Below are 72,089 nucleotides of genomic sequence, written 5' to 3'. Positions count from 1 at the left end.
TAGATCACAGATCTTCTGAAAAGTACTATAGAAGAAGAAGGTCTCAGAGATTTTGAAAATTACACCTGACACATATCTGCTTGACTCATGTCAACAGGAAGGGAAAACCAGTAAATCTTCCACCAAACAAAATTCCTCTCATCCAAATATCTGGTGTACTGAAAGGTTTCATCTGGGTGCTTCACTGACTGGCTGCAATACAGCACCATGGCTTGGGGTGGGGGGTGTGCAACGTGGGAAAGAAGTGAATGATGGCACATTAACAAAAGATTTTGGCCTTTCCATATCAGCTGGAAAAGAAGGGAAGAGCTTTCTGTCTACCCTACCCCATGATATATAAAATGATGTGGAATAAAACTGGTATATCTTACCTGACCTTCTGTTTACCATCCCCTCAATAAAAGGCGTAGGAACATATTCTCCTGGCACAGTTGCTACCCTTGTAAGGATGCAGCTTATGCTGAGGTACCTGTGTCTCTCTAGGAAGGAAATAAGACAAAGAAAAGGTGCTTGCATTAATGCTGCCTCAGGGCACCAGCAAGTTACGGGTTGGTGGGTTTTACAAGACTACTTACTATGCTATTCAATTAAAAAAAAGAGCAGTTACCATAGCAACACCCACATCTAATGGCTCTTATGCTACCTCTGAGATACAAAGCACCTTCTTACAGAGATACATTGACCAATACAGCATGTCGTGGGAAGTTTTATGCTTCAAGCAATGGTTTAAGGGGGAGAATGTGCGTTCCAATAACCAGACATATTTATATCCCCAAGTTGTAATATTAATTTATAACAAATTGTTTTCATTCCTTGATATCTCTTTTCTTCTCATTACCATTTCTTTTCTAATAGCACTTCCATTTTTTTCTTCTCCTCGCCTCCCTGGATGGATGATATTTGATTAAGTACAGGATGAGATTTGCATATGGGAGCTCTGGGATATGTCCCACAGTTAGGTGGGTCATATCTGTGTGTAGATCTCATATCTAGGAAATGCTACCACCTTATCATAGCTGAGCACTCATGATGGCCAGAGGAAAGCCAGGGGGAGTAGGTGTTTGTGGAATATGGTCTGGCACTATTGGTGGTAAAAGATGGATTTGCTGTCCTGAAAAGGGAAGGAGGACAGCAATTTTCATTTCCTTTGCCCAGCAGGATAAAGTGGGAAGGTGAGGTGGTAGTGCATCTTCCCCAGAGGCGTAGAAGGGGGTGTAGAAGCCTCTTTCTGGTCCTTTGTTACAGGCGTATTTGAATGGGAGAGAAGTTACACGAGCCCTTGACCATGGTGAGAGCAAAGTCAACACCCTCCCAGACACGCTGGAGCTGGAGAGCCACAGCCAGAAATGTGAGGAAGGGAGAAGGCACAGCTGGGTCGCAGGATGTCCTCCTCGTTCCTTGGCCCAGATATTTGATTTCTCTGCAGCAAGTCACAGAGGCAGAGCAAGATGCTTGCAGGATTCTGCCTCCCCTGTCCCCAGCTGCTGCTTTAAATATACCCCCCTCAAATGGGACATTGCCAAGCCACGGTCATGGGGCAGGCAGGACTGGATTCCCTGGGGACCTTGGGGGGATGAGGGACAAATGCAAGAGTCCCAGAGCTGCTTACCTTTCCCTGGGCAAAGCCCACTCAGAGTCTCACAGCTTGTGTGCCACTTGAGCTCCCACTGTGCCTCTGAAATGTGGGGTCAAAGCTGACAATTTGTTTCCAGAAACAAAAAAGAGAAAGTGAATCTTCAATAACCTCTGATTTTGAGACTTCTAATTATCTAGCCAGCTCAGTAGGAGAGGAACAACATGTTTGTCCTTCCTGCACCAAATATTCCTTGCAAATCTAAACAAAAAAATTCCAGAAAAATCCCACTAATGATTTAAAAAAAAAAGAGATACCAATTAATCACAGTAATTATTATTTGGATATAGATTATCTTCAGAAACACAGGATGCTGCTATTTTGTTACTGCAGCATCACTGAAAAATGTCTTTCATTCAAATTGCAAGATTAAGCATCATTCCCATGTTATTTTTCTGTGAACACAGGGCTCCATGTATTATTTGTGATGTTCCTAATTTTTAATTACCCCAAATTAAAACAATGGAATGATAAATGATGAATGAAACCAAGCATATGTTAAAAATGTCTAAACAGTTTTACCTGGCAAAATGAGCAGAAATATAAATCGCTTGTAGTGCATATTTAAAAATTCAATAGCAAGCTAAAATTATCATTTGCATTAATGTATTCTGAAATATGAATTATTAAGTGATTCACATTGGTGCAACAAAAGCCAGTTTGGAGAACCTAGCTTTAGCCTGCAGCATTCCTCAGCAGCCTTATCTTCCCAGTCCCCTCTAAATAGTGCTAAATATATAAAGGAGATTCTTCTAATTGGAAAAATGTATAGAGAACACCTGTATGAAGAAAAAAAGCCCTTTACATTTCCAAGCAGCCTTTAAAAAAAAACCCTCTCAAACAAAAGAAATTCAAATATTCAATGCTATTCAAGTCTCCCATCTCTTTTTCTCTTTCTTTTTTTTTAACTCCCTTTGTGCTTTACACTCCTGTAATTTTTTTCTTTGCTTCAATCTCAGCCATCACCTAGTTCTTTCTTTTCTTTCTCTTCTTCTATTTTTTTTTTTCTTTTTTTGTCCCTCCATTCTTGCATAAAGTTTCATTGTTTAGAGGTCAAGGCAATGACCTGCCAGAGGGAAACATGGCAGGCGCCTCTGCCTGTGATGCTGTGGAGGAGCCAGGGACACCTGTGGCAGCATCCAGGAGGAGCACAGGGCTGTGGGACAAGGAGGGTGCAGGACGGCTGCCTTTCTCCTCTAGACAGCATCAGGAGGGCACAAGGGATTGTGCAGGATGAGAAGTAGGACTGAAACATTACCCAGTGCTTCATCCAGTGAAATCTCAGTTTGCTGAGTAATGCTTCCCCCTCTGCATTGTATACACAGGGAGAAACCTGAGGTCATCTGGTCTGAGGCTTGGGCTTCATAATTCAGGATCCCTTTATAGGACATTTTTTCCCCCTGCCTTTTTATTTTGGGCTGAGGAAATAAGATTCTGATCCATAACAAGAAAAAAAATGCGAGTTAAAGAAGGACAGCCCAATGATGGAAAAGCAGCCCCAGGTCACTCTTGGACTCCTCTCCTTCTTCTGTTCTGCTGAAGGTCAAGCAACAAGTTTGTGAAAGCGCCAAAAGTTTTCAGGCTGTATTCCCAGCACTCTGCTTTCACTGTACAAACTCGATTTCCCAGAACACTTCCTGAGCTCCAACTAATTTCAGTGAGAGGATGGTTGCAAAATGTCTTTGTCTCTACGTGGCTGAGATGCTGCTGCTTCTCAAAACAGTTTATCAGTCATGAAAGCCAGATCTGTGATGTGCATTGTACAGCCCAAGTTTACAGACTTCCTTCTACACCAAGACACAAAGCTAAGCACTTTGGAAATTGAATTTCTGTTCATGCCATGTGATTACAGACATATTCTGACTCACTATTTCCATTTCTCTTATGTATTAGTAGAGAGGGGAAAAAAGGTTGGAAAAAATTATCTCTGTAGCATTATTTCTATAAAAATTATTTTCATATGCAAAGTGTTACTTTGCTCTGGGAAAAGTGACACTGAAGGACTTATGTGTAATTATGTCTATGTGTTGTGTCTATACAAACACACAACACCACACTGCCTGATGAGCTGTGCTAATAAAGAAACAAAAAGTGGATGTGACATTTACCCAATACAATGAACAGGTCAAAAAACAAATTGCCACAGGATTATTACGAGCACAGTTATGCATGAATAGCTTTACATAGCCAGCAGTCTTGCTGCTCCAGCATCTTGTTACCACACAAGCATCTTTAGGAACTCCTGTTCCCTGTAATATTTTAGTCTTGGTGTCCACTCATTAGAAATGGGTATAAACCTTGAAGTGTTTTTTCCTGCTTTTGTAAAATTTATTAACCTGGCTGGATATTTTTGTTATATCATTAGATTTCAGGTCCTTTAAAAAAAAAATCTATCTTCTTGGCCCCTGAGATTTCCTGGAGCAGAGAAGAGATTAATTATATGCATGCAGGCAGAAGAAATAATCTGTCTTTCATTAGATTAAAATTTTTCAGTTTTCTACATCTTTGAATTTCCCCATGTTCTGGTACCAGAGTCCATCATGCTCACTGTGATGGGACCTGAAGAACAGGCTCCTGCTCATACAAAGCTCCCATATTTCTGCCTGAGAGATCCCAGTCCAAAGTGCATGTCTCGAGCTTGCCCAGTGAGTCCATGCTCTGCGTTGGTTGACCCAGGAAGACTGAGCATCATTCAGATTTTGTGGAGATGAATGTCTGTGGAGATGTGCTCCACATGAACTTCCAGGTGGGCAGGACATGCTGGCAGATGAACTACTCTGGCCCATTTTGCCCTTACTTACTTCAGACATCCTGAAGTGTCAGACATTGCTGCTTTTCATGGGATGTGGTCCCTTGCCTGAAGCAGACATGGGTAAAGTGACTGGACTCTATCTATCCCTGAAGATGCATTCCCAGGTAAACCCCTGGCTTCTGCAGGGATGCTTCCAGCCCCTGGTGGTCTAGAGCAGCTAGATCCCACTCAGTTCTCCACGTGGGACAGAACAGAGCCAACAGTCCCCCCAAGTCACCCTGTGCCTCATTGTTACCCAGATGAAACCATGTCTGGGGAATGGGGTACCTCTCCAGCCTGCTTCACATTCCTTCTTGGCAAGATACCAGATCTCTTACTGGCCCAGTGAGCGTGGGGTGGGAAGAGTTCCTTTTGGGAGCCTCATAGCTGGCTTCCAGGAACTCTCCCCTTGTGTGTATCTGCTGAACCTCATGAACTGGGGCAGCAATTACTGCCCGGGCCCCTTCTTGGAGGCAGCTCGCTCCCACCTGCAGAGCTTAGCCGGGCAGTGGTGAGTCAGGGGCCATGCTTGCCCATTTCTCCACATTGTTTCACGTTCAGTTAAAAACAAAGCTGTCAGTAATTAACAAAACATGAGATATTTGAGAAACCAGATTTTCCAAGCTGCTATTTTAGCAAATCACAACGGTGTCGCTGCCAAAATCATCACTTCTCCCCTCTGCCCGCCCCCCTCCAGAATCAGTTGTGCTCTGTGAAATTGAAAAACTCTGTGTGAAGGAAGAAAGTGAGGTTCAAAGAGAGCTATGGTTTTTCAGTTTGTTACACTACCAGTGCAAAACATGCCATAAACAAAATTAATGGCGGTATCTAAAAAATTCTCACTTCTTTGAATTTTTCTTGCTGTCTGAGTAATAATAAGCGAGTTGGTCCTAAACAAACAAAACAATCACCTACCATAGAGCTTTTGGGAAAAAAAAAAATAAAATTAGCATTCTCTTCTTTTAAGCAGAGGGAAGTTCAGGCTGGCAGAGTTGCAGTAATTCATACAATGTAGTTTGTAGGCCAGGAATGAAGTATGCAGCTCCAAGGGCCCAGTCCAGCACTTTGACTGCTGAACTGCAGTGGTGCCCCCTCCTGTTGCAGCCTGGGCTCCCAGCACCAGAATTTATTACAAGCCCCATTCTGCACCATGCTTACTAAGTGTTTTAAGATGTGCATGATTCTTATCTTTCACAAGCTTTAACTGGAACAGAAAGCTCTCACTCTCTCACCAGAGTTAGCCAAAACCTAATGTATGCATAATTTATGGAACTTTATTGTTTAAAAGTGTATTTTTAAAAATAATCTCAGTATTCACCATCCTTTAGGCTTTGTTCTGAGTTCAACCATGCTAGCAAACTACCTTGACATTTCTAAGAAATCAGGCACAAATCTGGTACCAGACAATATGAGATTCCCCAGGATTTTTGTTACAGGAACAAAGCTGTATGAGGTCAGGCATTAAATAGAGTGGAAAAAGTCATACTAAAAGCCAGAGACAAGACCTACATGAGTCATCAGAAATTTTCTGTCTGACTTCTGTGGGCCCTGGACGAGGCTTTGAAAGACCATTATGATTTCACATGTCAGTATTCAACTTCAGGGTGTCAAAGTTAGGATATTTACACTGCCCTAGGCATCTGGATTTGTTAGCACTATTTTTCATAAAATCCAGTCTTGTAGGAGACAACTTCTTTTAGAAACCATATAATAAATGTTGAAGAATAATCTAATACTGGGATGCTAATGTTAAACTCACTGATGTAATTGATTAGCACATCTTTGTTGACTCATGGTGACATTTTCTGAAGTGCTTAAACAGCTGAAGAATACAAACTAATTAAAATGAATTTACGTCCCTTTGTAAAAAAGGAGGCATTTTCAAAGCTGTCCAATTAGGATACCCTTTTCCCATTAGAAATGAGAGAGACTTGAGTGCCAGCTTTCTAAAACTAGTTTTGAAAATCTCATCTTTAATTCTTTTTCTGAACCATATTTTAATGTTTTTCCACCCCAATACATTTATGCAAGCACTATCACTCCATCCTGCTCTTCTAACAGGTATTTTCACCAAAGACAGCAATACTGAAATCCTCATGTAGCCAAGATAACTCCTCCAGTACTGCAGCATCACACTTCTCAACATGTGAGACAACGTCTATCCAGGGATTTGATGGAATTTCCTGGAGTGCTTTAGCTCCTGTCTAGTTTCCCACTCTCCACTTGCTGGTTACCTCCTATCACAGACAGTCCCTTAAAGCTAAAATAGTCTGCCACCGGCTGTGAGTGCATATGTAGACATGAAGTTGCCTTATTATCCCTAACAGTGACCCATCTTGGCTGAGAGCTTTGCTGAGGGTTTCTGTTCTGCTGTGCTCCTTCGTGGGAGCTGCACTCACTCCATGTACCTGATGCTCTGTTAATATGGGCATTAGCTTTTATGAGTACCCTGACCTCCTCCTAGAGGCATTTGCATAATTATTTCATGCTAAGTAGAACAGCTTCATGTCCCGAGGAAGCTCTGTTTCACCATTTCCAACAGGGCATGTGGGAGCACTAGGTTCTGGCATTCCTTCAAAACTGGGTCTCTCATATCTGAAGATATTGGGTACACAGTCTCTTCTCCCCTTCCCTCTTCCCAGCACTAGTCCTCAAGTGGAATTTAGGTGTGCTCTGGGAGCCCCTGTTTGGCTGGGTTTTTAATACCAGCTATTAAACATAGGGGAAACACAGAGCCTCTGATGTGAGGTGGGTTTCTGATGAACAGCTCAACAGTTTACAGATCTACAGGGTTTTATAGGTCAGCACAGGCAGAAGAGAGGCCAGTGCAGGGCTGTACCTCCACAGTCAGCAGCAATCAGACATTGTAAGGAGAAAGTCCATGATGTTCCAACACTGAAGAAAGACTGCTCAGGGAGGCTGTTTATGCTGCTGCTGACCCACACCAAGACACTGTCTCTTCTATTCCAGCCCCAGGCATCAATGTTGGCTACCATGTCCACAGCACATCTCCAGGATTATAGTTTGCCAGTTAAGGCAAACTGTACTTGTTTATCCTTAACACTTTTGATGGTATTTTTTTTGTTTTTCATTTGATCATTCTGGCCAGGTGGGGAGTGATGATCATACTGGCAGTAGATCTGAACTCAAGGGGAGAGGGAGGTAAATGCCTATAAAGAAGATAACTGATGAAAATGGGCTGTGTTTGATAATCTCTTAGTTCATATCAGCTGCAGCCAAAAGAGCTAGTTTACATCTGATTATAACCTTTGTCTCCTAGAGAGCTCTTAGTCCCTTGGTGGATCTTAGCATTTTCAAGAAATTATCTGCTATCTGCATATCCTACATTGCTTAGGTATACAAGCAAGATATTCCTTACAGCCCCTCCCTCAGACACTCTGGAGACACGAGACAGATGATTCCAGTCTGGATCCATTCCACTTCAATTATCCACTGTTTTTTTGTAACATATTTTTTATTTAAATAAATCAAGAGGTTCCATTTAGCACATTGCGTTTGTCTTGGCATACACTTCACACATGCAGAAACTCCATATTAAGGCTTTCATACAGCCCTTAGCAAAAGAATCAGCCAAATGCATCCCTGGTGTGTATAACTCTACTGACTTCAGTGAAGTTTCACCAGGATATCCCTGTTCTGTTGATTTGTTCCCCTCATTCTCATTCCAAAAGACAACACAGAGGAAAATGTATGTTTGTATGTAGTTAATGCAACATATTCCCCATATGAGATGTATGTAATCCCCTGCACTTCACTGTCTTCTACACTGCTTGCTGCTTTATAGGACTGATTTTCACATTTATCTATAATTCTGTTTTTTTGACTGATGTCATACCAACATAGAGGTTGCAAGAACAATCAGTGGGAAGTCAGGAAAGGTTAGTTACCATTTGCCCATGAACATAAGCTAGCAATCTTAAAGTGAGCCTGTTGGCACCAGCAAACACAAGAGCAGCAGAAGTCACTTAGTTTAAAGTGCCAGTCACCAAGGATTAGTTCTTGGCCCTATTTCAGTCTAGGGGTTCAAGGAGCAACATCAAAAAGGTAAGAAGAACCAGAGGCAGATGGGTTGGGCTGGTCTGAGAGGTGGGCAGGACATCACCTGGCTTGCAGTGCAGTGGTTGCACTGCCTACCTGCCATGGCTCCACGTTTGTTTCAGCTAGTGTCAAGGTAAGCAGAGTTCTGCCTACAATGAGAGTCAGTTCAGAAAAGTTAAAACAGTGACATCTGTCAAGGAGGTGAGACTTGGGTTGAACTACCCTAAAGATTAATTCTTGTCGCTTTGCTATCATACAGTTTTATCAACAATACAGATGGAAACATAACTGCATTACAGACTGTCATAGAATCACAGAGTCATTACATTTGGAAAAGAACTCTATGATGCTCAAATGCTACAGGCGTGGGGAGAGGGGGCTGGAAAGCTGCCCAGTGGAAAAGGACCTGGAGGTGCTGTTAGCAGCGGCTGAACATGAGCCGGCCTGTACTGTGGTGGCCAAAATCCAATGGCATCCTGGCCTGGATCAGCACTGGTGTGGCCAGCAGGATCAGGGCAGTGATTGTCCCCCTGTACTCAGCCCGGGTGAGGCCACACCTCAAGTGCTGTGCTCAGATTTGGGCCCCTCACCACAATGAAGACATTGAGAAGGGCAGAGAAAGGCAACAGAGCTGGGGAAGGGTCTGGAGCACAAGTCTGATGAGGAGCAGCTGAGAGAGCTGAGGGATGTTTAGCCTGGAGAAAAGGAGGCTCAGGGGGGACCTTTTCAATCTCTACAATTGTCTGAAAGGAGAGTGTAGGTGGGGGTATCACAGGTTAAAAGTGACAGGATGAAATGGCCTTAAGTTGTGCCAGGTGAGGTTCAGTCTAGATATTAGGAATTATTTTTGTGGAAAAAGTTGTCAAGCATTGGAACAGGCTGCCCAGGGAAGTGGTTATAGTCACCATCTCTGAAAGTGTAATAAAAGCAAGTGTATAGGGCATTTGAGGGCATGGTTTAATGGTGAACATGGTGTTGATGCTGGATTAACAATTGTACTTGATAACCTTACAGGTCTTTTCCAACCTGAATGATTCTATGGCTCTATGGACAGGAAACAGCTTCTCCTGCCACTCATGCATCTTCCCTGTGTTCTGTAGAGGCATGATCTCTGCAGTACAGTGTTTCTGGGTGTTGAAGCACTGGTGAGCATTCAGGATAATGATGGACTTGGGGCACATGGCTAGGGTACAGACTGAAGGGCACAATGTGGTTAGAATGTCAAGGAGAAGGCAAAAGACTTATTTAATCACCATTCAAACAGGGTGCAGAAACCTGATAATATGTGGTCTTTTCAATTTAGTAGATATGTAACAACATTCTGTGGCTGGAAGTTGAAACCAGTCAAAATCAGAATTAAACTGACATGCATATTTTTAACATTCGGAATAATGAAAATGGAATTATTTCCCAGGGGCTGCAATAGAGTATACATCACCGGAAAACTTTTCAATCAAAAGAGAATGAGGCTGGATTTTTGTTTTCCAAACAGATATGCTCTAATTCAAGGAGGAATTAATTGAGGCCAGTACTGCAGTCTGCACAATAAAGCAGATCACATTAAATGTAACCCTTGATGGTTTTGAGCATCTTTTACAGGCACAGATGCCCAAAAGCAGGACTGTCCATATATAAAAATAGTCTTATTTATTGCAAACACACAGAGCAATGAGCCAGGACTAACATTACTAGGCTAAGCATTCATATGCTCAGTATCCATGGGGCAGCCACCTTTTGAGTCTCTGCTGGCCAAGGTGCTGTCAGTCAAACAGAGAAGTGTCAACCTTTGTTTCTCCTTAGAACACGCAGATGCTCAGTCCTGTTGATGCACTGCCTGCCTCTTCTCTGCCTCCTCTCATAAGGTTTGTATATCTTGACAAGTCAGTGATGGTTTTCTGCTTTTTCCCCCTGCTGAATCTCTGATGATTTTATTTCTCTGCTTCCAACCAGTACTGTTAGTGACCTTACAAGCTCACCTCTGTGGTCCCTCTTTGTTTCTGCCTTCTTGCTTATCAAAATCTCTCACCTCCGTCTTAAAATGGGAGTCACAGCAACAACTCATCTCTGTTCAAACTGAACCTTGAGTCAGTTCCAGTGGTACTGTTTGTTTTCTCAGTCAACAAACACACACAGGCCTATATCTGCTTTGAGGCTTCCCCTCGTGGTTTGCATCCCATGTGGACATATCTCTTAATGAAAAGTGTCTGCTCACCCTTACTATGCATGAGGGCTGCAAGCACATCCAAAGAGATAGAAGGAATGATTCCCCACCTTCCTTACCCCCCATGTAATGGGAGCCTTGGCTATGGAAAGCTGGAAAAATCAGTAATTAAAAAGAAATTTTGCTTTTTGCAGATACTGAGGATTATGTATGAGGATACATGATTAGGATCTCATAGCTGAAACTATTGGATAAATAGTACTAGGTGCTGCTGTGCTCTTATATTTCACATTTCATATCTCTCTTGCTAACTTTAACTACACAGAAAACTCAAAGTCATGACTGTGATTGGGGATAATGTGTGTACCAAAGTTCAAAGAGCTACACCAATTCTCTAAGGTGTTAAAACTGCCTAAGAAATATAACAGAAAGCATGCATTCCCCCCCCTTCCCCCCCCAACTCAATTTTCTAAATTCAGACTTTAATTACAAAACAAAGTTCAGCAAATTCACCCCGGGTCCTTCAAGGAATATGTAATAATTTGGACAAAATGTCGACAGAATTATGAACATTCTGCAAGTGCTCTGTAGAATTAAAGTATTTTAATTGTGGGAATCTCCAGAATGGAAAGCAAAGGACTCTCTAGCAGAGATAACAAATGGTACCATGGTCAGTCCTTACTATCCTGCTTCACAAGGCTGTGTAGAGTGCCACTGTCCTGTGAGTTGCACAAAACCTGTGCATGCATCCCTTTCAGCATTGCTGTGGCAAGCAGGGGGAAAAAACTTCCTTCAGCTGTAGTGCAAAGACTTCCTTGGATAGGCAAGTAGTGTTTGTTCTGGCTGTAGTATCTCTTTTAAAGGTTACATATTGCTCTGCTTGGAAACTCTGCTTAATGGCTCTGTGTGTGTGTGTGTGTGTGTGTGTGTGTAACTGTGACAGATAAATTATAGAGATTTATTACACTGGACATTTTTATGTACTTGTAACCTGATCAAAAATATTTCATTTTTATATCCATGGACACTTCTAGAAGTAAAATAACAGCAACAAATCCCCTCCTCCTTAAACAACCCCCAAAACCCACAGCACCCTGGCCCCAACCAACAAAAGCAAAACACTAGCAGAGATACAAAAGAATATGAAAGGGCAATGACATTATTTATATAAGCACCTCCCTCACCTCAAAATGACACTCAAGTGGGTTGCACCTCTAAGAGCTCTCCAAAACCTCCCCCTGTGAAACTTCTGCAGGAGAATGCAGGACGGACATGCTTCCTGCAGTCTGGCTCAGAAGGGAGAGCCCACCTGATGAATCTGGCTAAAGGTGACAAACTGAATGCCACTTCACATCTCTGTGCTTATGACATGAGTGCCTCTTTTCCTCCAGCTTGTGGGAAGAAATGCAACTCCTCTTTTCTTACCTGTTTCCTCATCCAAGGAGAATCAGCATCAGCAAGGTTCTCAGAAATTTGTACGCATTGTTTTTCTTCCCTTTTCAAAGATTGGGAAGATTACAGGGTAACTGTTCTCCAAGCATTAGGCCACTTCTGATTCTAACAGAAAAGAAAACAGAGCAGCTCCCTGCAAAAAAATCTTTGCTTTTGTTTTAAATTAAAGCACTTGCATTCTCAGAGAGACTGCTTTGATCTGGATGTTGAAGTAATGTTTTTGTTGTTTCTTATTCAGAAGTGCTCATCCATACTCAGTCACAGCAGAGACTGAGCACAGCATTACTTAGGTGTCTGCCTGGGGTCTATATGTGTGTGTGGATGTGTCCTATTTTTGAGCTATTTTAACTTATGCTTCATATTCTAGTGCTTTCTGATAAGTAGAGTTTATGTCAGAATAATTGGCCTGAGGATTTTTCTTTCCAGTCCAGTACATTTCTGAGGTACAGCTACATGGGAGATAATGGAAATGCCTCTGGAGTATCTGTCTGACAAGGGAAATAGCGAGAGTAAGGAGTGAACACAAAACAGGGACCTTGTCAAAGAGTGTGCAAGTGAATCAGTCCAATCACTCACTGTGGGTGACGTATCTGAACAAATTGAAGCTGACACAATGGTCAATTTGACTGGGGAAAGTATAATTTTGGATTAGGGTGAACACCTTTAATCTGTCAATTGTGGCAGTCTCAAACCTGTAATTGAAAGAGCACAGCACTGCTTTACTCCAGATGTCAGTCAAACCCATTCACCCTCCTCTGATCACTGATCAGTTTGCAGTCTCTTCTGCATTCACTGATTAGGCTTCTAAATATGTCCTCTTTTAGACAAGATTCTTTGCTCCACCTAAAGAAAATATCAGTCTAACAAGAGCAGCCCTTCAGAATAACACTTTGGTTCACCTGATTTTCAAGCAGATGGTATTCAGGGCACAGGAAACAACAAAACAGAGCATCACCATGTGTTTAATTTTAGCTCTTGCTCCCTGAATTACCGTTCGAGCTGTAAAACACTGTATTACTTTTAGTGTGCTTGTGTGCCTTGCCATTCCAGAATTGAAGTCATGCCTCTCTAGTGTAATTCAGAATAGGGTGATTTCTGCCCTGGGAGCACCTCTCCCAGAAGATGATTTGAGTTTTCAGGCCACATCACTTGTCCCACCTGTCCCAGCCTGAGACAGGTAAGTGAATGATTTCTGTAGGTATCTTACCCCCAAACCTATCTGTGAAATTACAGATCAAGGATACTGACTCATGAGAAGTAAGGATATATTAACAGCTTCAGGAGAAGAATTACTCCATCCCTGCCCACTTGCATGCAGATGGTTCTATGATTTATCAAGAGAAATGATCCATATGCTGCTCACAGTCTCCTGAGACTTTTACCCTAACATCACCTCTTTCAATGTTTAGATTAAAGCAACATGAAATGGAGAATAAAATTAGCCTGACCTTGAAGTAAGCAAGGAGGTATCAGAATGACTTGCTACTTGAGAGGCTTTCCACTTTTTTGCAGCATCTCAGGGAAATTCAAGATCAGAATCCTGGTATTTTTTGAGTTGGAAGAGACCCACAAGGATCATCGAGTCAGGAGTTTCATTTTTTTAGCTCATGCTGCAGGTGAGGCATACCCCACACTAATATCCTTCTGTGAATACCGAACCTGATATTCTCCACACCAGTTTGAATTCTAGCTAGCCTCTTTAATTTTATGGTCATCACTGATACCATTGTTTTAAATGTTTGTTGCTGTTGCAGCTCTAGAGGCAAAAGGAGATAGGAACCTCTTGTCATTACTAACAGCAGTGTTGCCTTTGTGAGGCAAGCCACACAAAAGTACTGAAGAGAGAAGCAGACTCCCATTCCCTGGCAGGAGAAAATGCAGCAAAATATTAAAGTAGCTAAGCAAACTCATTTCTTCAGCATGTGAGGTTGAAATAAACAGGCAAAGAAACATCCCACCCTCCAGAACTTCTCAAGAGTAAATCATCCAAACTATTAGTTATCCATGCTCTACTCTGTCATTATTCTCTGCCTGTCAGCTCCTTGTAAGGGCTGCCTGTTCCACCCCTCTTGTGTTATTATGGTTGCCATGCCCTCCTCTCATCAGCTCCTATCAGTTATAATGACACAGTGAGGGGGAAAAACCCCCACTCAGGCTTCCAAATTACCAGGAATTGGAGGAACAACAATAAAATTGCTTTTAAAAAACAACAAAAAAACGCCTACCAACCAACTTCCCCACCACCCCCCAAAAAACAGAATAAAATAACCAAAATGAGAGTGAGAGAATTTTGCAATCTGTAGATGATTTCTTCTTCTGGGATTGCATACGTCATTAAGATTTATAGGTCAGTCCAGAGCTTAAAGAGCAGATGTTTTCTCATTATTTATCTTCCTAGCTAAGGCAGAAGATTCCTTTTTAAGGAAATCTGCGTAACACATGCAATGGAAATAGATCAGGTCCTATGATCAGCCTTTTTAACCAGCTCGGAAAGGGTGAGCTGAGACACCCATCAAAGAGAAGTTTCATTTTACCCTCCACAACAGAAAGAAATGTGCTCACTAGTGTCTGATACTGAAAATGTCAAATAACAGAACTGAATTTTACCTCTTATCTGGCTGTCCTCTGACTATAGCTATGAACATTCGAAGACTATCTTGTGTGAACAGTCAACTGGCTAGCAGGCTTCAGCTTCTGCACTTCATCCCAAGACCTGGATTTTTTGAGCTTTAATCAAAAGATTGCTTTGATCAAAGTACTATTCTGAATAATATCACTGCTATACACGCTCTTTGTAAAGCACAGCTTGTTAGTGCTGTGCTGCAGTCCCCCAAACTGATCAGAGCAATGTCACTTTGACAGGCATCTGTCCTCAGCAGAGCCCTTCTGGACTTTGTGCTTAAGTAGCCACAGAAATGAAGCAGCTTTCAAGGACCCACTTTTCTAACCATTGCACCCCTTTGTTTGCCAATCACTGGGCACCTTGGAGGCAATTTGCACAGGTCATCTTCTGTTCTTCTGTTGCGAAGGTGGAAAGGAAAAATCAAAATATAAAATATTCAAACAAAATATTCCAGGAACTTGAATTCTGAATTTTCTTCTTGCATGCCTTCCATCAGAAATACCTGATTCAGAGCTACAGAATATCCTTTCCATCTTGCAACATTCTTCCAAAATATATGAGTTCTGCACATTTATAACCTCTATAAATTTTTGCATATACTCTTTGGATTTTTTGTCAGCGCAATTGGTCTGAATAGGAATCTCACATATTCCCAAGGCAGCTGGGACTGTGTCTGACCTTTGAAGTGTTTCTAACTCCAGGATCACAGAATGGCTTGCGTGTGAAGATCCTATTTCTGACTGCTCTTCCCTTGAAGAGATGCCTCTGCAATCCTCCTGCTCCTTGCCTTAAAAGCATTGCTGAGACAGCTCATGCCTCAAGAACCCACTCAAGACCACACACCTCGAGAGTGATAGGTTCACTTTAGAATCAGAAGTAATTAAAATAAAAAGCAACACAGGCTTGCACAGTGGCCTCACTATCAAACAATACCAGCAATAAAGCTCTTCAAGTAAATCATCAAAAGCCTTCATAATCCTCTGCAGAGTCAAGGCCCTCTTCTTGGGACTCTATGGGATCTCCTTTTCTCTGCAGATGTTAAGGCACGGAATGAAAGAAATCTTGTCCTTTTTCCTGAGATCCCAATTTCTTATAGCAGCCACCCTGCTTCTCAGCATCTTTGGGCAATTAAAGCTCAAAACCCATTGCTGATGAACTGGAACAACCAGATCCCTGGAGCCTGCCTGCCCCGTTTAGCACATCTTTTAGCTCTGAGAAATACCACCCACAGCAGCTGTGATGGTGCTGTGTCAGATTTTAACTCTAAGCAGGGATCTGGCCAAGATGGATCAACAGGCCAAGGACAATTTTATGAGGATCAACAAGGAGAATGCCACATTCTGCACTTGGGCCATAATAACCCATCATGTTCAAAGTAGACAGGACAAAAGTTAGGAGTGAAAAAAACCCCCAAATCATCTTTCATGGTATAAGAGAGCCATCCAGAAAACAAGCCACCTGCAACATAGGTCTGAGGTCCACTAAAGAGAAAGCTCCAGTGTTAGATACAGGCACACCTGTTTGTTTCCTATGGTATTTAGCACTGGTGTGGCCTCACCTTGAGCACTGTGTGTTGAAGTGTGCAGAACAGAAGCCTGAGTTCCTCAGAGAGAGATCAGAATGCAGGGATTGAGTTAAAACTTTTAGAGAAATTAAAGTATATTAAGCCACACAGATATGAAGTAGAAGGGTAAGCTTTAGTTTTAAGTAAGTAGAAATATTATTAAGTTATATAAGTATGAAGCAGAAGTCTAAGTAAGAATATGCTTTAAGTGCCTTAAGAGAGCAAAAGCCCCAGAAAGCAGTGTAAAGTTTAGGCCTTGTTGAGAGTTCAGAAGCTTAGCCCCAGACATAATGAAAACACAGTAAAAGCATTGCTTACATTTTTCAGATAGAACAGATAGAGCCATTTGCATGAATAGACAGAGCTATATGTGCAAGTTATGCATAAGAATGAACTTGACTTTTGTGCTATATAAATAAAATTCTAATAGGTTTAGAACAAATGCTTCAGGTTTGTGTTTTTAGCTCATTGTGTAATTTGTAAATAAAACCCCCATGTATTGGGGTGAGCTCTCTCCTCACTGCCATCATCACAGCCCAGAAGAAGACGGGACCTTCTGCAGCTTCTGCCTCTACTCAGGACTTTACACCAGAAAGCTGCCACTGCTTTTATTTGGGACTCTATGCCAAATAACTCTAGCATGGACCTTAAGCTTGCGACTCTTTGTCTCTGAGACTGATGTGCTTCTGCAATAAACAACTTTACACCAACCAACAACTGCTCTTGCCTCTTTGAAGACCTAAAAACAATAAATAGCTCAATAGCTCCTTACAGCTTCTCGAGGAGGGGAAGTGTAGATGGAGTGCTGAGCTTTCTTCCCTGGGAACTTGGGACAGGACATGTGGGAATGTTATAAAGCTGCATCAGGGCAAGTTTGGGCTTGACATCAGGAAGCAGTTATTTACCAAAGGTATGGTCAAACCATGGAACAGCCTTCCTAGAGAGATGGCCGATTCCCTGTGCCTGTCAGTGTTTAAGAGGCATTTGGACAATGCCCCTAATAGAAAGTTTTGGGTTTTGGTCAGCCCTGAAGTGGTCAGGCAGTTGGAATCAGTGATCATTGTGTGTCCCTTTCAACACTACTCTTCCATTTCACTCTACCTACAACACAGCTCAAACAGAGATGGAGGCCCAGGCCTGAGCTGAGATGGGGCTCTTGGGCAGTCAGTGGGAAGAGGCGTGAGAGGAGGCCACAAATTCGGCCAGTCATGAGCATTAAGGAGCCCTCAAGGCTCTGTCACCCATCATGGGGCATTGATCTATCTACCTTTAGGTGAACCAGTGAGGCAGCTCAACCAGTCTGACCTCTCAGTATCACCCATGGCAGATATTTGGATTCACTTTTACAATATAGTTGGAATTTGCTTGGTGTGACTGTCCTACTGCAGATCTCACAACCTGTCTCTCTCTGGGGAGCTATGATAATAGTTCTGTACTTGTGACTCTCATGCTCTGCTAGATTTTCCTCCAGGTAGACTGCATTCTCTCTTTAGTCACACAAATCCCAAAGTTTTCCTCAGTCATTCTCAGAGCAAATTACCCTCTGATTCTTGTCTTTAACCTTTTTCCTATGTATTTGCATAGCAGCTCAATGAGCCATCTGTAGTGCCAGTCTATCCACGCTCTGTTCTACTGTGTCATGAGGAGGTAGAGAAAACGCATTAAAAAGCTGTAGTCAGTGCTGTGTGCCAGCTGCTAGTGTCCCTTGGAAAATATTTGCTCTGTTTGTTACTGACATGAAAGTTCTCTTGGTGATTGGAGTGCTGCTTATAGTTCTTCAGGATTTCTTCCCTCTTTGGCTACCCCAGAGAAATGTGCTGTACAGGCCAATATGAACATTCAGCTGATCTGATCCAGTCCAGTACTTTTCTGTATTAGGCAAAAATGTTGTTTTCATTACCAATCTTTAACTCTTAAAAAAAAAAAAAAAAGAAGAAAAAAAAAAAATCCCTGCAACTGTAACTGTTTCTCATAAAGTCCACATTGCATAAACAGTTGCCCCAGGTCCTGGGAACAACAGCCCGTTCACACATGGGCTGCACCACAAAAGCAATAGCTCACAGTGGTCAGGCCAGGGCAGAGCAAGGACGTGCTCTCTGTAAGGGACAGATGGTATCTATTTAGCTAAACATTCTTCCACTATGGCTGTTTTAACGCCCAGATAATTTTTATCAGCTTCTTATCACATTTGGGAGCCCAGCATGCTTCTGATAGAGGCTGTGTAAGTGCTTCCCAGAGAGTGCTGTAGTTTCAGGGTTCAAGGCAGCATATCAGCATGAAGAGGAGGTGTGTGGATGTGGAGGGGTGGAATAAAAACAACCCCATGCCATGTTTGCTGATTTTGAAATGTTCTTGGATGAATTTCCAGGTAGAATATAGATGCAAGAACGTGGGAGGCCTCTTTCATCCATACTCAGTTTTGCTATACATTCAGGGCCAGACTGTCAGCCTTTAACTCATCTGTGTCTGAGTGCTGTTTTTTAGGCTGACATGAAGGAGGTCTGCCAGTGCTCTGAGCAACTCAGAGATGCCTCACTGGCATCTGTAGCATGATATTAAGCCCAAGCTATCCTGGCTCACATCTGACTGCAAAATTCAGTGTAGACATGCAACTTAGCCTGGCACTCACTGCTAGGAATGCTTCCCTTCCCAGATACTTCTGTTGTGAGGACAAGGTGTTACTCATCCTCACTAGGCATATCACAGGGTGCCTCGCTGTGAGACTGTGAGGCAGAGCTGTCATCTGCAAGCCCCAGTGCAGTGAGGCAGTGCAGCCCTGTCATCCCTCTCGAGCTGGGGCAGTGCCACCTGTGACACGAGGGGCGCGACATCTGCACAGTGTAGCATGCACCAGAGCACCTTGATGTAAAGAGAGGCTGGGTGTTCAGAGAGGAAAGTATGGGACACTTATGAAAGGCAAAGAAAACTCCCTCCCTCCCTCTCTCTCTCTCTCCTTTTCTTTCTTCACCAGGGAACTGGCTCACACAGTACTACAATAACAAGAACTGGCAGGCTGCCCAGCATCGCTGTACTTTGGTTGTAAGTGAACTATGAGGCTCAAGCAATCTTCTGGGAAAAGTTCACACCAAATGTATTGTATGTTATGTTTTCCCCTCATTGTATTTTTTTTCCAAAACAGTCTATTATATTCCTTCCCTGTTGCACTGTGGATTTCTTTAAGATCCCCAGGAGCTACCCTTTTTAAAACCAAACATTTGGGTAATCGAACAGATCTGTTTTTTGAAGTAACAGAGATAAACTAGTAATCCTCCTCTAAGAGCCAGCCTTCAGAATAAAGCCAGAGCACAATTCATTGATTGTTGAGGGTTTCTGTTGTTGGAAATTTGTTAGCTTGGAGTTTTTTCTCAGTTAAAGCCAAAAAGTTAAATAAGAAAAAGAAGTGTGCCATTGAAACACTATCATTATCTATGTATTGTACATCTTCCATGGAGTGGAAGCCAGAGCAGAGAGGGCTTTACAATAGTCATTGCAGTAATAGGAAAATTGTTTCAAAAAGTATGTTCTCTGTTTCACTTGAAGCTTTCAAAAAAAGTCTGATGTGGTTTTACATTATAGTCTTGGACACCTCAGAGATTACAGCTGTAACTTCCATGTAAGATGCTTTATTTTTTTCCTGTTTCTCAATGTGATTTTTGCAGAGGCATAAAAAGACAGATTTTTTAAGTTCACAAAAAGTATGAACACATTGAACACAATTTATCTGAAAAATCTGTGGTCTGTTATTCAGTTGGAAACTGATTAACGAAAGTATGCCATAGCCAGCCCAAGTACAAATTCTCCATTGCCCTGCAAATACAGATGCCGTGAATTTATAATTTACTGTTGTTTTACTAATTAATTTTACTGTATTATTGCCTCGAGGCTTTCACTAAGCTCTGCATTGCATTGTGTGAGGTGTTGCACCTATGCATTGGAAGTTTCTTCCTCAGAAGATTTAGGAGGTTAGCTTAGGGTCGTTTTGCAGATGTGTTGGCATGGTACACAAAGTAAACTCACAGCAAACATGAAACAGTTAATTCAGCCTAATTTAGCAGTGGTATCAAGTACCTGTAATTCCAGGAGGTCTTGGTAGTAGTTTTGGGTGTTCAGCACTTTTGAAAGCCAGATTGAAGTTCCTTGCCATGCTTCTGACAAAAAGTCCTTAGAAATTAAAGACAGAAAAGAATTATTAGGTTATCAGTCCAAATTCATCCCAGAAGAAAACCCATTGAAGTCAATGAAATTTCACTGGGGATGGATTTACCATAGCAAGATTGATCCCTATAGTATATTTAGAAGTGCTTTGTCCTATGCAGTTTTAATTAGCTCTACATTAGTCAAGGTACTGTACCATTGTTTTAATCAGCTACCCTAGCAGAGAATTGTGTCTAGCTATCCTTGTCCACATTTCCCCTCCCACCCCATCCCTTGCTGCCTCCTTCTCACCCTGTCATTATTTTATCTCTAATTTGGCTAATGAATTTCTCAGCCAGAGCCTTTTTTCATGTTTGAGAAGGACCTTGCCCGTATTAAGGCTAAAGGAATAAAAACTCCAAACCACTTTGAAGGAGGAAAAAAAAAAAAAAAAAAAAAAAAAAAAAAAAGACCAGAAAGAAAGAGCAAATTCTTCCACTGAGAAAAGAAAAGGTGTCTATGAAGCTGCAAACTGTACTTTTTCACTCCATCAATCTATATATAGCTAGGTCACAGCTTTTCACCCCGAATTCTGCATTAAGGTTAGCATGAGTACTTTAGTCTTGACTTTCCAGTTTCAGCACTGACTCACTGCATTGTCAGAGCAAGTTGTTCTTGCTCTTCTTTACCACTGTTACAACAGCCATAATCATTCATGTGTACATGTAAAGAATTTCTCAAGTTGCTTCACAGAAATTAGGAAAGCCTTTTAAGTTTTCTGCTGGAAAAGTACATGTAATACAAGGCAAAGTACTGTTGCCATCAGTGGTACTGTCTTTTTTTTTAAATCATTCTAATTCAAGCATTAATCTTTTCTCTGGGTTTGCCAATTATTTTTTTACCTTCTCTAATGAAAGTTCTAACAAGATTATAGGGAATTTGTAGTCTCTGTATGCTTTCAGTCATATAACTAAAACAACTGTGTGGAGAATAACTGCAGAAACTGTGGGTTCAGTGCTGCCTTCTGCCAAAGAAAAAAAAAGTTCACAACTGAGGAAAAAGCCTCCAAACCACATTGGGTAAATTACTAAATCCCATCTACGTAAACACGTGTGTGTTCATTTCTGAGTCACTGTATCATTTGACCATGCAAGAAACAAGACAGTTTGCTTGAAGAATGTCAGTAAAACCAGAATGTAATTTTTAAAAATGCCACGTTTTTGGTTTTATTAATGCTCTTCTAAAAAAGGCACACACTCACTTTAAAATTAACCACAGAGCTTAATTAAGCTTCTTCTGATTGTGCTGGGAGGGTTCCATGTTGTCTTCCTGTGGTCATTTCATCAGCCAGGGCTTTTCATGTAAGAATGTGCTGCATCCATGTCACAGTATGGGGTCTCATCACAGACACCTGCTCTCAGCCTGTGAACACAGATTTTAATCCCCTTCCCTGCAAAAATGATGACAGAAGGACATGTTACTTAATTACTCATGCATGCTCTCCAAGACAGGGTCCACAGCTCCACTTGTTTCATATGGCTCGTGCTATTTTGGGGGGGTGATCAAATAGAATGGTTGTTAAAAAAGGAGAAAGCTTCACAATAGACTTCTCTTTGCTATTTGATGAGAACAATAAATGAAAAGATTGGCAGGATAAGAACAGAGTGGGAACAGAAGAAAATCTAGGTATGTTAAATATAGCCATAAAATTATTTTACTTCTTCTGCTCTCACTATGAAGATATGTAAGCCAAGATAGTGTACTGTGCAACTTCATTCTCCTCCACTACAAGATCATGGACCCAGAAAAAATTAACTGTGATAGCCACGTCTAACTTACTGAAGAATATGAAACTAACTCAAATTTACTAAAGCCTTTATTTAAATAAGATCTGCAGTAGTGGTTATGTTTCCTTCAGGTGCTAGAAGAGGAAAAAACAGAAGGAGGATTAAAGAAGTATAAATTTTTAGTTGTGCTTAAACAATTCATTTGCTAAATCGCTCTAGTCAAAATCATTCAGCAATCCCCACAAAATCCTATCATGGACCAAAGCAAAGCACAGCTAAATGAAATGTTATATATTGTATCCGGCAAGCAATCACTGTACTTGCATTCTCACTGCCCTCAGCAGCACCTGCATTCTTTGATCACAGTCCTTTTATGTGCTGCACTGTATACAAAGGACTGAGCCAGCAATTAGCCATTCTAGCACTGGGTTCCGAAATCTCTGCAAATGCTTCAGCTCTTTAATGAATTCCTAAATAGAAGGAAGTTGCAAACAAAGTTCAGCTTGTGTACTTTATGCCAGGTTCCCACAGCACTGTAGGTTTTTAGAGCTTAATTAATGACACTTGCATCCTGTATGCCTTCCAGAGTTTTAGTGGAATTTTTACTGGTCATTTCAAACTTTGACATCTTTTGGACAATTGTCCTCAGAATATTGGGCAACCTCCCCAGTCTTCAGAAGGGAAAAACAAGACATTGCTGCCAATCATGACTCATCTGTATTAATGGGATGAACAAAAACTAGAGGGACAAAACGTGCTTTATTTCAAGTAAATTACTCATCAGAAATCCTATGCATTGTATAGGAACCTAAACGGGTGACGAAAATTAAAACCACAGCCTAATATACCAGCATTTGGGAACTCTGCCAATGCCCCTAATTAAAATTTTGAACTAATCTCTTCAGGGAATCCAAGAAATTCTTTCAGAAAATGGAACATTCTTCTATGCATATCCAACTACTTATCCTGTAAGAGGGAGTATAAAGGAGATTGTATACGATCAGACAGAGGTCAGTCGAGTGGAAAGGACAGTGTGAAAGCTACAGGAAATGAGCCATCTATGAATGAAAATACTGGAATTCCTTCTTGAACTCTGACTCACATAGTGTAAGATTTTGCTGGTCCTCATCAAAGGATCATTACATCAATTGAAATCTTCATTAATTTTAGAGGGATTTTAATCAGTTCCCGAAACAGCAGAATATAAACATAGGTGTTTATAACATCAAGGTATGCTAACATGTCCTTTCTCTTCTTGTCTATCATAGTTAGAGAGTGGTTTGGGATAAATGAGAAGTATAGAGGCTAGACTGGAGAGGATCTAAGACAGCCCCTGGCATTGGCTTATAGACAATAAACAACAGATCCAGTACTGTTAGAGATGCAATTAGACAGAAAGGACAGAAAGGGTTGGTAATGGGCTGGTAAGTGGAGAGGGAAAGGATGTTGATAAGTATTTCTTAGAAGGGAAAGCCCAAATCTTCTTTATGGGTAATGTAAAACAAAAAAAAAAAAAACAAAACAAAAAAAAAAAAAAAACAAAACAAAAAACCAAACCAAAACAAAAAAGACAGAATATGATTTTAAGAAAAATATGATTATAAGCAGGTGTGAAGAGGAAGGGAATAACTAGAGCAAGTGTACAAGGCTAGGTTAGAATCTCACAAATGGAAAGAGAGACAAGACGGGTAGGAGTTACAAGGAACAAAGTTACATGCAGGGAAACTGCATCATACTAAGTAAGTTTTGCCTTTGGAAAAACCACCAGGGTCCTATAAAGAAAAATAAGTGAAGGCAGTAGGAGAGAACTATCAAAGATTAATCTAGGCTGGCTCTGCAATCAGTAAATCTGTTTAGGTATGCATCTGAGCCTCATAAATCAAGCAATCCTATCCTGAGCTCGAATTATTCAAATCTATGGCTTGTGTTTGGCCAATGCGGAACTACAGGGTTTAATCATTGTCTTACACTTCCCATAGCCCCTGACACTCAGGCAGACTGGCTGACTTTGGGGAATCAGAGGCACAAGCCTCTCTTTGCATGGCTGTAAATGACTACGTGCAAAGCAAGGCTGAGGACTCAGTTCTCTCGGCAAGTTCTCCCAACTGAGTCCAAACACAATTTTAGCTCCGAAACGCTTGTCATTTGCAGAGCTTTGCCTCTTCTCTCACTTAGAAACAGACAAAACTTCCTCTCTGCTACCTTTTTCTAAAGGATCTTTCTGTGACTAAGCCATTTACATGTCTATATTACATGTAATTCTCTGATGCCAGATGAGATAAGAGAGATAATCCTCATAAAGGATTTGTGGCATTACAGATTACAGCTTTTGTATGTTGTATGCATTGCCTTGAAGAGGCCTTGAGTGATGCTATAGGATCTCTGTATTCAGATTACAAGATACTTGTGTCCAGCACTGCCTTATTACAGGTTTAGAAATACCAACAACCCAACTAAGTGGCCAGCTGTTCAGATCCTGCTGTTCTCTTAACCCATGCAAAGGTAAAGTACTATTGTGGTCAGTGGGATCCTTGCCAGGGTAACAAGATTGAAACCATTTTCCTTGTATTTATTCAACTGCCACTTCAATGGTAAAGTAGCAATGGTAAAGTAAATAATAATAAAGTGATTGTTTAGCAGACAGAACAAATTATTCCAGGAAGAAGTCATCTGTGTTTCAATCATAGTTTATCCAGGCCAGAAAGATACTTAGTTACTCTGCCTTTTAAAAATTTGTTAATATTATTAATATCCAACCTCCTGCTGACACAACCAGCTGGAATCTTGAAACTGGATTTTATTTATAATTTAAGGGTCTACCTAGATTCAAAGACTTTAGTGGATCTACCTGAAGGTGCCCTCACTGGGCATCTCTCAAGAAAAAAAAACTTTAATAACAGCTAAGCTGCTGCTCTGGAACTCAGTTTCTCCATAAGAATGAATATGGCATTAGTTTGTCCGGGAGGAATAATCACTAGGAAAGTCTTCAGTTGTGTTTCCTGCTGTTCAACATGCTCTTCAGATGAAGAAACTGAATAATTTTGGGAAACACAGAGGAGCTATGTTCAGCAACTTCACAATATGACTGTTCTGATACAAGTCCAACTCTGGTTTCTTAGCCTGGAAAACAATATAGCCAATCTCTGTGATGCTGGATGGTGTGAACTATTCACACAATGGTATATCCTGCTTAGCACATGTGGGATATGTCTAAGAGGAACATGGCTGATGATATATTTACGTGACATTAACACAAATGTCATTTACAGTGCTCATTTGCCTAATTAATAGTGTATTTATGTTTCTTGAACATTGCAGTGATCGTTTTTTAATTTCCTCTCCGGTGAGAGCATTTAGTAGAGTAGGGGAATTTATGTTTGCTCTCCAATGGTGGTGCATTAATCTCTATGGCAAAAAATCTACTTTTTCCAGTCTCACCTACACTGACATTTTGCCTGCTCCTGAATGGATCAGCAACATTCCACTAACAGTAACCATTTACAGTGTGGGACAGTAATCTATTTCTTAAAAGAAGTCTTCACACCTCTTGATTTCTACTACTCAGAAAGTGAAGTATGTAGCATAATTCTGCTACATACAAGCAGGCAAACATCTGATGGAAATACATCTTTAGCACCGTGTGTCTGCGTGATTTAGGATGTCACAGATCTCAGCTGTTTGCTGTCTTTCTGACTCCCCTGGCTGTGTTGAAATCACCACAGTGACAGCCAAGATGAAGTAGCTGACTATGTGAGCATTCCTTGTCCTTTCCAATACACAGCAAAGCTACTTAGCTTAAATCACCACTGACGGGAACGAACTTCTTAAACAGGTTTGAACTTGATCCTTGTTGAGCACATCTGACTGTGCCCCAGATTGCCTAGTTCAGCTCCACGCCAGCACATGTACCCTATTATCAGCAGCAGCAGCTCTACATCAGTCAGCAGCTGGCAGACAGGCCCTTGGGGACTTTTCTAGCTGAGGCTAGTGCAGCCCTATGGCTGCTTCAATGCATTCTCCATGCACAAAAGGGGACATATCTCTTTGCAAATGTTGTTATTGCACAATGGGTGTCGTTGATAGCAGGAAAGAGACAATGCTTGGGAGCTGGACATGTTGTTCAAACATCGTTCCAGTCTTTTTATATACTCTGATTAAGGCCCTTTACTTAGAACTGCCATCGTGCTGTTGCTGGCTGCTTTGGGTGCACAGAGAATATCTGAAATCCCTTTTCACCCTCTTTTAAAGAATAAACTGAGCTGCATTTCACTGCCTGTAATTCTGTAGTTTGTGGCTTTCTCTCAGTGTAGATTCTGGCTTATCTATGTAAGATACATAAGCAGGTACATTCCGAGTACCCATCTTTTCAAGCACTACGAGTATTTTCACTATTAGCCAATTCCTTTTCTCCACTGGATTTCCAGGTCATAACCCCACTGTTGTCAGCATTACTTAGCCCTTGACACCCTAGCAGTATTTCTTCAGTAGTGGCAGACAGAGCTCTTAGGCAACCAGGAAATCTAAAACAAAGGAAAACTGTTACAAGGAGAATATGGGACAGACAGAGGAGCAAGTGGAACTAACAGAATAAAGGCCTAAGGGAAAGAAATTAGGTTGAGGCTGGGAATAAAGGCAGCAATATTTCAGAGGACTTGCTTCTAGGGCAGGCAGCAACAGCAACTGTTAATTCTGCCAGGGACAGTGTCAGTCAGATCAGCCAGGAATTCACCTGTTTTCAAAGTACAGCACCAGCACAGGGTAAAGTTACTAGCATCCCGTGTTCCAAACAATACAAAATTAAGCACAGAGACAGAACATATGACTAATAGAAGGGATTAATTTTCTAAACCTAGATGTCTCTTTTTGATTCCTAAGTCTCTCCTAGGGGACGTGTGATGCATCTACTGTCCCTGTGCCAATGCCTCAGATCATTATTTTAGCCTACTGAATACTAACCACAGTGTCCTTGACAGGCTTGAGAAAATTAGTGGGGACCAACTTCAACCAACTTGAGATAGAGCAGCTCTGATGGCCCAGGTGGTACCTACAGCTCCCTGATAGTAGCTCCCAGGGTAGTGGGAATGGCTCAAAAAGTTTACACCTCTAAAACCTTACAGAAACCCCTGCTCCTTGTCACCTGTGCTGAATGTAAACTGTGTAGTGAGCACTGTCATTTACCACAGCTGTAAAACTCAGAAGAAACAGCACAATCAAGCTCCAGGTATCCCCCATCAGTGCACCCATGTGCAGTGGTGCCTTGCCACAACACAGCCTTTTCCCCCTGCCCATCCCACCTGCTTTTACCTGCTCTCTGTCAGGCACTGCCATTCCTTTCCTAAAGCTCTCACATGGCAGTGACAGGAATGTCTAAGGAGATGAAATAGAAGCACCTACAGCAAATAAATAAATGAATAAAGCACTAAAAAGACCAAGCTGGAGAACAAGGAGGACATGAGCTGTTCAGAGGCTCTAAGGCCAGCCCATAGAGTCACTCAGTCTAGACTCCAGATGTGAACGCAGAGCCTCAGTGAGTGCAGTACGGGACTGCGTAAATATCTCAGCCAGATGTCTCAGGGCCCAAGCTACAAATCCTCACAAATGGTGACAGAGTTGGCTGTTGCTGTTTGTACAGCTCTGCTTCCAAGAGAATCAGTGGTCATTCAGTCAGCAGCAGTTCATTTTTGCTGCCAGATGGGAGGGAAAAGCAGGCTCAGAGTTGCAGTTAGTCTCATAGCAAACTCAGCAGTCAGTGGATGGGTCATGGAGCCCTCTGTGGGTACTGAGGTTGGCTCAAAATAGCAATGTGGGGAAAGAGCTGAAAAGATGATAGTAAGCATAAAAGCACATGCTACTAAACTCCCAAATAGGCTAAAGTAACAGGCTGCCATGTCAGGCATTTGAATTAAAATTTAGGTCTTCCAGACCCCTCCCATTTGGTCAACTGAGCTTACAGATGCTTAACACTGCATGATGGAATTACCTTACATTTCAGTTGCTGGAGACATGTGATACACTGGCTCTAAGGAGCCTGATGCTTGTATCTGCACTTTCAAACTAAGCATTCCTCTGCCCCACATTCACATTCCCAGAAATTGTCTCCTAGATGGGTGCCTCACAGAAAGCACCTGGAGGAAATCTCACCACCTTCCTATCTATTTGCGGCTGGATCTGTCCCTGGGGAAGCTGGAGATTGTTTTCAGTTCCCTCTTCTCCCTAACTTAGGTCAGAGAAATGAGCCTGTCTCTCCCAGGAAATTCTACCACTAATCTATACTGTATTTCAAACCAAAGCTTTCCCAGTCTCTTGGATTTCTCTCACACTCCATAAAAAAATTAAATATTTATTGCAGCAGGGTATAGGACCTGGGGATCTGCAGTAAAAGTCCTTTTATAATCTATCCTGTCGCTGACCCAATTTAGGATATATCAATTTATGACCTAGATTCTCTTCAGCAAGTCACCAAAATTCAAACTGGCTGAATAATTTATGAGAAGATTTGTAAGCAAAAGTCCTGAGTTGGGACATTGATTCACGGGGATAATATTATTTATGATTTCTTGTTCAGACATGAACATGTTTTAGGATGGCAAATAATTGTTGCAAGATTTTCAAGAGGATGTTTTTCATTCTCCTTTTTTAGAGTACCAATAGAAAAGTGAATCATATTGTATAAAGGATGAGCTTTTGAATCCTTTCAGAAAAGCCTGTCAAAGAGACGTGCCAGTGAAACAAATCAAACAGCCCAGAAAAGCTTGACAAAAAGACGTGTGCTACCAATCAGTGTCCTGTTTTTCTAGGTCCAGTTACAGCCTGAAGTTGCACCTCCTGGAGAAATATTTTAAAAGGCCTTTGTCCCTGTCTTCAGACCTAGGCTTAAAGAGATAACTTGGAGTCAAAAAGGTTTAGGTTGTATTGCAGTACTTCAGACTCACTGCAGGCTGAGAACTCACGTATAGGCAGAGGCTGATGCAGGGTGAACTCTTTTATCATCCGTGGCAAATGCTTGGGACTGTGAGCCCCAACTCACAGATACTTTTTTTTCCTTCCCAAGGTCCATATGGAGATCATACCAAAAGATTTTCTGAACTATGCCAGGTACTTATAGTGGTAAATTTCCCATAAACGTTTCAAGGGCTTAGTCTGTTTTATACCTCTGTCACTTCTGACCCTCAAACCATTGGTGGGATCCACTTAGTTCTAATAAAAATGTTTCCTGAGCTGCCACATTCAGCCCTGGGTCTAAATCAGATTTATCTGCACTGACAGGTATATGCTTTTTGAGGTTTAATTAATTTCCCTCCCTATCTTGAACAACTTAACCACACAAACCATAGTATAGAGAGACCTGTGCTGGACATGGACATCCTTCTCCTTGTTATTCTGCACTTTCTAAAGAGAAAAGGCATTGAGTGCAATAACCTTAGATAACAGCTAATTCCATGATCTGAAACAAGTACACTGAACAATTTATTCAAGCACATCATGCTGTTCTTCCACCTCCTTGGTAATGAGTGCACAGCATCACCATGGCTGAAAGTTAAAGGGGATATTTCTTCTGGCAGTGCCCTCTGGGTCCGTTAGGCTGCCTTATCCAGCAATTGTGTTGGCAGTTTGGAGTTTTTCCCAGGATCTTCTACAGCCAGAGATGCTACAGGCCACTTTATTAAATGTCAGTGCCCATCGCAGATTAATTTTTTTGGGAAGAATCAATGTTAGAATGTTTTCCTTCTGCTTTACATCAAAAACTCTTCTATTTAAAAGTCTTTCCAGAGAGGGTCCTTTCTTTTGGAATGAAAGTCATACTCGGAATCCTACTGTGCAGCACTGACTCTTCCATATTGGGAGGTAGAAAATTTCCCCTGTCTTGCCCTTGAAAGTTCAGTTGCACCCCCTCTTCCAGCACAGGCTCAGAACACATCTCTGACTCATAAATACCAGTTCCAGTGTATAAACAGCAAGTAGACAAAAACATGAGATAAGTGAAACCTTTCCTCTTGCAGTGCAGAGGGAGGTGGAACTCATGGAGACTAATAAAAAAAGTAGGTGTTGAAATACAGAGTTGGAGGAGGATGCAGAAATTCCATAATCCTTATCTCTGTCCCTGAAAAAATCAGTCTCTTCAACCACAGATCACAGCAAGTTCCTATCTATGGAAAATCAGATTTATTTTGCCATTCATGCAAGTGCAGTTGCCATCTCAGAGCCTCAAAGCTGCATTCCTCAATGCCTGTGGCCACATCAAATTTTTGGGAAGCCATGAAGAACCATTGTCAGGAAAATGGTGCTTCATTTACTCTTTGACTCTCAAAGAATGTTTTGTCTTCCTCTCTGTTTTGTGAAATGCTGTCAACACTTACAGTGAAGTTTATTGTAAATACACAATAATAACAACTGTGCACATTCATCTCCGATTCAATTCCTATGTAAATTTATGTTAATGTGTATGCAGATTAGGTCTGCCCCCCTTGGTCCTGGAAAGTTGTCAGAATGACACATGGGTTCTGAAGAGGTTGTGTGCTACTGATCTGCAGTTTTTGTATAGTATTCAATAACTGGCAAGCCAGCAACAAGAGACTGTGGATATTTGTCTTCACTTTTGCTGGATAAATCAATGGAGTCTTCTAGAGTCTGACTAGCCTAACAAGGACTTTTCTAGAGTCTAGGCAGAATTAAAAAGTGGTCTCTAAAACCCACCTCTCAAGCCATGACCTTCTATTTTTATTTCTGTTTCTCAATAAAACAAATGCACATTGGATCTTTTGAAAAATTGGGTAATACAAAGGAGCCTAGTAAGTGTCAATATCTGATATGCCATTTATGAGACAGAAAAGTATTTTTTTTTTCTCCCTAATATTTAGTAACCACTAAACCAATGCCTGGAGTTTATGGGTACCCCTCACTTTTTGTTCACTAAATCAGTACACTTTTTAAGAGAGCTTCAATAGGTCATTCATTTTATTCTTTCCTTCTCCACCTCCCTTTTCTCTGTTTTAACATGAAAAAACACTGATCTTCCACCTGTTAGTGCAGCAAGAGCCATTTGAGTACTCAGGGCAGTGGGGAGGCAGCTGGAGTGCTGCAGTCAGCTCTTCTCTGCTCTCCTGGCATGGGTGTTTTGCTATGACTCTTTATAGTCCTTTACAGTAAATAGAAAGTAATCTTAAGCTCATCCCATGACTGTGTCCCTGCAAGGCTCCCAAGCACTTCTTAAATAATCACAACAGGACTTAAATTGGAACTACAAGAGATACATGTGCTCTTTGCACAGGGATGTATTTCGGTAATCCAAAAGGGGTTGGGGAAATTGCTGTCAGAAACAGCAGGTGCCACAATTTTTGGCTAGGAAGACATACCAGACAACAACAGTCCAATTGCCAGAAAGTATTTATACTCCTGCAGTTCACAGCTGAGGTCTTGGTCCTGACCTTTGATAGACAAAACAAATTTGTTCTCCGGTTGGAAACTCAGCTGTGCTTGGAGGGTGAGATTGTGCCCAGAGCTGATAAAGATGGGAGCTGAGGCATCAGTTCAGAATGGGGCAGCAGTCTCCTGATCAAACTCACCTCCAATCCTAGTAATAGGATTCATGGACTGAGGTGGGCAGTGATTTTGGGGGGAAAAAACCAATCAAACCAAGAAATAACAGAACAATAAGTTAGAACAGAACTCTACAGAATAGACTGATGAGGTCTATTTATTTCTGGACCTTCAGCTGATTTAAAGACTCATGCTGAGGAAATCTCTTTCTCCTTCAAGTTCTTCTCACTTGAATCTGGTTCGGAGTGTTATTTCACTCTACTTTTTAAATCTCATTTTATTGAACGCAATGTTAGCCCCAAGAGCAAAACAAACAAAATAAAAACAATTAGAGCCTGGAAGGAATCTGCATTTTTTCTTTGAAATAGAGCCCCATGTCAGACAGCTTTCCATGTACCTTGTTCAGTGTAGGTTACATTATGGCATCCCATCAGGCCCATTCAAACCAGGTTGCAAAGGTATTGTGGCAGGGATCCAATGCTACTTTCCCTGCCCATGATAGCTGTTGGTGCTGATTTCATCTTAATCATTCTCTCTCTTTCCACCTCTCATGCAGCTGCCTTCCTGTCTTGATAGGACCAAAGTGCAGCTCATGGAATCTATATGATAATCACAAAAATAGCTATATCTGTTGAAAAATGGATTTAATTCCCCCTCTAAACCTTTGTGTATTGCCAACTGGGGGTGTGAAACCAGCTGGCAAAAGATGCGTTCATTTCGATTTCATTACTTTCATATACTGCAGCTTCCTGACTTCAAATGGTTCCTCCCCTCCCCAGTGAGAGCACCAAGGCCATGATTAACAGCCCTCACTTTAAACAAAGTTTTGGAGTTTCTTTTCATGGTGGCTTCTCCAAGGATGCCTGACAGCCTGCTCAATCCAGGGCAGCTGAATGCCTCTTCTTTCACAGCATGAGCATTTTTCAGAGGCACTAGGAGTCAGGCTTGGTGAGGATTTGTATCCCTGAGTAATCTGCAAGTAACTTGCACAACAGCGTGGGAAGCAAGCTTAAAAGTAGTGCTGGTTAAACTGTGAAAAACTAATTTAATCAATGTTTTCAAAATGTAAAGGCTGGGAATGGACGATGTTTTACTTTTTTAAACTCTTTTATCCCTATTCTTATAAAATACATTTTTATTTACTGAAAAGCTTGTCTTCAGTACATTGTTCACTATTTTTTTTAGTCTGAACAGGATTTTAGAGAGATGACTAGGCAGTGTGAGAGAAAAGCCTGGTATGTTTTTCCACAGTTGATCACAGAGAAGGCAAAGGCTATTTCTTGGGAAAGATTCCTTCAAGACAGGTAGAACCATGCAGATCAGAGCCTTGAATCTGGACTGAGAGGGCATGACTGAGCCCTCTTGGATTTTTGTTTAGATGAAGTTTTGTTTTGGCTGTGCTTAAGAGTCAGAAAGTTATACTTACTTTCAGCCAAAGCACGAAAAGAAATACTAGGTCTTGGGGGATGGAAGGAAAATGGAGAGAGGGGGTAAATCAGCCCGAAGTAAAAAACTCCCATGAAGCTGACAGAATAACCAGACAAGCAAAGCAAGAAAAAAAGAATTAAAAATTTCAGTCACAGAAGTTAAAAGCTGCAGCTCTCTTACAGAGAAGGAATACATTGCATCTCATTTCTGCTGTGCCTACTGATACCATCTACAGAAAATCTATCACCAGTTGAAAGAAGGTTACATTCCTTGTCAAGGCATTCCACCACATTGGTGTCTTGACTTTCAAGAGTTCATTAGATGCACAGTCATGGAATTTTCTTTGAAACAGAAAGACATTATAAGCTCCTTTATTTTGGCCTCATAGAACCATTAATAACTCAATTTCTTTACATATTACTTTCTCTCCATTTTTTGCTTCAGCTATCACCAACAGAACAAATTTACCTTAAAGCAAATTGTGGCACATCTTTCATTACATATTTCCCCCACCTATATATATATATGACCCCCACACAAATATGGATATACTTACACATAAAACCTGACAGTGAATAGCAGAATTTACCAAAAGGCAAGAAAAAACCTGGCATAGTCAGAAACAGGAGAAAATTAACATGTAATTATAAATAATACAGCTTGATAATACAGCTTGATAATTATAAATAATACAACTTGTCTAATATCCACAATATTAGACATATTTTACTTTTTTTTTTTTCCTTTCATTATTCTGTTTCTATGATTATGACATTTTATTCTTGCATACCTATCTTTCAGGAAGATAGCCCCTCTGGAAGATCCCATTGAACTGGGATAATCACAGAGAAAGACCTGGCTAGGGAAAGGACAAAACTGGAGTCAAGAGACTGAAAAGAGCATGCTAAGGATACAGCACAGTCAGTGGAGAGTGGTAACAGCTATGGAGCCTTTGTGTTTGAGCAGGAGCTGAAAAGCACAAATAGATCCAAGTTAACAGTGCCAGACTGGCAGCTCAGTGAAGTCATTGTTCATGTCTCCACCAAGTACAAAGAACTTTGGTCCAACATCAAGACTTGTTCCTGTGCTATACTTTCTTCCCATGCAATACCTGCCTCCATAAATATTTGTTTCTAGTAGCAATATGGATGTGAATTTCACTCAAGGGAGACATAAGACTGGGAGAGAGAGCATGCTTGAAGTGTGATTTAACAGGAGTCTACCAGACTTGGTGTCAGCTCTTCTGTCCTTAAGACAGAAAAAACTAGGTTTCTGAGCATCTTAGAAATTCTGTCTTTATTAGAATTTAGAAATGTCTACAAGAGTTGGAACAATAGAATCTAATTTTCACCCAGGGAGTTCCAAGCACAATGAATGAAAAATGAAGGAAGTCACCTGCAAGTAATTGCTGTACCTCATTAAAGGTGATAAAAGCAGGACTCTTCCTCTGAAGAATCTGTGAAATCACTGCTTGTGAAATATCATTTAGTCCTTATCCTCAGCCAAAAATGACGGGAAGCAAAGCTGCTCTGCTCTACCTCTTCACTAAATTCAGAGTTTTCAGCCTGGAAACAAACACTACCAGAGTCAGCACTGCACCAATTGGCAGTGCTGGCAGGAATGGCATGAAGTCCATGTCTGGATCAATACAGTATTGCAGGACACTATTGGTGCACTGTTAGTGGGAAATACTGTAAGTTCAAGTTCCAGACCTAAAGCTGTACATACATAATGTATGTACATTATGATGTTCATGATATACAAGAGATGACTATTGCATAAACCAGTCAAGATGTACATATCCCAACCCAGACAACAAGGAAGACATGCAAGTCCCACGTGTAATTCAGATTTAAACACATTGGGTAAAATGTGGCAGGCATCCCAGTGTCCTAACTCACAAAATGAGCATTTTCAGATCTTTCACCAGAAAACAAAAAAGAAAGAAAGGAAAATAAATTCTACCTCAGCATCTTGAAAGGAGGCAGTTACCTCTCCAGGGTTTCTTCCTCAATTAGGCAGGGCTCCTTGCCTTGGTTGGATAACAAATGCACATTCATAAGTCCACATGTGCTCAGACATCTGTAACACAAAACCATTTATGCCACAGCCAAAAGACATTCTTACTTTCCCTGAGTAGTGAGGGGACAGCTCAAGCTGGTGTAATTAATCTTTTGTCCATCAGTAGACAATTCTAATACAACAATAGAGGCAACATATAATGGGTGGGAAAGGAGGGAAGTAAGTTTACATTCATCACTTCTGTAACACTTCAGAGAATCTGAATAAAATGGTGTTCTGTTCACGTGTTGGTGCAACTGTCTCCACAAAAAATCAGTCTCTTGCATTGAAAATAGACTTGTTTTGATTGCCCTGCCCTAAGTAGAACACCATAAAAGTGATACAACATTGGATCCTCCTCAGGAACATCATTTTGTGCCAGAGGATCTCTGAGCCTAAACATTTCCTTTCAGACACTTTATTCCCAGAAGAGCCTGGCTTACTGCAAGAGCCCTTTGTAGTCCAGCTGGATGTCATTACATAATTAAGCCTTTGAGCCAGGAGGTAGTCTTGAGCATGGCAATTTTACAATGTAAGATCAAAATGTTATTCTTTCTTTCAAAAGACCTGATGCCATTTGTTGTAGTGCCTTTATGCAAGGGATCAAATACAGTATTGATTATTCATTATTACCTTTAAAGAGGTCAGGAAGCTTCTGGAATTCAGATTATTTCTGGGGTCTGAAGTGATATAAGGCCTCAGGGCTTGATGACTCTTCTTGACCTGATGCTTTGAAATATCACCTGCTGTCTGGATTGTTCCTACTTGCTGCCTGGGATTTCAAAGTCTCTCCCTCTCTCTTTTTTCCCCTCCAGTATCTTGCAGACATTGCCAGATCAAGAGAAGCAAAGAACGCAAAAGAAAGTGAGAAGACCAGGAGTTGGAAGCCCAGCTGGCATACATGTGCTTTGCTAAGCTTGAATTGAAAATGAATATCATTATTCCTGTTCTACTGCATCCTACTGTGTTTGGGTATTGCATCACACAGAAGAGGCAATGGGCATATCCTGTGACCAGCTCCAACTGTCCAATATCCCAGCATAGGGAGTTTTTAAACTTTTCTCTGCCAATTTGATCCTCAGGCACATTCAAATGGAGGAATGTTTAGAGGAAACTGGGAATGTTGTCACGTGGAGACCTTGACAAAGTTTAAAACATTATATTCATTAGTAAAAAAACCCAAAAAACCAAACCAACATCATATTAATCTCAACACTGTATTAAAAGTTTCCATTTTCAACAACAGTGCCTTTATGTTGTAGAATAAACTTCCAAGACTGCTTTTTGGCAGATGGTTAAATATTTAAGTAGTTGGCCACAGATTTTTAAAAATTTAGATAATTAGAATACTTGAAGCAGTTAATATTTATTAGTCATGAAGAGTTTGACAGATTAGATGTTTTCCAGCCCACACATTCCCTGGCAGAAAAAAGTAAATCCCCCTTATCTTTCATCCTATGGGCAAAAAACTTTGATATGAAGCAGTACTAGAAGGCATGGACTTCCCAATATATTCAGTATGAGACAGTGAGAGTAGTTGCTGCTGTGCCTTAATTCAAGAAGAGGCTAGAAAAAAATAGTGAGAGCAACAAGATCTCTGTGGAAATGCACAGAGTTCACCGTAGAAAGTGCCCAGGATTTAAACCTGAAGACTGAATCTTCTGCACCACTTCAACTTTCACTATCAATTACAGTGTCCCTAGCTAGGTTGCAGGGCTACTCCAGTCACAGAGGATCATGAGACAACCCATTTCCTATTAACCTTTTCCTTCTGTTGGCCTTCCTTGCAGGAGAGGAGATGCATGGAACAAAGGCAGACCAGTTCTGGGGCACTCCAGAACTGCAGCAGAGAAGATACCAAGACGCAGACCTCCTGTTCTTAAAATGTGAGGCAGTAGGCCAGGAACTGGCATTACTGAAGCTGCTCCAGGGGCCAGTTTCACCAAATATGCCCTATTTTACCTGCCCAGAAATCTGGCTGAAAATAAGGATTGCTGACTGCCCCACAGACTGTCAGTACCTGTAAATGTGTAAACAGTACCTGGGCATAGACAAAGCCTGCTTTTGCATGGAATATATATGTTACTAATGTATGTTAGAACAGCCACATGAGACTCCTAGTCAGCAATTCGTGCAGAACATGAAAGTACCAGCAGTGTTAGACTCTGTAGCTGGCTGGCAGGAAAGACACACACCTCCATTATATCTTCCCTCTTCTTTTTTAATAGCACCATTGAATGGTCACTATGTGCCCCTGTATGAAGTCCCTTGGGTTCCTTTACACTCACAGTGACATTTGCATGTATCCACATGCAGTGTTAAAAGGAGTGGATGCATGGGATTAACTGTGACAGGCAGGGGGATGAGTGGAAAGGATTTTCTTTGCTGTCTACACAGCAAGGTCAAGGGCAGGCAGGAGTGGATTGTACACCTGCTCTTACCTGATACAAACCAGCAGGGCAGGACTGGCTGCCCTGGCAGGCTGAACACAGGCCTGATCTGGAGTCACCCCTACACTGCCCTCCAGGAAATCAAGACACAGATTGGAAAATAACCTTGGATACCACCCTGTGCTGGTGCCAGTTTGCTCTCTTAAGGGGATGCTGGCTGGAGCAGAGCAATCTCTCAGCTACACCCCTCCTTCCTGTGATCAGCACAGATGAACTGCTGAAATCACTGAGGAGACTTTTCTTTATCCTACAAAAATCTTTAAGGGCTGTCTCTGTCAGAGACAAAGTGATAGGGTATTTTTCTCAACTTTTTTATTTTCATTAAAACGATTTTAGAGGTATTTTTCCAGTGTCACCTTGTCTGACAATAGCAATTCATGCTTTAATTATCTCATTGGCATAGGGAGACTGTAGGAAAACTGTAGGAGTATGAGCAACAGTGAAAGAAAAATGTGGTTTAGATGAGCAAACACTCAGAAGTTTCCAGCTTTCATAGGTTTTCTTTGATTGCTAAAAAAGCATGTTGGAGAAAATCTGTTTAAGGTTCACTGTCCTTCCTCTTCAAGGGGAATTCACAATTCTTAACCCTTAAGAGCACCATCAAGACTCACTGCAAACCAGGAGACAAGAACAGAACCCAGCAATAAAAAAGAAGTCATCAACCTTTTAAAAAACAAATATCCCAGGATCCCATTATTCACCATAAAGACAAAAAAAAAAAAATGGAAATGAGCCCACATTGTTTCCTCTTGAAGTACCAGAAGAAAAATCTGCACCTTAAAAAGGTTTGACCTCAATATAGGCCATAATGTAGAAATGTGAGTATCTTGGAAACTTGTGCTTTTCCTGGATTGAGGCCCAGATTTTGTAATATATCTTGCCTGTTACTGTTTTTCTTGCTTTTTCCAAAGTAGAAAAGGTTCTTTTGAAGAAATGTGTTTTCTAGACACTTTGATACACCAGAATTGGGGTCTGTTGAAATACTTCAAATTTGACATATATGTGCATGTAGTTATAACATTTTGTGAATGTGAGCCAACATTGCCTTCTCTGGATCCAGTCCTTCCTATCAATATGTTGTAAGACACTAGACAGAGCAGTGTCTACCTTAACCTGCAGAGTATGCACTAGTCCAGACAAATAACAGTAAAACACTCAACTTTCTGTGCCTTTACCTTCTTCAGCACAGTTTTAATGAACAGCACCTGGAAGAATTTATGCCCATGTTGAAATTGGAGTTCCAGGACGCTCTGGTGGCACATCATATCTGCTTGGAAAGGAACCTTTCCTTCCCCTCAGCCTTACTTCACACAAGGAAATCTATCAGTACTTTGGTCCAGTGACTATCAATGGTATGACTGTTCCCTCAGAGACCATTTTCCTACCCTGACCATAATGTGCTTTTGCACATTTACCTGCTATTTGGTTCCCAGTGCTTTCCAGGCTAGACATTAACCCTACCCTAAGATGCTCATGGCCTGTCACATGCATCCCTCTTTTTGTTATCTAGAGAATATGTATGCAAGTGCTTTCCTATTTGTTATCTCATACAGCTGACTGAGGGCACCAGAACAACTGAGAGACAAAGTCTGATCAACATTTTTCTTCCAGATCCACCTAGAAGGGGGCCAGCCATACAATAATTCATGATTACTAGTCCCACTAAAATTAATTCCTGCCGTATCTTATCAAACAATTGGCCATGAGAGAAAGTTTTCCCTACTGGAACATGCATAAGTTACTCCAACTTTTGTGGCTGTGAACTGAAAGCAATTCTTTCTCCCCCTTCCAATGTTTGCTCAGGTGCAGTTTGGTTTCCACATGGACTGATTGAGGAGAACCTGCCTCAACCAGCGAGCTAACAGGAGCCACCAACCAACCCTCTCTGACTGCAAACAAAGTCCTCATCCCAAAAGAGTTTGCTACATAAAAGTGCACAACATAAAACCATCTTTGTGTTTGTGACTTGCTGTAAGTCCTTAGGAGGTTTGCCTTTAAGGATGACTACATTTTTAATCAATCAGCAAGGCATGCAGTATGTAAAGTTCATGCTAGCTTGAGCGGCAGTGCTCTGCGCTTTTCCCCTGGTGAGCAGCTCCCTCTCAGCCCCTGAGCTTCAGCTGGTGAGGTTATGCAGCCTTGCCTATTAGGGCTGCTCTCAGCCACATGCCTGACTGCACTCTCAAGTCTCAGGGCCAAGAGTAAACTTTGAAGGAACCCTGCCAATTAAATGTAAGCAGAAAACAAAGTCTTTTTCAGCAAAGCTAATGTGGTTAGAAATGTTCTCATGCTGCTGCTACTGATAATTATTATTTTGCATTCAGTAGCAATGGCTTTTAACTCAATTTGAATATTAAATTCTGTCATGAAAATGAAAGTATCTAAAAATGAGTTGGTCAGATAGCCATTGGTAAATAGACTAAATACATTTTACTACTGGTGAAAAGTGAGCCCTTCTGTAACAAATGTTTTACAGTCTTCTTCTGGGGATCTTACAGGGAAAAAAACCCCCCAAACTTAGATAGCATGCATTATCTATAATAGGCAAAGACAAAACATTGCAGAAAGGTTAACCCAGATGAATTCCAGTAAACCCTTTATATCATTTCATAGTCCAAATAAACTATAGCAGGTTGCAGAAAACATATTTGAGGAATGACATACAGAATCTAACAGAATATCCTTGGATTAGTTCTTGTACTTTTTCCATTTAAATATAATTGTTTCAGTCCTCAGTTCAGATACAAAAATGTTCCAATTTCAGTGTTTAACTCTTCTGCTGGATTGTGACCCTGCCTACAATGAATCTAACAGCACAGACAGACTCCAAAGAGGTCTTAACTTAAAAATGACAACATTTTCAATCCCTTTATCTCATTTCTCTTTTCAATATTAGAAGCAAGTGGTGTACATACAACTAGAAAATTCCAGTGCACAGAGGGCTTTGTAATCTTGGTATCCTATGAGACAGCTCAAAGCTATGGCAGGGGAGATGGTCATCTGATTGTCAGAGCTGGCCCAGAGCTTCTAGTGCATCCTGAGCACCAGGAAAAGCAAGAAGGATGTAAAAAATTCAGAATGTCCCAAACAAATGCTTGGTTGCCTGCTGCACTGCATCAATGGATTTATTGGAAACAGACCTTGTGGGAATATATTAGATTCATTTCTCTTGGGAAATTCTCCTAATACCCTCATGAAGGTCTCAGGTAGGAGACAAACAAAAGGAAGAACAAAGATTTTTTTTTTAAAAAGCCATTCAAAAAAGATCAGATAAACTTCAGCTTAAAAGAGAAGTAAGAATATGACCATTCCAAAGGGATGCTTGTAATTTCTACCATGATTTCCATAATTTAATACCTTACAATTATGTATTTCAAAGTCATCTGAAAGTACCAATAAAGACAGATTGATTACTTTATTTGTATACATTGCTATGAGACATTATCATTCAATGCTGCCAAAGCCAGTTCCATGCCAGCCCTTGATCTAAATTTAGAGTAAGGACAAGAAAGTGTTCTCTCCTCTACAATGATCACCTAAACCCAAATGAGCCAACAGAGGCTGAGAGACCATAAAGCAGTCAGTACCAATGGGTGTTTGCTGGTGAAAAACCAGAGGGCCTCCAAACAGGCCTCTTGGAACTTTCTTGAGAACACATACAAATTTCAGCACCCAGTCAGCAAAGTGCTCAAAATATTCACTAGGGATAGGGCTTGAAATTTACCCAGAGAAGGTACCTAGGCAGGGGAGACAGACTGTGCAGCAGCGTGAAGGACTCAGAGTGGTCTTGGTTTCCCAAAAACATCATGGTCAAAGCAGAAGTAGAAGGAATTCTGCATTGACTTCTGCCCCCTGCAGTTGCTCCTCTGAGAATAAGAGATCTCACAGAGATCTCACAGAGATCTCACTCTATCCCTGCAGCTCTTCCTTGCCTGGGCAGTGCTGAAAATCTCAGCCTTGTGCCTGGGCAGTGCCATTTCACTGGCACTGAGGAGGGTCAAGGAAATACCTTTTGGCTCTTACTTCCAAAGTCAGGCTTGGCACTTCTTCCCACCCACCTGACTGCTCTTGAATCCAAGCACTGGGTTAAAGTAGGGAATCTGTTTGTTGCTGTCTGGAAGACAATGCCTTCCATATAACCCTGACCCAGCATACATGTGAGGTACTGAGCACTCAACCTGCACCACAGCTGCTCCACCCAGAGCCACCTGCAAAGGAGGGTTTACTCAAAGGATTGTCCTTATCTCACTCCACAAGTGATCAGCCTGCTTTCACCTTAAGACACAAGATGGGTTTGTATGTGTGCACCTCAAGTTATTTCTGTGCACACTTCACGTGTGCATTGGCCCAGATCCATGAGTGTGTGTGCATGCAGATGGATAAACAGATAATCTGGAACTGCTTCAAAGCAAGGCTAACATTTCTCTTTCTCTTTCTTTCTGGTTGTTTTGCAACAACTTGGCCTTGGGATCTTCCAGGGATCTGTGTGTATATATGAGCAACACACTTGCCTGTTTTCACAGCTCCTGCCTTATGTCAATTTAAGCATCTTTCCTACACCTGGAGGAGTTCAACAAACATCAGCTCGCAGGTGTCACCCTCCACTGGCTGAAGGCTGGCTCCAGAGAGTCTAGCCAATATCTGCTTTGGCTATTAACAGCCTTGGAGAGGCCAAGCTCAGTGTGTGGGGAAGCAGGGGGAGGAAAAGGTGGAAGGAAAAGGAAGGGGGGGGTTACATGTATGTGCATGTGCATTTGCTGCTGCTTTAACTTTCCATCCATTTAAGAGTTTAAATACTACTCAAGCACTTAAAAAAACATTAGGACACATTCCAGCTTTCTCTGCCAGTCAGAGGGAAAAAATGTTTGAAACCCTGCATCTCAGCACCCCAAGGGCTTTATGATTTGTTAGGTTTAGTAGTTCAGAGGATTAAAAAGACAGAAATATTAGTAGAAAAAAAAGAGGAAAAAGTCAATGTATTCACTGAAGCAAATCTAATGGGTCGCTGGGCCAGAGAAGAAAAGGTTCTACTACCTGACTGAATCTTATTTATATTTCTTGCTCCACAATAAAAAATAATTTTCTAGACATTCCCCCCCCCTTTTTTTTTGCTATGCTAGTCACATTTCCTAAATCCTTTATCAACGACTGCTCTGCATATGAATGGGCTGTAATTGAACTGTCACATTCATGAAGGTCAGTAACCTTTCATTAGGAAGAATGTGTCTTTCTTGATAAATTGCAAAGTCCCTGAGGATTTGAAAGCATTTTTTTTATTTCATTCTTTCAAATATACCTTTAAAATCTAACACAGATCTTTCTCTCTTTTCATAGTACTCTGACAAACCCCTCGTCTTTCTCTTTGTCATAGGCAGTTCCATGCAAAATATTCAATCACAAGCTTTCACTGTGACCTTCTTAAAAACAAAATGGGAAGCATAAGCCCCCCACCCTCAACCCCTCACTTTGAATTGCAGATAGCTAATACTTCTGCTTAAAAATCCCCAAAAGTCAAAACCTTGAGATTAGAAGCTTTGCCATGTCCTTGCTCTTCAGTTTGATTTGAGTTTCTCTCCTAATGCAACCTAAGTCACACTCTGTTGGTGCCAGAATATCAGTCCCTCTTCTTGGTGTGTCCAGTCATGTGCAGAGATGGACAGATAAATACACCAAGCAGTGACAGGCTGTATGAGAAAAACAAACTGGGGGAGAGAATGGTGCTTAAAAAACCATATTTAGTACTGCAGACAATTTTCAATCTCTGCCACAGGTTAGCTGCAGGCAACTTGTTCTTCCCTATCTAAGGAAAATAAGCTTTTCGGAGGGTTGGTTTTGCACCTTGATCTGCACCCTGACACAGCAGGGTCCTTAGAAGAAACTGTCTGGCTGCCAAGTTCAGAACTGCTGCCAGAAGTTCAATTCCTCCTCCAGATTCCAATCAGAAAGCGTGCAGCAGGATGCATGGGAATGTGTTGAGCTTCCCACCCTTACCAGTGCAAAGGTGCCTTCAGAAGTGTTAAAATGCTACCAAGGCTGCTGGGGCAGAAGCCATCTGTTCCTGCGCTGTGTTCCAGCTAGCTAAGCCTGGTGCCCACCTTCAGCCAGTTGGCTGGCTGGGGATTTGTGGGAGCCCAGGGTGTACCTCTGCCCTCCTTGGGGGTCTCAAAACCTCCCTGGAAAGGGTCTCAAAGGCTCCTGAGTGAGACCTTGGTGTCACAGGTGCTGAATTCTAACCCCTGGGGGAAGTTGTCAGCACAAGGAGAATGGAAACAAGCTACCAAAATTAGTGAAGTGTAAATTGGATTGTTAGAACATAGATAAATAGGTTTTTTTGGATGTTTATGATAAGGGACACGTGGCCAAGATGGAGAATTTGGGGGATGGACACCTTTTCCTCCTTCTCCATGTCATCCATGCTGGGTGACACGTTGGCACTCTTGGATTGGATGGGCTCAGGGCTGGACCATTTAATAAAATTGTATTGTATTGGGAAAATTTTGTAAACATGTAATACCTAGAATAAACTATATAAGATAAGCCCTGCCTTCATCAGGCAGATTCCACCATGGATGCCAGGCTGAGCAGACCCTGCTGGCCAGGCAAAAAGTTCCTGAGATATGAAACAATAAACAATCCTTGGAAAAAGAGAAAACCATCTCCAGCAATCTCTCTTTGGCTACTTCATAGAAAACCAGGGTTTGAACCACCTTCGTGTCCCTCTGGGGCAAAGGAGAAACCTCAGACTGGGACAGGGATTGACTGTCAAGGGGTCAGAAAAAAGGCAACTTGGTGAAAAGTCAGCCATGATCAAGATAGAAACACCACAACATGAACAAGGTGAGACTTGATAAATGGAAGCAAGCATCTGGCCTTCTGTGTTAGTATTCAAATGCTTCAAAAAGTAACATGAATTGCAGGTTCTTGAGAGCTGGCAGAAGACTGTCCTTTTATTGTTAGCACCCATAGAATTGTGATGATTTAAGGCTCACCCCATAAGATGGAATATAGAGGAAAGAGGAACAAGGCATAATTGCTATGCAGTTTAAATTCCTTGATGGTACAGGCCACACTGGGAGCTTTTTAGCTGGAAGGAAAAAAGAAGCAAACATTTCTTTTGATTTTTTTTCAGGAATGATTGAAGAATTAATACTTTAATTAGGCTTAACTCACTTTTCTCAAGACTTCTCTCAACTAGTGATTCTGTTTGGTTCATATGCCCAGCTTTGAATGGGAATCATTTACTACAGTACCACAGAATGGATCTTCTTACACCAATAACAGGAGCCATAGAAAAAAGACTCTCACAAAGCAAAAAAAGACAGGTTCTGCCTGACTTCCATATTAACATATTCCTTCAGCAGCAAGATTATATTTGAATTCACATGGAGAGGGTCTTTACTTAAAAGCTAGATGTCCTTTCATGCTCCAGTTCTGCAATCATTCTCTAGACATAGAGTTCATGCTGAAGGGTAGCCAGGGGTGCCCAGAAGCATAAATCAGCCTAGACAATTCATCATCTGAATTCTCTCTGCCACTGGTGAAGTAAGGTACTTGTGATAATATTGTGAAGAAAAAGGCCAGACTTCATCAGTTACCAAGGGTATGTGGGAAACACCACCTAGGACATTAAAACAGCAGAAAGGCCTTCACAGACCATCACTTTGAGTGCCACCACATTCAGGCTGCTCAATGTAAGAGTCCAGTGTAGAAACCCTCACTACAGTGGCATCTAAGGTCAATAAGCAAAGAGTGATTCAGACTTCTAGAGAGAAGGAGCCACAATGCAGCAGGCAGGCAGGACTGACTTCTCCACATGCCTGACTTTGGTACCAAGATGACTCTTCTTTCTGCTGGCTGCACAGGAAGCCAAGGTCTAGCAATTTGGCAAGGTCTGCAGAATTGCTCACCAGTCTTGTGACCTGACACACTGTCCTTACTCCTGTTTCATACTGGGCAACAGGAATGCAGCTCCCAGTTTCCAGCATCCAGCATCATACTGCTGTGGAATACATAAATATGTTCTTTTGTGGTGCTTTTCAACTGTTCATCAGGAGATGACTTTTTAGGAACCCCCATTTTGGAGGCAAGATGCTTTACTAGAGAGAGCAAACAAAAAAGAAAAAAAACAAGTTATATTTTAATGTAAAGCACATGAAGTGTCGGATCTCTTAATGTTGTCCAAGTTATGGATCAGTTTTCCCAAGCATTAATTTAGAGACCATTGATGATTTGGGTGTGCCATATATTTGGGTGTGCCAGTGATCTGGAGAACATTTTCATGCAAGTACCCCATCATCAGACACTTTCAGTTGCCAAAAAAACAGAATTAACTGACAGTCAAATCAGTTCAAGTGAAAGACCACAACCATGGGAAAGAACATACATCAAAACAAATATTTTTGCAGATATTTTCTGGCATGCCTGTGCTAAAATGCCCCATAGGCAATAATTCCTAAGGTGTATTGTTATTTTTCTTCTCAGATAAGATGTTAATAGTCAAGTGAATATAAGGTTACTACTTAGAATTCTCTGGAGAGTTGATGTTTTGATTCACGCACTTTGGTCTTCTCTTCAGAGTATACTGATTTCTTTCCTCACTTGAAATCGGAGGTAGTTTCCTACACTGCAGTACTCAGACTCATACACAGCTAAACCTTTCTATATTATCAAGAAATTCAGATTCCAAGGTTTCAGTTGATAAGTGCATATAGAAAAACAACAGAGCAGTATATCACCTCATTGTATCTATCCAGATCAAAACAATGAGACTTCTCAAGCACTCCACACTGTGTATAAAATAAAAGTCATTAAAGAATTTGTTTAGAAGTGTGTTAAGCATTTTCCAGGCAGGCAGAGAATAAATCCACTTTACCACTTCATGGCTTTACAAAGAAACCCATCCATTAACATGGGAACCCTCTTGTTTGCATTTCTTAACAGCTGACATTTGTACCTTTGGAAGGAAAGTGAAGGGCATCTCATTGCCTCATTGTTTAAATCAGTGTGAAAATAATGGGGATGATAGGGAATTGGAGCTAATTTCCTTTGTCTCCTATTCAGCAGATAATGGTGGTATGTGTGGGATGCTAAAGGCCAGGCAGAGGAGGTGACCTGAAGATGACTTCATTCTTATGAGGTTTATCAAAGGCTCCTGTCAGTCAAATGCATGCTGAGAGATTGGGGACTGGCCATCTGGTCCAAAGTTAATCAAAGAGGAAAAAGGAAAGTGAGGAGGTGAAAAATCCCCCTGTCAGCTTCGTGGAAGGTGGAGGGAGAGGCAGACAGAAGAGGGAACTCTTGTGCACCAGCAGCCCAGCACCCAGACTCGATGGCTGCAGAGGAGACACGAAGCAGAGCAGGGTGGAGGAGCAGCAGGGAAAGGGAAAGATACCGTTGTTTGTTTGGAAATTTCCCTGGGATGATCCCACACCAGCTTTAAGTAGCAAGCCTGAAGGTCACTGCTGCTGTTAGCCATGCAGAGCAGAGGCAGAATTGTTTCACTTGTCCTCAGAAAAAGCAAAGGGGGAGTGACTGACTCACAGCAGGGAACTGGTGTAAGATAAAGCGCAGGGTTTTCTGTCACAGAGCCAGGCTTCCTTCCTCTGAGTTTTGCTTCTTACAAGCAGAAACAAGAGGCAGAGTCATGCCACCTTCATGTCCTGCAGATTTTACCATACCCAACTCCTCATCTTCCACCCACTGGGCTCAAAAACAAGTGTCCTGCAAGCACTACCCACATCCAAGAGACTGGCACAGTTTGCCCATAATGGCTTTTCTGTCAATACTGACCCATATACATTTTTGCACTGTGCATAAGCTAAGAGGGGTATAGAACAGGGGTTTATCAACAAATGGCTCAGTTTATGCTGGGCATAAAGCACACAATGCTTGCACGTGAAATTGAAGGCACCAATCAGATAAATACTGTTTAAGTGTGTGTTATGCAAGAATACATTTCTTCTCCAAAGATGAATTCTGAAGTAAAACACCAGAGTGTGACAGCCTGATTTCCATAACTAGCCCTGTTCAGCTGCTCAAATCAGCTAAATAGAGACATATTTTTAAAACTACAAACGTCCAGATTGTGAATCCCTCCTTCATGCTGGCAAGTAGTCATGCTAATGAGTAGTCTCCTTGACTCCAGGGGAAAAAACTCTTGCCAGCAAAGGTTTCGCAATCCCAGCCCTAAACATTTCTAAAATGATTAACCAGTGTGAATTAACTTAAAACAAAAGAGAAAAAATAAAAAGAAAAAAAAAAGAGGAAATAGGGGAAGATTTTTTTTTAAGAGCTGCAGATTAGGGCTGAGCATTAAATGTGTTCATGGAGTTAGCAGAGCAAGGGGTGAATGTGATTCCTGTAGTGTACACACACACACACACACACACGCACACACACACACGCTCCTCCCCCCAGGACAGAAATATCCTAAATCAAAGGGAGTGAGAACAAAAGACTTTGGCTGCCTCCTATACCTGGGGGTGGGACTTGCTTGTCCATTAAGTTTCCATTCTGCATCTTCCTCAGGTCGAGGTCCAGTCAGGCCCCCATGGAGAGGAACATATGGAAAACAGTGGCAACGAGTTCTGGTCTACCTGCAGATTTACTGAGCTGAGCTGAGTCTCCTCCAACGCCCTGTTTGGGAGCATCACTTTACCTGGCCAAATGCTGCAAAATAAAGCTGAGAATAGTGAGAGTAGAATCAAACAGGACTTTAAAACTAAATCTTTACAAAGCAGCTAACCCAAGGAACCCCTGCTGAACACAGGATTTCAGTGAAGGATATAGAGCTCTGTCTGTAATACACAGTACAAACACAGCTATACACTCACTGCCCTCCTATTTTTTTTTTGAGTTTTTAAAATAGCAAGCAACCTGCTGCACACTAGGCAGCAGACAAAAATTAGCAATGGTGTCTAGATATCTGGACACCTAGAATTTTCTGCTGCTAATGTCTGATGTGACCATTTTGCATGGCAATAAAAGTCAGTGAACAATCTTAAAGGCACCAAACGTGCACTCTGCTTTTACATACCCCAGCTTGAATTTACTCTCTACTGAACTGCTTTACCTGAGCTGTGATGACTTCAGAAGGAAGGGAGTTAATAGCACTAAGGGTTCTTTTTCAGTTTTGTTTTTATCTGCACAGCTCTAGAATCTCAGAGAAATATGACTAAGAAAATGATCTTTCCCAACCCCTGGAAACAAAATTCAGCCATTTGGATCTCAACATAAAAACAAGCATCAGCATGACTGAAATTCTCTGCTGGCTATAATTAAAACTCACGAGCAACTACTGTTTCTGTCTTTATGACATGAAACATGCAGACATTTAGAAATAGGCTGACAGAAAATTCAGCAAGGAAATTTCACCAGAAACCTTCTATCCCTTGGAAAAATTAGGTATTTTCATCAGGCAGCAAGCCATTATCATAATATTTATGATTCCCCTTGCCCAGTTCTGCTGAATCTCACAGAAGGAAAAAGCTTTAGGCTTACCTGTGTCTGGCACGGATCCCTAGTCTAACACATTGGTTGAACACACAGGCATGAACATGCTGTCATCAGCATGTCCTCCTCCTTCTTGTGGGCTTGAAATAATTCGATATGCCAAATTAGACAAGGCCCTAAATCAATCAGTAGCTCCATTTTTGTCAGTGGCTGAGACTATTTCCGAAAGCAGGTGGGAGATTTAGCTGCCTAACCCTAAACTGATGGAAGATAAGAGAGTACATCCCCTTGAAGACATTGAGAACAACTAGCTGTGCTTTTTTCCCCACACTTTCCACATCTCCCTTATTTCTACTTAGAAATCACATCATTGCAAATTTCACAATGTTAAGTAATTTCTGAAGGACTTTTTCAACTTCTCCTTTACACTTCATGGTCAACAGCATGCCTGCTGAACATATGCTTTAATGATAGCTGCAGCAATAACTAGCACAGAAACAGTTTTCTTTCAAACACTTCAGAATAGTAAGGAGTTGGGGGAGGGAAGTTATCAGCACTAATACAATTTATTAGACAAACCCTATGTGAATGCCATGGCAGGTCTGCTATCAAAGGCAAAAACCTTCAGGCTTTTTACATCCCATAATCCCAATGAAAGCCTGCTTTTGCAGATACCCTGCAGTTTATGAATCACTGGCTGTAGCATACAAAATCCCCTATTTAAGTAATTACTGTACAATAGACAAATCTGCACAGTGGCTGATGTTATATAAAATATTCCAAGGCAGTCTCAAAGACACAACATATTAAAAAAAAATCTCAACTGGAAACAAGTGTCTATCAGTAAGTATATATTGTGAAATAGGGGATGCTGTGATCTAATCATGTTAGATCTGTCCTGAGGACTGGAAAAGGGCTGACAATAAAGGAACCCAAGCCAGTTATGGACACTGAATGGCTGCTATCTCTAGACATTCTTTTCTATTTATTTTCACTTGGGCTTCAATACACCCTCAAGCTCCTGATTTTTACATAATTGGATGGTTCTATTATTGCCAGCTTGGTTTTCAAACATCAAAGAACACAGAATTGTCTCAATTCCATGCATTGCCTGAACAAGGGGCCTGGCTACCTGGCTTCCATTTATTCAGCAGAATGAACAAAAAGCCCAGTATTCTTAGGAAGATACCAAACCTAAACCCTGGTTTTCTCTGTGCATCGTCTTGGTAATGGAGCTGGCTTCCACATCTTCATCAGAATGAACCAAAAGCCTGGTATGTTACAAAGACAGCAAAATTTCACCAGAGTCTTATCTCTATACTTGATTTATCTGATTTATCCCCACAACTGGAAAGTTCAGATTCTACATTCAGCAACAAGGAAGATAGGTTTTCTTTCATGAGGAGCCCTTATTTGCCTAACTTTGGTTTCATCTGTGGACCAATTACTTAACCAAAGCGTGTACCCTTCAGCTAGTCTGTAAATCAGACTTGGAGTGACAAGCAGGTGGCATTTTGCCAAGTTACTTCCAGAGCAGACCAGCAATGCTCAGTCATACCCACATAATCAGAAAACAAACAAAAAAGGATAAAGAAGGGCAGTACTGTGTTACAATTTACAGAGCATGATGAATATGTTCAATTTGGATTAATTATAAAATATGTTCTATTCATCTACTTACAATTTAAGATCTGACGAATGGCACAAAAAAAAAAAAAAAATCTGAACTGGAAAATTAGCACTCCTTTAATTGCAAGACTACTGACTTTCCTCTTCCTTTCAAAAGAAGTACACAGCCCTTCTTCAGTGGAAGCCATGGCTTTAGAAATGTTGATCTGAATCAGACAGCATTTTCAGAAATCTCCTGTGCCTCCCACAATGTCCAAGGTTTATTACATACTTTATTTTCTTGCTTTTGGTGTAAGAAATCTGCTGGACAGTTGGAAGTTGATTTGCAAAAAGAAATATTATACTGGTCCACGAAACAGAAGTCCAATCCACATTCTGGAAGTGCTTTATTAACTGGAAATCTTTCTCTGAAGTATTTCACTACTTCTCAATAAAACATTATATGCTGGCGCAATTTTATCCTTTTAAAGTTGGCAATGCTTTCTTTGCCAAAGAGTAAGTTTTGTTCAGGTTTAATTTGCTTTCAGTGCTCCTTTAAAAATCAATATAATCTCTCCAGTGCAGTTTCACAGATTCCTGAGATAGTGTAAATGAAGTGACCCACAGCAACCAAGGCACAAACACCAACTACACAGCGAAAATGTGGAGGGACAGCAATTACTAACAAAACCCCAAAATCTGGCAAAGGCTGTCTGTGTTAGGTTTGTGTGGAGCTCGTAGGCAGGCTGTTAAATCAGGAATAAGTTTTGTTTGAAGGGAGCAGAGCTATGATGCAGAAGGCTCTTCTGGGTCAGGTCTGCCTTTTGCTACAAGCATCAGTCACAAAGAGTGCAAGCTGTTTAAGGCACAGTGAAGAGTTTGGCAGGAATTTGGACTGCTCTGCATGTGGGATGTTGTGATTCCTCCAGCTGCAATTCCCTAGGATGCATTTCACCTAGCCAACACCTGACAGGAAATATTTAGGAGGTTATAAGTCTTCTTTAGAAGAAACTTACAGCAGAAAGAGGTCCAATATAACAACTAAAACATGAAAAAAAGCTTTCTCACGGTTTATGTTCTAAGTGCCTGGCTGAAATCCTGGCTCCATAAAAAGTCTTTTACTGTGCACTTCCAGGATGCCAGGTTTGTCAACATCTAGCCAGCTTTCATATATATTTGACCTACTGTGTTGCCTAGCATCATAGTCAAAGAATAGTAGATTCAATCTCATTGTGAAAAAGAAACACAGGACACACTGAGATGGTTTGCAAAGCCCAGTGCACGTCAGCAGGCAGCCACTTTATATACAAAGAAGGTGTCCCCATCGTTGTCATTTATTGGATTTATTTGACAGAGGCAAGGAGGAAGAACTTTGAGAGCATTTTTTGACACTGTTGATGTGTTGATGCTGATCTTATTTTTCTCTAGAGAGTTTTATTGACTCAATAGATTACCAAGACTTTAAATTCAGGGATCACATTGCTACAGCATGACAACCAATTTGTCTGCTGTAACAGAGACACAGTTGTACCATAGCTGTTCCACAATCAACTCTTTTCATACACATACAGGTTACTTGGAGGTTTTAATTTAAAGAACAGAACAAAATATCCAGCCTTATGAAAAAGGGTAGTTGTGGCTGTCATACAGATGTTTTGCTGAAAAAAACCCCTAACTCACAAAGAAAATCAGAGAGGTGGGAAAGAATGGGTACAGTCTATTAACTCCTACCATTTCATGTCAATTTAACAAACCCATTGCTGTCAAAATTACAGCAGTATCAACAGACAAAGTAGTCAGTGTCATCTTCTCATCATCTAAGCACAAGAAGCAGAAACAAAGGTTTTAAAAGCCAGCCCTTTTTTTCTGAGGCACGTCCAATGCCTAATATCAGCTTTTTTCCTGTGTTCATAGTCAAACCATCAATGTGAATGAGCACTGGAGTGAGTGTCCATCCTGGCAGGGTATATGAACTGACAGAATCACAACTGAGATTATTAGAACAAAGCTTCCAGATAAAAACAGGCATTAATCTATGTCTTTTTTCTTGTACTTCGTCTTAGCCCACACCCTTTCAAAATACAGAGAATGAAAAGATCATCAGAAGAAAGTAACATAAAATGAAATTTAAAAATCCCCATAGTTTTTATAATCATTTGGAATATTCTATATAGCCACCAAATTCAATCAGGGATCTTTGATCTATTGTGCTGTATAATGTGACTTCAAGAAAATGAGATGGGAAGGTAAATATACAAAGTAGGATTTAGCAAGGTGCTGGGTGAAGAGGGACAAAACCTCTTTTTATGGTTGTCAGGAAAAAGGAGGGTGACATTCTTACAGAGTTAGAAGGAGGTCAATAAATCATCATCCTTATCTTGCAAACAGTGCCTGTGACTTCAAAAATTAGCTCATTTATTCTGCACAATTAAATTTATTGAAGTGTGACAGAAAAAGTTTAGCAGTCGCTGATGCAGAAAGGCAGCAACAACGGAGGCAGGCAACTGACTGAATGACACAATTAGTTGATTTTCATTTTATTTATCAATATAATTATTGAATTGTATTCATCTTATTTCAAAGATTTTTACCATTATTAGAGCCCAGGCCTCTAGGGAAAGAATTAGTTCAAATTTTCAGTCTAACTTAATGTGATTATCGAGTTGGTAATAAAAGAAAAGTTCTATAAGGCGCTACACAATCTTGTATTCAATGTCACCCCACCATCCAGCTCTGAAATCCAGAAACCTTTCACGTAAAAGCAGTAAATTGAATGTGAATTGTGAATGTCCTACATTCTCCAGGTAGAAACCAAACCTGTGTTTGCAGGATCCCACCTTGATGTGACCTCAAAGGAGCCAAGATTCTATCTGAATTTTAAACTCAGGTGCATGTTTCTTTCTTTAAAAATACTCCAAATAAACAAAACTCCTAACTAAATGAAAACTAACCAACAACAACTATAACACCCCAAAAAACCTCATTGCATCATCTTTTACCCTACACCTATGACTAAGTTCAGCAAACTAATTTGTGAATGCTGTGAAAACAGTGCAGAAATATTAGAGAAAGACAGAGGAACAGTGGATGTGCATGGTTCATATTCAAAATTCCCACACTGACCACTTTGATACACACTGAAAAAATGTCATTCCACAACTACTGATGAGTTTTTTTTACAACAAAATACAATAAAAACTATTTACAAATTAGAGAGATTAGCAAAGTTATTTTTCTTTTTGTACAGTCCAGTTTAGAAGCATCTAGACTACTCTGAGTTGCTCTGGCTCACTTCTTGGCATGCCTTGCTGTCAATCTCAAGGTCTGCTTTGGTTTTAAACTTGTTAGAGACAGAATGAGAAAGGCTGGACCTGACTCATGCACGTATTCCACCCTTGCTTTCTACATACACAAGGAATCAGGCATATGTTCAGCAGTAAGCTGCATAATTCATGTCCTTTCTCATAGGTTCAGGAAATTAGACCACATGCTATTGCAAGTGTCTAACTTTTCCAGTGTTTTGAAAGATTATTTCCATTGCAACTAGCTTATTCAGTTCTACCCTCCACTTGCCATTCCATAAAAATTAATTTATTTGCTCTGAAGAAAAGACATACGGGCCATTTTTTTTTCAAAATATTGGTCAAAGTGTCATGGAGCATTGCCTTAAACATTAAAAAGTGGAAAGGGTGCAACATAATTCTATAGCCATAAGTAATAAGAATGAATGGTATTACTTACAATCAATGAGTGATTTTGGGTGTTAAGAGACTTCCAGATTTTCCAGTGACTTAAACAATATTTTCCAGTTCCTAGGATCTTGTTGTCTGTGTAGGCTCAGATTACATTTTGGGAATTTAGTGTACTGACTTCTTCAGAAATGAGCAGGAAGAGAAGTTTATATCTGTAAAACATCTAAATTATTGGTGTTAATAAACTGGATCTCACTGGGACTATTGGAATTAAATTTGATGTGCATTATCTAAAGAAAAAGGAATCAAAAGAAAACTGTATATTGCACATTTTCCTTTGTGTGTTTCCTTGGGGCAAAGCCTGGAAAGTTGCCTTTCCATTTATGAAGAATTATACACCCCACTGGGACGTGGAGTTGATGGAAACCATTCCACAGCAGCACCATGCAGTGAGCTGCCCACCTCCAGAGATCCAGATGAGCTTCTCTTCGGCACTAGAAAAGATACAACAAAGGGACAGGTGGGTACAAATAGGGATCAAAGGACAAAAGAGAATTTTAATGGTTTAATTGACTGAAGATATTTCCACTGTGGTTAAGACAAGCACAATCTCACAGCTCTTGCTTGTACTTGGCTTAAATAGTGGAGAAGAGAAAAACCTTCAAGGATTAACTTCCTACAATCTCTGCAGAATTCAGCAAGGCTCTCATCAGCTGGGAGGAGCAGCATATGAGCACAGGAAACAGGCTTCTAGACCTGAGGGAGTATTCAGCAGTTCAAAAACTACTGTGTCAGACTTCTATGGTACTTTTTATTCCAGTAACCTCAAATCATCTTGCAATTAAAGAGCTTTCTCATGTTATGAGATCCCAATTCAGCAGGTAAACCTCCTTTATTCAGAGCCTCTCTAAAGAAAGGCTTTCGAACAAAAAACAACTGGATTTTACTAGAATATAAATGAGAATTCTTAATATCTCACAGAATTATTAGGGCTGGAAGAGACCTTGTACCATTTAGTCCAACTGTCAACCCAGCACCACCACAGTTACCTCTAAACCTGATCCCCACTTGTCTTTCCAACACTTCCAGAGATGTGACTCCACCACCTCCATGGGCAACTTTATTCAAGGCTTAGCCACTCTTTCAATTATTTCCTTTATTTCTAATATCAAATTGGAACCTCCCCTGGTGCAACTTAAGGATGTCTCCTCTTGTCCTTTCACTTGATACATGGCAGAAGGGATGGTCCCCAGCTCACTAAACCTCCTTTCAGGCAGTGGTAGAGAGCAATGAGGTCCCCCCAAGCCTCCTTTTCTCCAGGCTCCATCACCCAATCTTTAAAAGACAAGTTTGCTAGATCCTTCACCAACCTCATTGCCCTGCTTTGTACATGGTCCTGACCCTTAATGTCCTTTTTGAAGTGAGGTGCCCAGAGCTGAACACAGATTTTGAGACATGGCCTCACAGTGCTGAGCACAGAGGGACAATCCCTGCCCTGCTCCTGTTGGCCACACTGTTGCTGATACTGGCCAGGATGCCACTGGCCTTATGGCCACCTGGGCACTGCTGGCTCAGGTTCAGTGGCTGTCCACCTGCAATCCCAAGTCCCTTTCTGCTCTCTCAGGGTGACAGCTCTCAAGCCACTCTGCCCAAAGCCTGTGGTGCTGACTTGGGTTCTTGTGAGTCAGGTGCAGGACCTGGCACTTTACCTTTTTGAAGGTCACACAGCTGGCCCCAGCCCATTGATCCATTCCATCAAAACCTCTCTGTGCTGCCTTCCTGCCCCCCAACAAACCAGCAGTCCCACCTAACTTGATGTTGTTTGTGAACTAACAGGGGATGCACTCAACCCCCTTGTCCAAATCATCAATAAAGATGTTAAACAGGACCAGTCCCAGTGCGGAGTCCTGTAGAACACCACTGGTGATCTGCTGCCAAATGGATTTAGCTCCACTCAGCACCACTCTCTGGGCCAGACCATCCAGACAGTTTTTCACAAATTGGACTGACTAGGTCAAACACAATCACCATAAAATGGATGACATAAATCCATTTCCCCCTGCCCACTGCGTCCTTGCAGGGATGCCTTCTATCCTGGTTTCAGTCAACTCAGTCAGTTTTGGACCAGAGCAGAACATGCCTAAGCAATCCTGATCCTCATGTAGCTGCCTCTTCCCATTCCAAAAACACTTAATTATGAATCTATTTCTTACTTTTATTCATTATGTCCCAACCTACTCACTGGAAGCCTCTTTTACTAAGCAGTTGCTCCTTCCTGTCTCCCATACCCTATCTCTTCTATGAAGTCACCTTGTCCTTGACATTTAATGGATAAAAAGGGTAGAAGGAACCACCTTCCTCTCACAAAGGCTGCAATTGAGTCAACTATATTTTATTACAAAGAAATCTAAACTCTAAACTGAGGATAGGTAAAACAGACAATATCAGTTGAACCTTGGCATTATCTTTCTTTTTCAGTTGGGAAACAGGAACCAGGAAAAGGAAACCTCTAAGATAATAAAGATTAGTGTGAGGCCTCGGACTTCCTAGGTCCCTTGCCTAATTCTCCAGCTTGGCTGGCTTATACAGCATGCCATAAAAATTTAGATGAGTCCATTTAAATGTCTTTTATGTCCTGGAAATTCTCAGAGAACTTACTCACTCACCACTCACAAGAATGTTGCTCCTGTGCATATATAGACCATTTGGTTTAATTAATCTGGTGTACAACATTGCATCTTTAAAATGTTGAAAGCCTGAAGGATGCTTTTCTCACCCACAACAATCAACAATGCTTTTTTTTTTTTTCACTCTAATTCTCAAAACAAAACTTCACCAGGCCAGTTCTGTTCAGGGATTAATTTGATTTTTGACTGATTTCACAACCTTCCCAGATTAACCCTGTGGACTGCTGTATAACCACCAGGCCTTTGAGCTACTTTTCATTCCAAATCAATGTTTTCTAAATAATTATTTACCCATGAACAGGTCATAGAGGCCCGATGGCAATGTTTTCCTCCCCCTTCCATATGCAGAATCATTACTCAAAAGGGCAGAGTGCCTCAGGTTTCCAGACTGCTCACCAATTCATCTTTTCTTTAAGCCACATTATGCATAAGCATTAATGTGCAGCACCAAATCTGGAGAAAGCCTGTCCAACTCTTCAGAGAAAACAAATTAATTGAATACCATCAGTGAGAACAAAGTGCAGAGGCACCCTGGGTCTGTGAAGTTCCTGAACCCCTCCTAGGCTTTTCAACAAAGAGGAGCTCAGGCAAGAGTAAACAGCAGTTCTGAAAAGCACATGGAGCAGTATTATGAAATTTCATTTTTCTACATACAAATTTTCTTATCCAAAAAATCAAGATTTACCAGCCAGCCTTAAACATCCAACATTCCAGTGCTACTGGAGGCTGCCAACAGGAATTGTTCCAGACCTGAAACTGGGCAAGCAGGAGGAAAGAGAGATGATAGGGGATTCCATGGCATGAAGAAGTGTAGTCAGAGTTGCAGAGTGTTTGAGGATGAGGAACCCACTCCTCTACGTGTTTTCTGCTGGATTAACACCTCCACTTGGACCTGTCCTGAATTCAAACACATAACAAAATTCCCTTACAAAGAAGTTCAAGTGCTACAAAAGATGGCTCAGTTCTGTCAACTCCATTTTCCCCACCCATGTTCTGCCCACCAAGTCCTTTGCAGTGTCTCTCAAGATAAAAATAGCTCAGCATGACAGATCTGACCTTCACCTGGGCTGAGTTTAGTTGGAATAGGGGCAGGTTGCTGCTCCTTCAGAGCAGGTACCCTGGACATGGCAGTGGGCTGCATGTGTAAGGGACAATAATTGGAGTTGGCACATGTTAGTGTGAACAGGTAGCAGGGCCAAGAGCTGAGTTCTTGACTCTTCACCTTGGCTCTGGTGAGAGCTTGTGCAGAATAGGATTTGCTCAGAGCTTGTGCCACCACTTACACAAAATTTCATCATGAATAAGACAGATGATTATGGCTAAAATTCAGATCTTTAAGGAAATGGGGAATAAACTGTGGAAAATGGAACACTGGAATTCTCTGGAAGAAGTGGTGTTTTTTCCTGTGCCTAACTGTAAACAACATAAATCACCAGAGATCAAAGAAAATGTTCCTTCTTCCTAGCTCTCAAAACCTTTGAACAGTAGGAGACCCACCAGTCTAAGGTTAAACAAAGAAAATGAAAGGAGTGATTGGAGAGAGGGAGTAGGTCAGTGCACAGACTTTAGAAGAGGAAATGCTGTATTTAACATTTAGCCATTACTTGCCTTTATGCTGTGCAAGACTCAGAACATCAGGGGTCCTCTGTGCATCTCAGTCACCAGAAGTGGGTGCACCCTGTTGCTGAGCAAAGACATCACCAACAGGACAAGAGTCAAGCTCTCCACAGCAGAGTGTGGTGGGAGGGCAAGGCATAAGTGCAAAGCAGTCCAGACTGGTTATAAGGATATTTATTTTTCCCCTGGGGACAACCAGAGTTTCCCAGAGATTGTGCAGCCTCCTTGGAGGTTTTCAAGAGCCACTCAGATAAAGCTTTGAGCAGCCTGGTTTCATCTTATGGCAGATCCTGTCTAGAGCCAGATGCTGGGCTGGACCCTTCCTGAGATGTTTTTGACCCTAATTATCCATGATCATACTTTCTCTGATGTTGTTTGCACATTAACTGATCCTGTATCAGAAAATAAAGTTGCTCTATAATTGGTAGCAAGGACTCTGTCTCAGTATTGGAATATTTGGGTTCTTCTGCCTTTTTAATGACCAATTAAGTACCACTACAATTAGATTACAATTGAGATTACACCTAGATGTCTAACACCTCTATTTAAATATTCAGTTTTGACTGGCTTTGACTGAAAAGCCAGTACTTTTCAGCACAGAAAGTTTGCATGCTGTACATACTACATATAGTATGGTGTTTTGATACAGTGACCCATAATAGGAAAAAATACACATGCACAGGAAATTAATCTTCATCTCCTGGAGCTGTTCAAACGTCCAAGGTTCCATCAGACTCTTCCAGCTTAGCACCATCTTCCTTTGCATTTCTAGGGGATGAGAACATAAGGAAATGCCATTCCTTTTACAGCTAAGTCGTGCTATTACTCCAACTACTTCTGAGATATTGGTACTGTTTGTTCTCCCAGCAGCAACTTTGAGATACTCAAACAGTCACATATTGCTCAGAGAAAATATAGAAGAAAAACAAGCTGAAATTTTGGTGGAGACTTTAATTATGAACACATAAGGATAAGTACATTTTTCTTAACTATGTCCAGAATGTCCAGACTGTACAACACAGTAAGAATTTCTAACCCTTCTCAAGTAATGTCATTGATTCCAGATATTTAGTGCAATGATTTCAGCAGTGAATGTCAAATATCTCTCAAATATTTGCATGCTTCTTAGCTCCTAAACTGACAAGCTTTAATTTAAGCAAATATAAGTGAAATCTGCCACAGCACATGTTGGCTAAGATATTTAAATTATACAGGCCACAAGGAGAAAAACACAGACCACATGAAATCTTCATTAGAATCAGTGTGGCAGGGGCTCTTCTCGTTACAGTTATTTAAACAATAAATTAATCAAAAGCTCCTCAAAAAGCCCAAGCACAAAACTATTCAAGATGTGTGGGAAAAATGCCACAGTCTTGCAATCTGCTCTTCCTTGAAAAAAATGGCAGTCCTCTCTTTTTATCTTTATTTCTCTTTTCCCTGCAGATCTCATGTGGAGTATACAATACACAACCAAGCAAATGGGGCAACAGAAAACGTGAGAACATTAAAAAATTCTTGTATCACACCTTTGTGCAAGCTCAATAGACAGTGTAGGTAGTGGCAAACTGAACTGGGGGGCTCCTCAAGCTGCTAAAAGAATTACCTGCTCTTTCCAACATGAATCCCTAATATGTCACACCTCCCTCAGTTCATTCTTTTGTCTTTAGCCCATCACTTAGGGATACAGGAAGCTTCATACTTCCTTTTAATTTTGCTTTTTCTGAGCAAAGCAGTACATGCCAGTCTGTATCTATCTTTTCTCCCCCCCCCCCCCCCCCCCCCCCAGCCTTTTGAGCCTGTTGGCACATTTCACGCCAACTACTGCAGAGCTAGAAGGTAAAAGATGAAATCCCACAAATCATATGAGGGTAAGAAGGCAGAAAATAATTATAGTTCTTTTAACAAAAGAGACCTCTAAGAGCTCTTTCACCATATTTTTAGTCACTTTAGTCACCAGAGGATCCCCAGAGTCAATCACTTTGAGGAGTTTCCCAGCTGCAGGCAAACCTTGGAATAGAGCTCATATCTCCTTAGACACAGGTTAATCCAGTCACAAGATCCAAAGCCATTGAAAACCAGGCTTCTCACCTGCCACTCATTAATTCCAGCAATCAGACTCTAATTTCAGGCCTGCTTTTGGATAGAACAAATTGTTATCCTTACCTGTCTGTTCAAGTCCATGGAGGACAAAGGACTGGATCTGAACCTGAAGCTAGGTGCCCACAGTGCCACTTGGATAGATAGAGAGCCCTGATAGCAAGGGATCTTCTGTCCCTCCTCTAACCACTCAGTTCTCCTCCAGAGCAGTTACTCAGGCACCTTTAATTCATCTGCTGAGCATGTCCATATATACAAACATTTTGGCTACATTGGGCCAAACATCTTGGAGTCATCCTACCCCAGAACATATTTGGGACTTATGAACTAGGTCCTCTAGTGCTGACATTCACTCAGCGTGGGTGGTGGAGAGGAGAAAATCCTATTGAATCTGTCCTGTCAGACAGTAGCTCAGTTCCCAGGGTTGAGCAAGAGTGCACAGAGGGAGCTCTCCTTTTGGGATCTGCCCCAGGTGCCTCCATCCCAGGTAGTGTTCAGAATTATTCTCTCAGTTTGAAGCCAAGAGAACTGGGAATAACAGATGATGATGATGACTAACTACAGACATCCTGTTAATGCCCTGCTGAGATGATCAGCCAATACATTTCCATCCAAAGATAAGTGCCTCAGAAAATGGAGCATGCCAGCCTCTCTCCACTGATGGAAGAGGCAACCTAAACCATTAAACTTCTCTCTATTATACAGGTACCTTTACAATCTGTCCTTCAAACTGCAAAATATACAATTAAATCCTTTAAACTTGTAGCAGTTTTTTTCTTAATACATAATCCAGGCAAACTTGTTAGATTCAGTTGGGGTGCATTTCAGACTCTATAAATAATCTTCACATACTTACATTCTAAATTTAGTGCAGAATTTCAAGTCTTACTTTTTAGACACCAAATGCTTTTAGTAGAAAGCTTTTTAGATAATAGGATCTTTCTTGTATTATGCATTCATAAATTTCCTTCAGTGGTAGGGGTGAGTTGAAAGATCAGTTCAACGCTGCTGATTAGTTTCTTAATTAAGTTATTGTGTTCAAAGAGGGATAAATAAATACTGGTCACAATTTAAAGAGAAGCAAAAGTGGGTCACAGAACTTGAAAAGGCTGTCCAATGGAATAAAAACAACAAAATGTTGCATTTTTCTCTCGGAAGAAGTGCTTTTGCAAGTGGCTAGTGCAATCTTTCTCCCTTTCCAGTCCAAGAAGTGGACTGGAAATGCTGCACTGAGCTATCACGAGAAAGGGGTCAATCAGGGGTGTTTTGTAAGGTGGGGAATGAGATTTACAGCAACATAATCAGTTGGCCTGTTCATCATTACACACTACATGTGTCCTAAATTAGGAGAGCATGAAGCGGGTGGATACATTATGCTGTTTCACGGGAAGCAATTTGAGCGAGTTGTTCTTGTTCCAGTTCCTTGAGACTCAACAACACATCTCCCAGGAATCTGTAAATCATCAGCAGGTGATATTGTTGGCTGTCATAGCACAGACAGGCAGAGCCAGTTACAACTTTTACCAGGCTTTTTTTTTTTTTCTGTACTTGTTCTTAAAATTCTCCTTTCCAGGAAGCTGCAAAACAAATCAGTAAAGTAGGACAGCACAAAACAAAATTCCAGAGATAAGAGGCATGCAGATAATACACTCTTTGACATCTGTTTGGGAGCATTGCTGAGTTAAATATCAGTCCTTTACCAAATTAATGTACATGTGTCTGCTCTCTCTCTCTGTTCACCTATATAGCCTCTGTCAGTGCAGTATCTGAATGCCCCAGGAAACACCAGGAAACCCTCACAGCACCTTTTTGGGGTATCAAAATATGGAGATTAACAGACCTCTCTGAGGACAGATGTAAAATACATGGCAGAGAAAGGCCCCAAGAATTCTGGTTCCACATAACTACAGCAGAAGCATCTATGCTAGAGGGTCCCCCATCTATCTGGTGTATATAAAAGGTTGTTACTGATTGCTTCTGTGGCCACTGAGGAGGGAACAAGATTTGCATCAAAGACAGCTGTGTTGGACATAGGGGGAATCTTCTAACTGCAGAGAAATGAGATACTGGGACAGGATATTCACAGCAACACTGGTGACTTGTCCTTCAAACAGGTTTTTGAAGAAGGGCTGATAAGTAATCCCCAGGAATGGGTCTTTTGAAAGATGGAATTGCCCTGCTGTGTTCTATGCTGTGGACATGACAGCCGAGGGTATTACCTAGTTTGTTTTGCTGTCTTAGCTTTGCAGTGCATATCAGGGCTTGAGTGGTAGACGAGTAGTGGTGACATTTATTATCACCATGGTAAAAGAGAAATGAATTTAAGTCTACTGTGTGAGAAGATATACAAAATCATATAGCTCATGAAGTTATTGGAATAAACCAGGGAGCTACAAAGGGCTAGGGACAGGCTCTCTCAGCAATGCTGAAGCACAGTCAGTGGGGCATGAGGGAACATCCCCACATAAAGAGACTGGGGGTCTGACAGGAACTATAGGGAGAGTGTAAGGTGTGCTGAAAAACAAAGTAAGTTTCAGGAATTTTCTCAGCAGCTGATTAGTCAAGAATGTATGAGATGGAAAAGCAAATGAAATGGCCACATCTGCACTGAAGATATCTTATGGGTCCAACCCAACCCCTTTTTCAATTCAAAAGAGCACTTCCATCTGACTTCAGGAGTTTGGATTTGGCTTCCCCCTTAGGAAAAGTGACCCAAACTTTGTATTTTATAAGGGGCTGAATTCCTAGGGAATGCCAAGAAATTTAGCACCCTCCAATGGAGTCTCTTGTTACAGCATACTTGTGTGAGATTTCTGAACATCTGGAAGCCCATCCTGACCCAAAGTCACGAACAAATAGTGACTGCACAGATGCAGTCAGAGGGCTCTCAGCTTTCTTTTTGTGCACTCAGCAACTCACAGTGCCCAAGCATTAAAAGGCAGGTATCACATTTCTCTGCTGGGCTTTCCAGTCAAAAATATATCTGTGCATTACCCCAGCCATCATTTTGCAATGCATCTTCCACCCTGTGCTTGTTTGAATGGGGTTTGCCTCTGCCCTCTTTATAGAGATAAAATAATTGAAACGGTTGACATAAAGCATGTGTTCTGAATTATTTATGTGTTTTCTAGGGGATTTTTAAAAAGAAAAAGAAGGAAAAGAATAAAAAAAGAGAACAAAAATACCAAGCATACCTGCCTATCTATGCAGCAGAAATGGAGAGGATTTGGGAACAAATACAGCCGAGCTCAAAACCATGGTTTGCATGCTGTGAGGAAAATACCTGTTACATCATGTATGGGTATGTGAGTTTTCTGTGGATTAAGCAAACTCCATAATATGCTCCAGGTCAAAAAAAAAAGATAAAACCCTGTGCACGTGTAGAGATATAGATATCTGTCTCCTTCTGCCGTTTCTAACAGCACGCAGAGCTAGAGCTCATAGCAGGATCTGGCACTGAGGAACCAACATGTGCATCTGAATGTGGCTCTGCAGAGAGAGATACATATGTTTGTGTGCTTATACTGCATCAGGGGTGGAATATGCAGCTCATTTCTTCTCTTTTAGCTCAGCTGGGGAGGGCTCAAGTCATGAAGGCCTGGCAGCACACCACCCATCAAGGCATTCCCAACATAAGTCTCAAAATCCTCTGAGTAGCCAAATATATATGTAGTTTTATACCTGAGAGTTTCCACAACCCAGCTCACCATGCTACAGGATCACAGCTGTGATAACTCGATCTTCACTACACCCTAGGGAGAAATCTAAATCAAAATCTTTTCAGAGCTATAGGCCTCACTTTTCTGTTCATGAGAGAGACCATTTTTGTGGCCATGGTATGTTGCATTTGTCTGAAGATTATGTTCAGCTGTTGCCTTTGCAAACCTTTTCATACAGTGCCTGTAGATGTTCACTAGTCTGTCAAGCATAAAATGAATACAGGGGAATCTTGGAAAGACATCAAGCAGAGAGGAACCTAGATCACAATAACATGATAACAAGTGTAGATAACGATCCAAACTTATCTAGGGCCTGGGGTTTAGTTGGCCCCTTTCTGCCTACAACATCAATGCTTACAAAAAACCCTCTAAAATTTTACACATGCAACTTCTGTGACATTGGCCATTGAGGAGCTTATGCTGGTTTTGGTAAGTGCTGGGAAAACTGGCCTTTTTGGCATAGAGCTATTACTTTTGTCTTTGGGAAGCAAAGAAAATAAAAATAGATCAGTAACTACAGTTCAAGAGACAGATTCACATGGACCATGTAAATAAAAAATTTGGCCAGTCTTCTTCTATTTCCAGTTGCTTCATCTTTCATGATATCTTTTCAGCTTTACATTAAAGATGGTTCTTTTCATAGAAATCAGCCTCAAATCCAAGGCTAGATATGGAGTATCCTTTATATAGACCAATCCTTTGTCTGCCCTTTAAAAGGCTTAAGCTCTGGTTCAGAACCAGACACAATTTCCAAGCTGCCCTCCTTAAAAAAATAAAAAAATTAATCTTTTTCTAGGTTTACTGGCCATAAAGCATTTTTAGTTTCAATATAGCCTGGCTTCCCAAATGCATCCTATGGCCACTTCTAGAGAACCTATCCTAAGTTGGTATACACTGTTCAGGACACAAAGGCAAATATTAGTTGTCTAGTGTGACATAACCTTATAAGCCTCTTGCAAGCCCATCTCCTTGCCCTCTTCCCTCTAAGGCAAAAAACCTGTTGCTACAGATTTTTGGTACTTGGGGGTGGAATCAGATGTCAGAGTAATGAGGGGGACCCACAACAGTACAAGTGCTCTCTGCTCACATGGTGAGAGCTACAGGGGAGTCTGCTGGCATCTCTGTCTCTACCTTGACAAACATGGATGCCTGGTTATTGAAACCACTTACAGATCTTCCCTCTACTCACATGATGAGCAAATCCAGACCACTGACTCAAAATCTCTATGCCCTAGGATCCCCTTCTTTCCTGGTCTAACAAAGACAATTTTATAATCTGGTAGTTTGAAAACTTCCTGTGTTCAGCACAAATTGCTTTAAATCCCAATGGAAAACAGATCCTTCTGTTTCAATAGCATAAAGTTTGCTTAGAGACCTGGCAATTCAGAGGAGACTGAACCAAAGTTCCTGCCAAGCCTTGGCTGCACACCACAGCAGCCAGGACAATGAGTATTTATTTTTTTCCCATAGTGGTGGAATTGAGACATCACTTGTGTAAATATGCTTCCCCATGTTCTAAATTATGGCTGCTAAAGGGTGTCTCCCACGCCTCAAGAAGCTGAATGCATTTCTTTGTCTAGTCACCTGCTCTGGAAAACTTGGATCAGGTCATGTACCTCCAATAGATATCCCTGCTGGCCTTTAAAATACAAAAGATTCCCCTAAGGTGATGGAAAGAAGAGCCTCAGTAAAACATTCTAGATGGAAGAACACTTATTCTCCTTCCATCAGCACCTGGCATCCTCCTCACTGCTTTCAGCCATCCTCACACATAAATCCACACTTACAACCATCCCTTGCTGCCTCAAAGACCTTCTCCACAACCTGCTAGGGGTTTTATGTTAAATGCTGATCTACTGTCAGTCCCATCTACCCAGCAATACCTTTAACACTTTGCTGACTAGCAAAATGCATGAAAAGCAGGATTATTCTTTGTCACCCTCAGCCCAGCAAGCATCATCCCTCTTAGCCACTCAAGTCCAATACCATACAATGTCTCAACTCTTCCTTACAGGCAGCTGTTGCTGTTGCAGCCCTGCAGGAACCAAATGTATTCCCTTTCTTCTCAGGGGAAAATACCAGCACCACAAAGAGCCTGCCTTCCCAAAATAATTAGCAAGAGCAAGAAGTTCTCTACAGAGCCCCAGATCCAGGATTGCCACTAGGATTTAACAGTGTCCAACATAGGCAGATGTGGCCAAAGAAATCCAGCTGCTGCCAAACTGGTTGCAGTTGCAACTGCATCTGAAGCTGGCCAGCACTCTGAGGTGGTCTTCTCACACTTTTTCCTTAATTTGAGCAGCCCAAGCATGCCAAAGGGGTTAGGATCTGCACAGATGTGAGTTCAGGCAACTGCTAACAAAGAGAATACAAAACTTGGAACAGAAAAAAAAAACCAAACAGTCCTCACCACTCCTTCCCCACCTCATCTTCCCAGCTGTTATGTATTCAATGCTAAGGAGCTCCCAAACCTTCCCTGCATCCAGCAGTTTTCAATGCTCAGCTCCAAGTCCTGAACCATTCCTGCTGGCTCCCAGGAGATGCTCTGTGGGGGCCAAGTGGGGATGTCATGGCCCAGTGCCATGCTTGGGAGTTTCCCAAGAGTTCTGCTCCAGTTCTGGGGGTATTTGTTGGGTAGAATTGGATGCCCCATGCTGCTCTCTGTAAATGCTCTCCTCCCCTCCCAAAACCCTTCTGAGAAGGGGCAGTTTCCCCCTCTCTTCAGAACTAAAGTAGGCAGAATAAAACACCTTGCTGTTCACCCACAGCTTTCCTAACAAAACAGAACATGCACTAGCAGAAAAAACAAAACAAAACAAAACAAAACAAAACAAAAAAAACCCAGCTACCTCCCTTACAGCAAATTACACAGCTTTTTTGGGCATATTTTTCTACTCTAAAATCATCCCAAAAATGAAAGCAGTAAGTGGGCACCATCAGGGGGCTGGGAACAAGTATCAGAACAAGTTCCACCATAAAGCACTTGTGTAGCCACAGATACACATGCAATGCTGAGGACACAGAAAAGCTCATGAGGGAATCAACAATTTTCTCATCAGAGAAGGATTTGAATGTTGTCCCATCAATAAAGGTAGGGGCCACACAGTGAGCAGTAAGGAGAAAACTAAATATTGAGTTGCTGCTCAGTAATTGAGCACAGCCCATGCTGTGCACGAAATAAGGCAGAGATGAAAGGGAAGAAAATAGAAGAAGCATATGTAATTAAATGCTATGACAGAAAAACATTCCCACAGGGACTAACAGAAGATACCAGGGTAGCTGGAGTTCTGGCACTTGCTGACTTGGAATTGTCAAGCATGTGCATGTATGAGTGTGTCTGTCTGTATGTGTGTATTCTGGCTGTACACATGGGATTACTCCATGCACAGGTCATCTACATAAAATCAGTAGCCTGAACCCTTGAGAGAATGCTAGAGGGATGGAAACTGAGGCTAAAAGACAAGTATCAGAGGTCCATCAACAAAAAGCTATGCAGAACAACAGAGTAGTTCCTTATATTTTTCTTGTACATATATAATTCCCACAACTGAGGAATTTGTGTGAGTAGCAGGGCAATTACAGTCAAGTTGCAGGTCACCTATAGAAAACAACAGCCTTGCCTTTGCAACTCTGAGGGCATCCTTTAATTAATTTCTTTTTCAATGTGCATACATTCAGTTTCAGCATGAACTATGGCTGGAGTAGGAGAAATTTGTGATACCTCTCTCCTAGCAGAGGAAGTAGGAAGCTAGGCACCTACCCATCATTTAGACCTCTCTCCAGAATGCTGCTTGCCTGCAGATCACTGATCAAAATGATGGTCTTTGATCATAGATCAAAAAGCAGTTGTTCCAATTCGGAGACAGGCTAGAGAGTGAGGCAAAGCCTGGGTGGAGCTGGAAAAACTGACAGCAGGCAGCAGATGGGAAGTGGAGGTAGCTCAGGGAGGAGAGGGAGTGCAGTGGAAAACTGTCTTAGCAGGTAGCAGCTGGGATGTGAGGGGAAGTGGACAGTTTAAGGGGAGAAGAAAAGACAGAACTGTAATGCTGTTCACTCTGGTCACTTTACTGTGAATTACAAAAAGAAGCATGGAAAAGGAAAATCAACCTTTAACTTCTCTGGTTTCTGGCAACCTGGGAAGCCTTGTTCTGACATTAAAATAATGACCAGTCTACAGTATAGCAAGAGAGGAAGGTGCCAGCCCCCTCTCTCCCAAAACTGACCAAAGCTGTCAGAAATTTCCCCACTGCTTTGGGCCTAAGGGTGCCAGTAAGCTGATTGCTAATCTCTACCACATGCCTTGTCTCAGCAGTCGCAGTGGGGTGAGGCACAAGGGTTTTAATTTCTGCTTTACGTCCTTCCCGCTGACGCCCAGCATGCCTCTCCCTTCACCACATGGCTTTGCAACCTCTGCTTCTGCTATTTTCCACCTTCTTTTTCCAAAAGTCAGCCTCAGGGCCAGGGGAGGTGGTGAAGCACTGTGTGGGAGCAAAACCCAAACATGGCTACTTAAAGAAAATATTATTTTTTAACTGAAAGACTTTTTAATTTTTTTCCCCCCCGATTTATTTTTAGAACAATGGTAAAACATACAAATCCTGGAGGCCTCAAGCACTTTCCTGCTGTGCTATTGACTTAATTTATTTCTTTAATTTGTTAAAACCTCACCAAAAAAAATGTTATTCTTTGGAGACTTTGCTAGCCCAAGTTTTGCATATATTATTTGCTGCACAAGATTAATGAGGTAGCAGAGGCATTTTTTAATGGATTCCCTTGGTTTTCTCTCACTCTCCATCACTTTTTCTTATTTTTTTTTTTCAAGTCACACGGCAGTGCAGGTCCACGAGCCTGCTAAGAGCTCTCCACAGAGAGGATATGGGGTATGGGAAGAAACTAATGAAATTAAAAAGCCTTCATAAGTCTTGCCATCCTCTTTCCCTGCTCAGAGCTACCATACTGGCACATCCAACGCCTCCCCAACCCTGTTCTTAGCAAGGTTCCCAGGAATGGAGGGAGCTGAGCACCCCAGGTTACAGGCTGGATCCCAGGGATGGAGGGAGCTGAGTACCCCAGGTTACAGGCAGGATCTGACCACCCCATTTTACAGGCAGGATCCCAGGGATGGAGGGAGCTGAGCACCCCGGGTTACAGGCAGGCTCCCAGGGATGGAGGGAGCTGAGCACCCCATTTTACACAGCAGGATCCCAAGGATGGAGGGAGCTGAGCACCCCGGGTTACAGGCAGGCTGCGTGTGCGACAGCAGCTAATCCCACGCATAGTTCAGAGGTGCCGTCAGCGATGCACACAGGCCCTGCTCTTGGCTCACTGAGGAATCTGCTGACACTCCCAGAGACTCTTGGGGAGCACTTTGGATCCTGGCCCCAGTAACCTTGCCATCGACCTGCTCCTCTTACGGGAACTGAGCAATGCCTGAAGTGCAGCAGCACACACTTCTGTGGTGGTGGCGAAGAATCAGATCTGTTTCTCCTCCTTCGTCCAGAATAACCAGGCTATTTGTCAGGAAGACACACTATGCTTAGAGGTGTCTAAATACTTTCTCTTCTCTCAGCCCACGCTCAGCTTCTATTCCACAGAGCACAGATTTTGCCTAACAGGAGGTGAAATGGAGAGAGAGAAGAGGAAAACAAGAAATGAGGGAGCACAGGGAGAGTGTGTTGCAATACTGGGGTCAGAGAGCTACAACAGGTCTTTTGTGATAGCTTTAGAGACAGGGTAGGTTTGGGAAAGGGTATGTAATAGGGAAAAGAAGTCACAACACCTTGCTGCAGAAGTGAGGAGAAGAAAGGTGAAAGTTTCTTGAAAAGCTGCCAACAGAGACCTCCTCTCTCTCTTCACATGCAAAGCTGATTTTTAACCTGAATGGACCAAAAACAAATGGCAAGCAGCCACTCTTCTAGCTTGCCTCCCTGCCTTTTGGGAAGTCTACCCATTGCTTTGGGGCTGGAGACTCCCATATACTGAAGAACTGAAGACAAATGCCTTTCAGCATGACTGTAGCCTGGCCAGTCAGCACATCAGCACACTCAAACCACTTAGAACAATTTGGAACTCTGTCCAATTTGACCCATCAGAGAGAACACACAACAGGAACTGAGCTGGGGATACTAACCATGGTATGATCCCATTTAAGGGGATCAGCTCGTGGTCCAAGGGCCATGTACAGTCTATGGGACAAACCCATGCAGCTCAGTATCTTTTCTTGCCATAGTCTTGACACTAAGACTGTCAGGACCATTGCCAAACACAGTGTGCCACTAGTGCAGCACTGAGCCCGATAATCTGCACTTTTGTCTGAATTAGAGTGTGTCAGACATGATCAGCTAGATTTCTACAGGCTCTGTTCTGCAAACTCAACTGCCCTGCTTCAGGTGCTGGTGCCACACAGGCAGAAATGTTCTGTGGGAAATCTGGCTCCTGCAATGTGCCATTCAGGCAAACACCACCAGCACATTTTTCTCACCCTGTCTTCTTTTTCCACACAGAGCGAGCAAAGCAGAGCAACGGTGCAAGAATAAGGAAATGACATGAAAGTACCTGTCTGGAACAGCCAACTCAAAGACAGTGACACACAATAAATAACCCTGAATGCTGAAAAATGGGGCTGCCATTCTCTGTCACACCAGAAATGTCATAAACCACAAAAGAGACATGCCAATCATTTGAGCTCCCCCCTACCCCCCCCCAAGAACTTTTATAGCACCATATTTCATAACATCTTCTGCTACCTAGAGGGCCAAATTTCCTAATCTGTGTCTGCCTCTGCCTCCCAGTTCAGTCTCCACTGCTGCAGGGGCATTCAAGTCACTGGCTACCCATCTCCAGAGGCACCTCCAGTGCATATAAAACACAGCTTCATGCAACATGCTTAATGCTGGGATCCAAAGAGGATCTGCTGAGGGAGGCAAATCAAAACAATAGCTCAGTTATGATTTAGACTAAGGAATAAGATCAGCTGAGAGTAAGTGTCCCTTGTGAGTTGATTAGGTTTTGGAGGCAGGACTTCTGTCCACATTGGACTCAGTGCTATCAGACAAGGTAGCTTAGAGCTACTTTGGGCATTTCTAGATGAATTGTAAGCACAGTCCTACACTCTCTTAAGGCAACTCTGAAAAAAATGTAAAGATTCAGTTTGACCAACAGACATAGAATTCCCCTTCTGGATTTTCTTTGATTTGGTTTGGGGTTTTTGGGTTTTTTTTGGTTTTTTTGGGTTTTTTTAGATGGTATGACACATGGTAAACAATACCACACAGATATGGTAATGGCACTTAAAAACTCCCATACATAGCAAAAATTCTTCCATGTATTTATTTAAAGTAGGCCTAAGGCAAGCCAAATATACAAACAATTACAGATCTGTAGGCATGCCAAGAAATATTCATGCAGCATATAGGCCCAAGAGAAAATATAGTGAAGATTAAGAATATTATTAACACATATCTGGGGATAATAGTATTTGATGAATTTCTCTATGAGTATTTCTTTGATCCTGGCAATTCCCATAAAAAGGACTGGAC

The 72,089-nt window shown here is 41.6% G+C and overlaps 1 long non-coding RNA gene across 1 annotated transcript; it reads right to left on the bottom strand.

Moving 5' to 3' along the window:
- Positions 1 to 20,351: 20,351 nt before the first annotated feature.
- Positions 20,352 to 48,355, bottom strand: LOC306800277. Its single transcript, XR_013773793.1, has 4 exons — positions 48,156 to 48,355; positions 35,135 to 35,251; positions 21,679 to 21,867; positions 20,352 to 20,444 (listed from the first exon to the last, which is right to left on the bottom strand). It is a non-coding gene; the product is annotated as an uncharacterized lncRNA (long non-coding RNA).
- Between the last annotated feature and the right edge of the window lie 23,734 nt (positions 48,356 to 72,089).

The sequence above is a fragment of the Erithacus rubecula genome (assembly GCF_903797595.1).
Source record: "Erithacus rubecula genome assembly, chromosome: 3".
NCBI classification, from domain to species: domain Eukaryota; kingdom Metazoa; phylum Chordata; class Aves; order Passeriformes; family Muscicapidae; genus Erithacus; species Erithacus rubecula.
This window is presented reverse-complemented; position numbering and strand designations above follow the sequence as displayed.